The following is a 72,089-nucleotide window of genomic DNA, read 5'->3' as shown; positions in this document are numbered from 1 at the left end:
AAAGGGGCCGTAACATCAGGAGCGAACTGGAAATAGAAACAGTGGTGGAAAACCCTTAACACAATCGTCATTGACCCATATGAGGCTAGGACAGGTTCGTTTTCGGTTTATTTTATAATGAAAAAAAAAACAAGTTTTATTTTTCAAATGCCGAGTAATGAGTTTTTTATTCCTCATGTATTTCAAGGACCAGTTGTCCTCTTCCTCAGTGAGACAAAAAGTCACTCAGAAATAAAAAAATCACTATTCTTAAGGATAGTAAGGGATCCTAAGTCCACATCCACTGGACCATAATTTAGCTTTAGCCCAGGTTAGGCTCAAACTATTGGCATTTTCACTTGGATATAATTCGTACTCTTGTCATATAAAGGAGCGTTGTCCACCTGTTGCCACTTACGGTCACGCTGCTCTCAGGGCAGAGATGAGGCAGCGTTTGATGAGTTGCCTCAGCTCCTCATAATCATCAATCTTCATGAACCGATATTGGGTCTAACGCTGTCTTAATAAGAAACTCCAGACATCCCGGTTTCAGCGTAGAAGTCCTCCAAAACTCTTCAACTTGGCAAAACAAACCGGTGACTGGCCGGGGTACAAAAGTGCACTGACTGCGTATAGCAACGCGATCAGGGAAGAAAACGGAACGGCTTCAGGGAATCCTATGAAAGGATCCAACAAATCGCAGAAGTAACGGAGCTTCACAAAACTTTAACCAAAGACGGGCAATAATTTCTGTCTGTTCGGTCTGAATAAAAAAGGTGGGACATTTACAGAAAATAACTAGGACAAAGTAGACCTGCTTCTCAGAACTCATTTCACGGGATCCTACCCCATGGCGGAAGGCCACAAGATTCTGCCTGATACCCCAATGACAAACAAAAAAGGAAGAAAGGAGAACTGGGAACTAGCAGAAGAGGAATGATCGGGAGTTAGTGTAAGGTGAGCAGTGAGAACTTTTAAACCACTGAAATCACCTGGAATAGATGGCATCTTCCCAGCACTAAACCAAAGAGGTTTAGAAGTCATTTTAGAGTCTCTCCTTAGGGGGGTAAGAGGTCGCATAATCCTGAGATATATGCCGAGGGCATGGACGCGGGCGTGTAAAAGGATCCTTTCTACCCTAAATCTTTCAAATCAATTTGCCTAACATAGTTCGTACTCAAAACTGTGGAGAAGGTCATAGACAACTATATTTGAACTAACGTTCTGAAGTGTAATTCCCTACATCAGTGTCATCGGTCTTACTGGGCAAGAAGGTCAACCGAAACTGTTCTGTATTAGCTGACGGATGTACAACGGGATGCCATAGAAACGAAAGAAATAGCACTGTGTAGGTTTTGGATATAGAAGGTGCATTCTATTACGCATCGCCCATATAGATATAAGATGCCCTGCGCCGCAAGGAAGAGGGAACACCCTGGCTTTCTGGATTAGCAAAGTGCTAGAGAGTAGGCAAATTGAAGTACTGACAGGTACAAATTCTATTGTCATGAATACTACTCAAGGTTGTCCACAGGGCGGGGTACACTAGCATATTCCAAGCGGAAATATACGCCAAAGACAGAGTGTGCCCTTTAATCTCCAGACGAACTACATGGGGCAGAACATTGTTATTCTGAAAGTGGAAAGATTTGGAAGTAGGGAATATACTAAAATTTCCAATGGTTATAGGTTTGCTTGATATACTATGATTAATAGGTACACTATAACCAGTAAAAGGCGAAGGACGTAGTGCAACTTTCCCCTAACAGAATAATGATGGGGTCCTAGCCGAGTCGAATTGGAACTTTGAAGCCTTTTGTCTTGGTCGTAATTTATGAGTGCCATGACAGCTAGAAAACAGGGAGGGGGATGTTTGGAAAGGACGAGTAGACCGGGGGAGGTTATCCATTCATGTCGGATGCGGAGATTTGGATCAGAGCCCCGCTGTGACTGTCCCAGCGGTATTGATTTAGAGTGCCCGCAGCCTCAGCATTCATACCAGTGGATGCGAAGTATACCTAACACGTCTACCGTAACTAAGGGATACGGCCAAGTTGAACAGGGCAACTATAGTACATAATTGAGCTCACAACATGCTCTGCTCGCGATATGAGCACAACCACAGCCAACATGAAGTACACAAAGGACCGAAAACATATCCCCCAGGAATTATCCTGAGACATGTGCCCTTGGAGGGCTACTAGAGCCACATTTGCGGTTCGGGTCTGATCTCCCCGGCTTAGTGGAAATCAAATCAAACCACCTGGTGAGCTATTTTCGTATCGTCCCAGTTGTTTGCAGGACTGTATGGGAAAGTTGTTCGAGTGCAATATATGCAACAGGCTGCTCTCAATTGCAAAGGAAGCAGGAGACACCTTCACACATCGATACGGTTTTCGCGCTTGACCATCTGCCACATGAACTAATCTGTTCTGCTCTACGACAACACCAGAGGAACTCGTTTGCTGGGTTTCATTGCTCTATCACGATCCGAAAAGTAGAGTTGGAAGTGTGATGGGTGCATCAAAACCGCTTCATGTCTCTATCAATGTTCATCTAGGAAGCGCCCTCTCACCACTCCTCTTTCTTCTTGTTATAGACGCTGTCATACGGGATATTCAACGTCCCTATACACTGTTTTATACAGATGATGTTTCTTGGTGTCTCATAACAAAAATAATGTCGAACAAAATGTCAAAAAATGGAATGATTGCCTTATGCAACAGGCTCTCAGACTGAATCCAAATAGAACTGAATTTTTAATGACCGATCCCCGAATCCCCGAAACACGCATTATCACTGTCAATGGCAAATCTAAAATTCACCGCAATATCGTCCGCACAATCGCTCTCTATGGTTCTGAGTGTTGACCGACTATAAAAGACAATGAACGACCTTTTGCGATAGTGGAGACGAAGATGTTGCATTGGAGTAGTGGATGGCGCACGAAATAAGAATATCCACGATGAATATGGGGTTGCACCGATCATGGAAAAATTGCGAGACAGGTGTCTTCGCGAATTAGCGCTAAGGATAATTCACTTGCCAGGATTGGTTCGAATATCGAAGGCCGGCCGAAACAACGGTGGCTTGATACAATAGGTGATGATTTGAAGGCCTCCGACTACATTCCTATCATGGCTTTGATAAAATAAAATAGCGCAACCGATCGAGACGAGCTGACGGCCATGCTTGCGAATGGGACAAAGACTAAAGGCAATAAAAAGAATACGGTTTTCAATTAACAGTGTATGCTATCAGTGCAGTGGTCAATCTGGCAGAAGAAGCAATTGCGGGTATAAGGTGTCAGGGTGGTACCAAAAGATACTATGCTATCATCACCCTTGAAGTGAGTAATACTTTTAACGCAATGGAAACATATAGTAAGATCCTTAAGCTAGTTGCATGTACCCACGTATATTCTGCCAATGATCACGAATTATTTACTGGATAGAAGCTTCCTCGGCAAGCTACCCTTATTGACTACGCAGGCAGCATAGCAATTGTTGTTGTAAACAAACACCTGGAGGATATTGTTTAGGCATTTGAGACATCGGTTAAGCTGAATAATGATAGGCTGGAATACCATGGATTTAAGTTGGCGGAATACAAAGCTGAGACTGTACTGGTTAGTACTCGCGAACTGTGGTTCCCATAGTGTGATCTTTTCCATAACTATAAAAAAAAGATGCACTGTTTTGTTTAACACAAAACCTTAAAAATTAAGTAGGAGGAAAAACTATGTGTTTCAATTACTAAAAAACACTACAAGTATCAAGTCACTGTCCTCGATGGACCCTGCAGAACTGTATCCTGCAGTCTCTCCAGAGTTGCTGCTGACTCATCCGGGGAATCTGCATTCATTCCCCACTAAGATTGAGAAAAAGGCACTGTTTTGATTGGGCCAATTGAAGCCGCGAAGATATTAGATAAACTTATCTTCCAACGCATCAAATCCTCCGCCCACTAGGCGGCAGAGCATTCGCCTACTGCATTACGACCAACAGTGAAGCCCATAGTGTTTTACGTAGGCACCTGTCGTGAGACTTAATCCTACGGTCCTCTTCAGACACGGATTGATTTTGTGACCACAATCAGAGCCCCGCTAAGACAAGTCACAACGGTACCAGTCTATACCAAGTGCACGGCTTAGCATTCATACTGGTGGATGCAAGAATTACCTAAATCTCTACCGAACTATGGAGTACGGCACCCGTGTTGATACGCAACACCACGTCGAGGCGCGAAGGTCTCTTCTCGCTTGAGCATAACCACAACCACCATGAAACTCCCACTAGGGGGGCCAACCGCAAATAAACGAGCTGTCCTCACATACAACAGGAGTTCACCCGAAGTATGAGAGTCCAGGGGCTTTCCCGGTTCCCATGGTACCAGTATACCCCTGGTAAGGTTTCGTGACCAATTTGCCACTTCAGATGAGTCCCCGTGCAGACTCGGGTCTGATCGCCCTAATTAGGTCTTTGGAGCATTCGCCTACTGAATCACGGCCGGCAAACCAAAGTAATTACAGCGTATCCCGGTGCCACCACTATGGAGGTTCTCCTCGACCACTTGGTTTTGGTTTGGCCGATAGGGTTGCCACCCCATTTTCCTCACCGCCACCTCTGAGCACCGCATTACGACCAACAAGTCAAAGTGAATACAGAGTTTTCTGGTGCACAAACTTCGAGGTTTCATTTGGTGTTAACTCTGCCGACGGGTTTGCTGAGGTCTGCCTCCTCGCCATCTTTGAGCATCTCCATTCAAGTGATGGAAAATGAGAACCTCCACATAGGATGAACGACTGGTACGGATATTTAGTTGAGAGAACGTCCGCTAAGTTGATATCGTGCAATGGGGCGGGGCCGATACGCGCAAGTCGTGATGCTTTTCACATTTTGGTAGCGTAATGTAAACGAAATTAAATACGCTGCCGGCAAGGATTGACGAGTGAACGTCAGTGTAGTTTGATGCCAACAAGTGAAGACGACAATTACTCCAGCCTACGCTCCATATAGCTCAAAGCATCTTCAGTCGATGTTTCAGATGCTAATCTGGATAGGATAAATTGTTTGAGGAGCAAATCATCATCATCATCAACGGCGCAACAACCGGTATCCGGTCTAGGCCTGCCTTAATAAGGAACTCCAGACATCTCGGTTTTGCGCCGAGGTCCACCAATTCGATATCCCTAAAAGCTGTTTGGCGTCCTGACCTGCGCCATCGCTCCATCTTAGCCAGGGTCTGCCTCGTCTTCTTTTTCTACCGTAGATATTGCCCTTATAGACTTTCCGGACTGGATCATCCTCATCCATACGGATTAAGTGACCCGCCTACCGAAACCTATTGAGCCGGATTTTATCCATAACCTGACGGTCATGGTATCGCTCATAGATTTCGTCATTATGTAGGCTACGGAATCGTCCATCCTCATGTAGGGGGCCAAAAATTCTTCGGGAGATTCTTCTCTCGAACGCGGCCAAGAGTTCGTAACTCTTTTTGCTAAGAACCCAAGTCTCTGAGGAATACATGAGGACTGGCGAGATCATTGTCTTGTTCAGTAAGAGCTTCCACCCTATAGTGAGACCTTTGGAACAGAACAGTTTTTGTAAGCTAAAATAGGCTCTGTTGGCTGACAACAACCGTGCGTGGATTTCATCATCGTAGCTGTTATCGGTTGTGATTTTCGGCCCTAGAAAGGAGAAATTATTAACGGTCTCAAAGTTGTATTCTCCTATCTTTATTCTTCCTGTTTGACTAGTGCGGTTTGATATTGTTAGTTGGTTCGTCTTCGGTGCTGACGTTGCCACCATATATTTTGTCTTGCCTTCATTGATGTGCAGCCCAAGACCTCGCGCCGCCTGCTCGATCTGGATGAAGGCACTTTGTACGTCTCGAGTGGTTCTTCCCATGATATCGATATCGTCAGCATATGCCAGTAGTTGGTGGACTTAAAGAGGATCGTACCTCTTGCATTTACCTCAGCATCACGAATCATTTTCTCTTGGGGAGCATAGCAGCACATAAAATTGGAGCAAGCAATGGATGAGCTGACGTTAACACCTCCTGAAGGTGCGGCCAATACAACCATAACGAGTTAGATGAAACAACTTTGCTCTCAATAGGGAATCCAGTGTTCTTCTTCTTTTTCTTCAGCTTTTGTCCCGTTCTCAAGCGGGGTCGGCTCGTCGTGATCGGCTTCGCCATTTGGCTCTATCGAATGCCTGATCTAGGTGCAACCCAATGTTGTTAGCATAAAACTTCTTCACGGTTAGTTTGCCAGATTTTTTTTTTTTTTGGGAGTAGGGTAGGTGAATGCGTTTACGCACAGAATTTTGGACTTCCGCAACAGCACGCTGGCGGACTACCAACTAAACACCTCCCTGTCATCAGAGAACTAGCCTGGAACCGTTTGACACATTACTTCGGGCTAGCCCTCCCGCTCTGCCGGCTTTGGGAGCCTTCCAGTCAGGGAATTCCTTTCACCAGCGAGAGGGGAGGGGAGGAAGGGAATTGTTGTTAGTTCAGGGAACCCCTTACCGTCCGATCCCTCTGCCGGTCGAGTTCAATCTTCTTCGTAGTAAGAACAGCCCGAACATAATGCGCAATACGATTCCAGCTGCCAGCGCTCTTCAGCATCTCTCTGAGAATGAGAGCTCCCCTGTGTCTGCATGAAGGTGCTGGTGGAGGCCGTCCCACCTCTGGCAAGAGAAAAAGGTGTGTTCAGCGTCATCCGCCACTCTATTGCAGAACACACAATCAGGAGATCGCGCCTTCCCAACCCTGTGCAGGTAAGACTGAAAACCTCCATGTCCACTTAGAAATTTGGTAAGGAAGTAATCAATCTCACCGTGCTTTCTGTTCAACCATGGGTCTAATTTGTCGATGAGCCGCGCAGTCCACTTGCCCCTTGGCTCATTTTGCCAAGAAAGTTGCCACTCGTTAAGGGTGCGTTGACGTTCTTCACGGGCAACCTCTTCTCTTAAGTTTTCACCCTTACGGCGATAGATAGCTTTGCGCTCCTTGGCAAGGAGGGCAACGGGGATCACTCCCGCAATCACCATCACAGCCGGTTCGGAGACGGTGCGATAAGCAGACGCCACTCGCAAAGCTCCCCGCCTCTGCACTTGAGCAAGGCGTTTTCGATGCACCTCCTTGTTAAGGGCATCAGCCCATACCTCCGCACCATAGAGAAGGACGGACTGCGTTGCTCCCATGAGGAGACGTCTCCTAGTTGATATAGGGCCCCCGACACTCGCCATTAGCCAATTCAAGGCCACGACTCCTGCTGCAGCCCTGTCCGCGACTGCTTTGATTTGATCGAGTCTAGCATTAAACCAAGGTATTTAATCGCTGGTTTTTACTCTGTAGTCAACTCGTCGATCGATATGGGACGCAAGGTCGGGATTCTCCTTCTGGTCAGGATGACTACTTCGGTTTTTTCCAGCGCAAGGTTGAAACCGTGAGCAGTCATCCATCCACTTACCCGTCGCATCAATATGCCAAGTCTGCTTTGCGCCTGTTCAACAGTGCGTCCGGCAACAAGTGTCGCAACGTCGTCTGCATAACCGACCAGGCGCGACTCTTCGGGCATATCGAGTCTCAGCAGACTATCGTAGAAAGCGTTCCAGAGGTCCGACCCTAGGATGGAACCCTGCGCTACTCCCGACGTGATCTCCATCCTCCTCTGGCCCTCTAGCGTCTCATAGAACAGGGAGCGGTCTTTCAGATAATCCCTCAATATCCGCAAGAGATAGCTTGGCACGTGAAAGGAGTTCTCTAGTGTGCTTAGCATATCTGTCCATCTTACGGAATTGAAGGCATTTCTGACATCAAGCGTTATGACGAGGACTATCCGTCGAGATCGGCGGCTGTGTGCCTAGGCTCGATTAAACGCATCTACGACCTCCATAACAGCATCCACTGTAGATTTCCCTGTTCTAAACCCGAACTGCCTTGCGGATAAATCCCCGGCAGCACGGATCGCTTCAGCGAGTCTACCCCTGATGAGCTTCTCGAGCACTTTTCCGGCCGTGTCAAGCATACACAGCGGTTGGTATGCAGACGGGAGCTCCGGGTCGCCTTTACCCTTACTGATCAACGCGAGTCTGGCCACTTTCCAGCGTCTGCCAGATTGGCACGTTAGAAGAAGTACTCCAGATGGGGGATTGTTTGCACTCGTCGGTTTGTTTGATTCACTGCTGAGCCGCAATATGCCTCAAAAAGATAATCCATAAATTAAGAGTGGGATTTCTGGCACAGGAGCAGAGTTAGGAACCACAAGGGTAGTGAATTATATCAAATTCTAGCGCAAAAGCAGTATATGCTTCTGCAAGTAGGACCAACATTCAACACCCAACCTTTATTAAATGGCATGAGGGTTTCTTTGAACGTTCTTTGCATGCACGTAAAACTATGATAGTATCGATGTTTTGTGCAAGGGTGAATACAAGGTAACTGCCCAATTGTTAATAGGAACATAGCAAGGATTTTTGAGGAAATCGTTTTGCTTAGGTTTAGGATGGCATAGGAAATTCATAGCAAGGAGATTGTTATTTATCTACAAGTTCAATCAAAGGGGTTGGATTTCAGTACCACTTTGCGAATGTAACTTCATCTTGATTAAAATCCAGTTTGGTATATCTGAAACCTATTCATATGTTGTAAATACATTGTCAGTCTTCTCCCAAAAGGTGGCTGACTTCTTCCTTTATCTCATTTGCACAAGCGGAGAGTACACATCTTGTGTTTATGCTGCCGAATGTAAGGAAGATTCCCCCCATCAAACTATCATTGTGCTCTTTGCTGTGTATTGTAATTTGTCTTCCAATTGCAAAAGCTAACAATTTCGTGAAATCAAACATTTTCCCAACAACACAACAACCCTTTTCCAGGTTGACTTCATCCACAACCACCTGACCTAACTTTGCTTTTGCAGGGTGCCATAATATAACCTTTGTTCTTTAAAGGACCTCAGGGCGAATGTTGAGCATACTAAAAAGCATAACAGAACAGTTTTAGGGGGTGTAGTTGAAATTGTTTTTGTTGTTGTTGCGAAACTAAGCACTGACGGAGCACCTGGATTTATCCTGGGAACTCCATGCCTCATGTGGAGTAGAGTTTGAGACAAGGCTAAGAAATTATTTTTGGTATTCAACAAGAAGCCTTTTATTTTGCGGCTTCATTGTTTAACGGCACAGACAATGAAGGGATTGAGATACGGCCAATGTTCTGAGGGATTAATGCAGCACACATATATGGGCATGTATAGTGAGTTTGCATCCTGGCTTCATTTACGGAACGCTTTCATTTAAGGACAAATTGAGCTGTTTTGCCTGTGACTTTAATAATAAATTGGCAGGTTAAAGTTCGTCCCCAAATTGACTTGTGAAGCAAATGCCGCCGTTTCAGGACTAGTGAGATCCAGCTTTAATCCTGACTGCATAGTTGGGTGCATACATTCGATCTTTTGTGTGGGGATGTTGTTTGGAAAGATAAATTGAACTAGCTTATTGCAATAAGAAACAAAAAACTCGGTCCTTGTTATCAGGTTCAATTTATACGTTTCTATTTAAAAGCAATCATAAGTAGGGAAACCGGAAGCTAAGCGCTACACATGTGAAAAGCTTTGAATACTTCTTATATAAACTTAAGAAAACAAAAACCAAAAAAGCGGGCCCCGTACCGCACCAAAACTGGTTACTCAGGCGGAGGCACGTCTCCGAATTACTGAAAGCCAGGTGACTACACCCAAGAAGGGAGAAGTAGGGACGTCAAGCAGTGGATCCAAGGTGAGCATTGGTATACTGCGTGGACTACAGCCATCGAACACCACTGCTCAAAGAGCAGGGACCAGCAAAAGCACGTCTGAGATAAATATAACAGACGTCAGGAAGGAGACAGGTCTCAGTGGCGCCGGGGTTAAATGGTACCTGCGCTATCTGAAGGAAGGCCTGAAACCAGAAGAGGCCCTTAAGAAGGCTCAGGACAGACCTAAGCCATCTCTACCGGAGCCGAGAAAGCGGGGAGCAGCAGAGATCAGCCCGCATGAAGGGAATGCTCCCAAAAAACTCAGACCTGAACCCACGGGACGAGAAAACCCGGGCAGGTCAGGAGTGAAGGCAGGACCCAGGAAGCCCGGCATTAGCTATGCTAGTGCGGTCAAGGGCATTCGACTGGCCATACTGCCAAAAAGGTTTCCCGAGCAAATACTCACTCGGGAGGAACAGGAAATCATTGAGGAACTTGTCGTCAAGCAGATGATCAAGGGTTGGACGTCGAAACTGGTGTTCACCGGGATACGCTTTCGACCAGGCCTTATACTGGTGGACTGCGCGACGGAAGGTACCGCAGAATGGGTTAGAACCCTAATTCCTAGATTGCCAGGCTGGGAAGGGGTGGAACTGTCAACATGTGCTGGAGATGATATACCAGGAGCGCACATGCTGACAGTTTTTCTGCCAAAGGCCGCGGCAATAGTAACAGAAGACCTTATGAGACTCCTAATTGCTCAGAACAAAGATCTCCATACTCGACTATGGAGAGTCTTCAGAAGCAAGGTGGAGGGAAAGAGTAAACTCCTCACAATTGGGGTAGATGACCAATCCCTGGAGGCAATTAAACGTCGGAGCTGTCATATCAACTACCGATTTGGCAACATACCCGTGCATGTGCACAAGGAAAAGCCAAGGAAAGAGACCTCGGAGGAGGCATCGGGTGGAAAACTTACCGAGGTCCCTGAAGAAGTCACGGAAGCCATAGAGGCGGAAAGAACGGGAACAACCAGGGAAATAGACCTGCTGCCCAGTGAAGAGCAGAAGCTGGACGACCTAGACCTAGGACTCCTAGGGCTCGGGGTGGACAGCGACGCGCAGGAAAGCACCATGTCGGAGGAGGAGGGTGACACTCCGACAGTGGAGAAGAGCTCCAAACAATAACGGAGCCAATGGCCAGCACTAGGATAGCCCAGATAAACCTCCACCATGCGAGAGCTGCATCTGCAGTGATTGCAAGGGCGAATTCCAAGGAGAACATTGGAATAGTGCTGGCTCAGGAACCCTGGGTGTACCGGGGACAGATTCGCGGTCTGCAAGGAGGAGACATGCAGGTAATTTGGGACTCCTCTTGTGAAAAACCAAGAGCTTGCATAATTCTCAAACTACATATGTCTTTCAGAGTTCTTAACCGGGGACCTTGTGGCTATCCAAGTCTCATTGGAAGCCGGGAAGAGCACTCGAGAGGTAGTTGTAGCATCGGGATACTTCCCAGGAGACGAGAGCCGGGCTCCACCGGAACAAGTCGCAAAGCTGACGGAGTATTGCGAGGAGAGGGCGTTACCACTTCTTCTCGGCTGAGATGCCAACGCCCACCACGAAGTGTGGGGAAGCAGCGACACTAATCGTAGAGGTGAGTACCTTCTCGAATGTATTCTTAGTAATAAGTTAGAAATATACAACGTAGGGAACACTCCAACATTTGCGACCAGCACCAGACAAGAGGTACTAGATATAACTCTAGGAAATACCCTAATGAACGGGATGGTCAGCACTTGGAGGGTGTCGGATGAACCCTCAATGTCTGATCACAGGATAATCAGATTCGACATTGAGGGTAACTCCGAAATAAAAAGAATAATTAGGAATCCCAAGAGAACGGATTGGGAATCCTACACAATACACCTGAGCAACAACATTGCCCACCTTCAAGGGGGCGGTGACATCAGGAGCAAATTGGAATTAGAAACGGTGATGGAAGACCTCAACACAATCGTCATTGACGCATATGAGGCCAGCTGTCCGGCCAAGACAGTCAAGTCATCAAGGGATGTACCATGGTGGAACAGGAACTTAGCTAGAATGAGAACGGGGGTACGAAAACTCTTTAACCGGGCAATACGAACCGGGGACCAGCTGAGGTATAAAAATGCACTGACTGCGTATAGCAACGCCATCACGGAAGCGAAACAGAACAGCTTTAGGGAATTCTGTGAAGGGATCGAACAGATCACAGAAGCAACCAGGCTGTACAAGGCTGTAGCCAAAGTCGGGGGAATATCCTCTGTCTGCTTGAAAAAGGAAGATGGGACATTCACCGAGAATGAGGAGGACAGGGTACACCTGCTTCTCAGAACTCATTTCCCGGGTTCCTACCCCTTGGCGGCAGGCGACAATAATCTGCCTGACACCCCAACAACGAATAAAAAGGGAAGGAAAGAGAGCTGGAAACTAGCAAAAGAGGTATGCTCAGAAGCTAGGCTAAGATGGGCAGTGGGAACTTTCAAACCAATGAAATCTCCCGGAGCAGATGGCTTTTTCCCAGCACTTATCCAGAGAGGCCTAGGAATTATCTTAGAGTCTCTTCTGACGGTGGTAAGGGGGAGCATAGCACTGGGTTACATACCAAGGGCATGGAGGCGGGCAAAAGTGGTCTTTATTCCGAAGGCGGGTAAAAAGGATCCTTTTCACCCTAAATCTTTCAGACCAATCTGCCTAACATCGTTCGTACTCAAAACGGTGGAGAAGGTCATAGACAACTATATTAGAACTAACGTTCTAAAGCGTAGTCCCCTACATCACTGTCAACACGCTTACCGGGCAGGAAGGTCAGCTGAAACTGCTCTGTATCAGCTGACAGAGGTACTACGGGACGCCATAGAAACAAAAGAAATTGCACTGTGCGCGTTTTTGGATATCGAAGGAGCATTCGACAACACATCGCACACAGAGATACAGGATGCCCTGAGCCGCAAAGGAGTGAGAAACACCCTGGCACTCTGGATGGGCAAAATGCTAGAAAGCAGACAAATAGAGGTACAAACAGGTACAAATTCTATTATCATGAACACCACTCAAGGCTGTCCACAGGGCGGAGTACTATCGCCGCTGATGTGGAGTATGGTAGTGAATGAACTCCTGGACGTGTTAACTAATACTGGAATACAAGTCCAGGGCTACGCGGACGACATTGTTCTAATCTGTAGGGGCAAATATGAAGATACCCTATGTGATAGAATCCAAACGGGATTAAGGGTTACTAGTGCCTGGTGCAGGAAGGTGGGACTGCGGATCAACCCAACCAAAACCACCATAGTACCATTCACTAGGAGGCGTAAGCTGGATCACCTGAAAGCCATAACATTACATGATATGGAGGTGAAATGAGAAACAGAGGTCAAATATTTGGGAATCACGCTAAACCAAAAATTACTCTGGAAAACACATGTCGAAAACACTTGTCGAAAAGCCACGAGGGCTCTGATGACTTGCAGATACATAGCAGGAAAAAAATGGGGTTGCAGCCCGAAGATACTACTTTGGATATATACTGCAATAGTAAGACCAATGATTACCTATGGAGCGGTAATCTGGGCAGAAAGAACCCAACTCAGCACACAAGCCAGGAAATTACATAAGCTCCAAAGGCTGGCTTGCGTGTGTATCAGTGGGGCAATGAGGACCTGCCCAACGGCATCCCTGGAGGTCCTTCTGGTATTAACCCCTCTCCATCTGCACATACAGATGCAGGCAAGGAGATCAATATTCAGGATGGCCGGGAATATGAGTGAGGCGGGGAGCTGCCTAAATCGAAGGAAAATTGATATCCTTTCTAGGCGGTATCCCGAATTACTGATAACGAGGGACAACATGACAGCGAGGTTTCACTTCGATGAGAAGTTTGAAACACGTTGAAGTAACAAGGCAAACTGGGAGAGCGTGGCTGCGACATACGGCTTAAACCAGCAACTGATTACTTGGTACACTGACGGATCCCTCACAGCAGAGGGAGCGGGTGCCGGTGTCATTGGTCCAAGGAAAATGTACTTTTGCCTATTTCAGCTTACAAAGACTGTTCCGCTCGAAACGTCTCATCATAGGGTCAAAGCTCTTACTGTACAAGACTATGATCTTGCCAGTCCTCATGTATTCCTCGGAAACTTGGGTTCTTAGCAAGAAAAATTGCGAACTCTTGGTCGCGTTCGAGAGAAGAATCCTCCGAAGAATTTTTGGCCCCCTACATGAGGATGGACGATTCCGTAGCCTACACAATGACGAAATCTATGAGCGATACCATGACCGTCCGGTTGTGAATAAAATCCGGCTCAATAGATTACGGTGGGCGGGTCACTTAATCCGTATGGATGAAGATGATCCCACCCGGAAAGTCTATAAGGGCAATATCTATAGTAGGAAAAGAAGACGAGGCAGACCCTGCCTAAGATGGAGCGATGGCGTGGGCCAGGACGCAGACAGCTTTTAGGGATATCGAATTGGTGGACCTCGGCGCAAAACCGGGATGTCTGGAGTTCCTTATTAAGGCAGGCCTAGACCGGATACCGGTTGTTGCGCCGTTGATGATGATGATGATGAAAATGTACTTTGAGCCAATGGGCAGGTACACTAACATATTCCAGGCGGAAATGTACGCCATAGACAAATGTGCCTCCTTTAATCTGCAAAGGAACTACAGGGGGCAGAACATAGCTATTCTCACCGATATCCAAGCAGCGATCAAGGCACTTAGGTCCAACCAGGTGAACTCTAAACTGGTATGGGAATGCCTTAAGAGACTGAATACACTCGGCTCGCCCAACAAGGTCTGGATACTTTGGGTTCCAGGCCATGCTGGGTTGGAAGGCAATGAGGCAGCGGATGAACTAGCCAAGAAGGGAGCAGGGATGCCTTTACACGGGCCAGAACCCTTCTGTGGAATCGGAAACGGTTTCATGGCTATGAATCTAAGAAACGAAGAGAAATGGTTGAGGGAACTATATTGGGCGGGCCTACCAGGGATGGAGCAGTCCAGGGTGCTTATTGGGGGATACGAACCCATGCGCACAAAGGATTGCTTAAACCTCACCAAAAAGAACCTCCGAATCATAGTGGGAATTCTCACTGGTCATTGTCGGCTGAACTATCACCTAGGGAAGCTAGGGATATCTACGGACACTGCCTGCAGGTTCTGTGAGGAGGAGGACGAAACCTCTATGCACGTCCTGGGAGAGTGTCCGGCACTTGTGCAAAGTAGGTCGATACATCTGGGAGAACACTTAATACCAGATGCAAAGCTGAAACTTCTGGAAGTGGGGAACATACTAAAGTTCCTAACGGTTACAGGCCTGCTTGAGATACTATGATCAACAGGTACACTATAACCAGTAAAAGGGGCAGAATAGTTCTTCAAGGACGCGGTGCGACTTTCCCTTAACATAATAATAATAATATATAAACTTATTTATCATAAGTAGGTCTCTTCAGAATGCACGAAATTCGCACAAAAGTGACAACTTTGACCCATTATAACTCTGTGGGCTCATCTGTGGGGCGCGGAACAAAATGGCTATGACAAGGATACCCAGAAGCACTCATGGAGAGCAGAGCCCCGATCCAGAGGAATTATCCTTCACACAGCTTACTACAAAAATAGTTTAGCTGTCCGAGTCCATCAAGGACAGGCGCCATGTGCACTAATACATAAAAAATATGGAGAGAGCTATTAGAGTGCTCTGCAACAAATAACGCAGCTGAAAGGACGAAATTCCAAGGACAAGCCGAACACTGCTGCCCAACAAGTGACATATAATCATAGTGCAATCAATTTGCCATTAAACAGGAGACTACGAGAAAGAGCTGTGGATCCTCTGGGAAATCAGCAGCTGCCTAAGTTGAAACAAGTCGGAAAACCGGAAGCTAGACGCTTCAGGTATGAAAGGTTTTGTGTATTTCTTTCATAAAGAGATTTGAGTGTGCATTTGTCCTGTTAGCATGTAGCACGTAAAATATGCATATATTACGTGAAAATAGCCACTTTCAAGTAATATTGACATTCATAGTCTTGAATTTGCAGAGGAGCGACAGCTTTGACCTAGTATAACTTTGTTAGTAATAGTGCGATTTTCACCAAATTTGGTGAGATCATGCTCTATACTGTAGCCTACATCGTTGCAAAATTTTGTGATTCTGAGGTGAACTTAAGGGGGGTTTTCCTGTCAATTACTAAAATTTATAGTAATATACTATTATTAACTTTATTTGAACAGGTATCGGTATGGAGGGTATTTCGGAGCCTAGGCACCATATAGTAGCAGCCCCCTGATTTTTTTTTCAGATTTTTCGGTTTGGCAGTTCCTGAGAATGGGTTCGTTAAAAAAATGACCACTTTCAACCCCCCGCACTGCCCACCTTTTCAACGAAATTCAAAACTAAGACCAGATTCGAAAAGTACTAACCGAGACCTTTGATTTGATACCCCACATGATTATACGAGTATTTGATGAAAAAAAATTTACACCCCCCTTTTGCATGTATGGGGACCCCCCCTTAAATTCGTCGTAAAGGGATGTAACTCACTATATGCGTGAGCGTTCACAGTTCCCACCTTTCTACCAAATTTGGTGTCAATCGCTATAACAGACAGACAGACAGACAGTCCTGTGAGGAGTGGCCAGATCTCCCATCAGGCGCGACCCCAACTGGCGGATTGGGGCATACCTATTGATGTGTAAATATGTGTTCATGCACTTTTCTTTTCTGACTGTGCATGAGCTAGTGTTTGCTCATCTCTGGTGCGCGGACCAAAATGGCTATGGGAAGGATACCCAGAACATAAAACCACCATGGAAGACGAGAGAAGGAGGAAGCTTACGGTGCCGGGGCTCGGAACCTCAGTACCGGCGGCTTTTGGGAGTGAGCAAGCGGGCTCCCGGTCGTCGATATCCCTCGACCGCAGTGCCTCGGTGGTGGACAACTCGGCCACCTTGGCATATAATGCTACAAGTGATTTGGATCTGGAGAAGGAGGTATTCAAGCGAAGTACGACCTTACCGAGAACACCAATAACAAGAGCAAACAAAAATGAGCTAAAGGCAACTTTTTGGACAACAAAAACCGTGACAACACCCACCGCACATGTTCAAGATGCTCGACAGCAGGAGTTTCTCCAGGAACAAGGAAGAGATCCATTCAAAAGAAGCTCATCAACTTTGAGATCTCCACCAATGCCAAAGACGATGAAGGATAAAGTACAGGCCAAAAGTGAAGGACCATGTAAAAGGAGTAACCCTGCCGGAACTTATAGGGAGCAGAGTCCCGATCCGGAGGAATTACCTTTCTCCCAGCTTGGGGCAAAAATAGTTGAGCGGTCCGAGTTTATCAAGGACAAGGACAACGTGCACCAAGCCATATAGAATATGGTGAGGGCTATTAGAGTTCTCTATAATAGGTCACAGATGGAGGAAAAGAATACTAAGGATACGCCGAACCCCGCTGCACCAACAGTATCATAAGCGACCCAAGTGACGCCTAACCGTACTACCATCGAATCCCAACGAAATAAGCGAGTACGTGAAAAAGAGGGGGATCCTTTAAATAATCAGCAGGCGCCTAAGAGAAAAAAAGGCGGACAGGACATCCTGAAAACCAAACCACCAGCTCAGAAGTAGGAAAACGTACAGCGAATCTAAGAAACTCGACCAGCATTGCGAAGCCCAAGACCAGCGAAAACGATGGATGGACTAAAGTCACCAGCAAAAAAGCGAAACGAAAAGCAAAAGTGCGAACTCGTCCAGATGTAATTGTTATCTCCAGTAAGGGCAATCTGTCCTACGCGGAGATACTCAAAAAGGTCAAAGCGGATCCCGACCTAAAAGATCTGAGCGGAAATGTAAACCGAATCCGAAGAACCCAGAAAGGAGATCTCATGTTCGAGCTGAAAAGATCCAGCGTGGGCAAAACTGATGACTTTCGCACTCAAGTGAAAAACTCACTTGGGGAGAATGCCGCAGTGCGTGCCCAAAAACATGAGATCAATATACAATGTAAGGATCTCGACCAAGTAACATCGAAAGAAGAAATTTGTACTGCTCTGAAGGAGCAATTCAAGTTGAAAGAACTCACCGAGGAGTCTATTGTGGGCTTACGCAAAGCCTATGGTGGTACTCAAACGGCCACAATACGAATACCAGCGGAGGCAGCACAGATGTTGTTGGCTGCCGGAAGGGTTCGGATTGGATGGGTTGTCTGCTGTTTAAGGGAACAAATTTCACTGAAGAGGTGCTTTAAATGCCTCATGTTTGGGCACTTCGCGAAGGCATGCACCAGCAGCATTGATCAGTCCGATCGATGCAGAAAGTGTGGGGAGAAAGGCCATATTGCCAGAGAGTGCAATAGGGACCCCAAATGCCTATTGTGCGAAGTAAAAGAGCTACAGGATAACCGGCATATTGCCGGAAGTGGTAAATGTCCGGAATTTAGGAAGGCACTCACTGCAATGAGAAAATGAGGTTTATTCAAATAAACCTCAATCATTGCAGGGTCGCTCAGGATTTACTTGAGCAGGCCACGTTCGAATATGAGATGGAAATCGCCATCATAAGCGAACCGTATAGACACCGTCACGGTGGCATATGGGTCAAAGATTCGACTGGTGGAGCGGCGATATGGGCTTACGGTCGACAGGCCATACAATGTAGGTAGTGGCTTCGTGTGCGCGAAAATAAGTGGTGTATATGTATACAGCTGCTACGCCCCGGTGGTTGCTGGTGATTTCAATGCTTGGGCCCTAAAGTGGGGTAGTAGGGAATCAAATGCTAGGGGGCGCAGTTTATTAGAAGCTTTTGCGCAGATGGACATAATTTTGGCTAATGAAGGTGCTGTAAACACCTTCCAGAAAGGGGGGTCAGGCTCGGTTGTAGACCTGACCTTTGTCAGCCCTTCGCTGGCGCGTGGTATGTCCTGGTACGTCAGTGAACGCTACACCCACAGCGATCACCAGGCAATCTTCTTTGAGACGTGTGCCGAGCCACAGGCCAAAGAGTTTTCATGCCCGAAACCGAGAAAGATTTCAGGCTGGTCTGCAAAATCTTTGGATGAGGAGACCTTCATAGAGGTGTGGTTAGATCAGCCTGATAAAGCAGGCACCTCTACGGAAAGAGCCGTCCATCTGGCTCAATGCATCGCCAAAGCATGTGACGCGTCCATGCCTAGAAGGTGTTCATACCCCAGTAGAAGACCAAACTACTGGTGGAATGATGAACTGACCGGCCTTCGATCAGCCTGCCACCGAGCCAGAAGAGTGGCTCAGAGGGCGGTAGGTAGAGTCGAACAGGGGCAAAAAGAGCGCGCCTATAAGGCAGGCCGCAAAAACCTCAAGCTCGCCATCCAGCGAAGCAAGAGGGAGTGCTTTAAAGAGCTCTGCTCAGAAGCGAACATAAACCCTTGGGGGAATGCCTACAGAATCGTGATGGGACAATTCAGAGGCCGTTCATCTCCGCAGATCACGTGCCCCATCCTCTTGTTGAAAATCATCCAGGGGTTATTCCCCCAGCAACAGGAGAGCACTGACACTTTCCAACCACCTCTGAATGTGGCGGCAATTCCGCCAGTCACCAGAGACGAGCTGTTGGATATCTGCGGTAGAATAGGAGACAATAAAGCACCGGGCCTGGACGGAGTACCGAATAAGGCCCTTAAGCTTGCCGTGAAATCCAGACCGGACATGTTCGCTGAGTTGTTCGAAGCGTGCATGTCCGAGGGGATATTTCCAGTGGTATGGAAGCGGCAGAAGTTGGTACTTCTGCCTAAACCAGGTAAACCTCCAGGTGAACCATCCTCATATCGACCCATATGACTCCTGGACACGGTGGGGACACTGCTAGAGCGGGTAATCTATAATAGATTACTCCCGGTTGTTGAGAGCCAAGGCGGCCTTTTAGATAGGCAGTATGGGTTCCGTAAAGCCAGGTCAACCATTGATGCCATCAAATTGGTTACTGACTTGGCCGAAGATGCGATTTACGGAAAGGGTAGTACCAGCAAATATTGCGTGGTAGTAACCCTGCATGTGAAAAATGCATTCAATTCGGCCAACTGGAATCTAATACGGAAGTCTTTAGCGAAGGTTGGTATTCCCGCCTATCTCGCTGCTATCGTCGATAGTTATTTAACTGAAAGGAGGCTCTGGTATGACACCGATGACGGACCCCAGGAATATGTTGTTTCCGCGGGTGTTCCGCAGGGCTCCGTATTGGGCCCACTACTGTGGAACATCATGTACAACGATGTACTTAATCTTCCCCTTCCGGGGGAAGCCACAGTGGTGGGTTATGCTGACGACATAGTATTGGTTGTTGTCGCAAAGCATCTCGAAGACGCTGAGTTATACTCAAGCGAGGCAATCGGTGCTGTTAAAAGTTGGCTAAAGAACTCTGGCCTGACACGTGCGGAAGAAAAAACGGAAGCGGTCCTCATCATTAAGCGCCGGAAGAGAAATTACGCCTGTGTTATTATAGAATCGGGAATCATATCATCACTTCCAAGCCGACCATCAAATACTTGGGGGTGGTGATAGACAGGAAGCTTAGCTATAAACAACATGTGCGGTATGTTTGCCACAAATCATCCACTGCAAGTATGGCCCTGGCAAGGATGATGCCGAACGTTGGAGGGTCCCGGCATACCTCTAGGTTGCTTATAGCCAGGGTGGTGACCTCAATCATGCTCTATGCGACCCCAGTTTGGAGGGAGACGTTGTGGATGTCAGGGAACGCTACCAAACTGAGTTCAGTCTACAGGAAGATAGCCCTGAGGGTATGCTCTGCCTTCAGCACTGTCTCAGATGATGCAGCATTCGTCATCTCTGGAATGATGCCCATTGACATCTTGGCAGATGAGATGGCGAGCATATACAATGCAAAGCCAACCTCTTCCTCATCGCGGACGAAGAAGACTGAAAGGGAGAGATCAATAAATAGATGGCAAGAACGGTGGGAACGCTCGGGAAAGGGCCAGTGGACGCACAGGCTCATTCCTGCCGTCAAGGAGTGGTTGGAGAGACGACACGGCAAGATTAATTATAATTTCACCCAGTTTCTCACGGGGCACGGAGGATATCTCCAATACCTTCACAGGTTTAAATTGGAGACCTCACCCGATTGTCCAAATTGCAATGGAGTCCCAGAGGACCCAGAGCATGTATTCTTCCACTGCCCGAGATTTGTGGAAGAAAGGAGGAATCTAAAGGAAACTCTAGGGGAGGTGCTGGTACCAAAAAATCTGGTGCCGAAAATGCTAGCACGTCAAGAGAATTGGGATGCGGTAAACTCCATGATCGCATCTATCCAAAATAAACTGCGAAAAACAGAGGAGAGGAGAAAAACGCGGTCACGTGCGCCGCGTATAGAAGAAAGGTGACAAAGTTGGAGTGAGCCAACTCCGCCCCGTGATGTAATACCTTACGGTGGTTCCGCGGGGCAAGGAGGGAGTCGGGGGTGGTTTTAGTAGGTAAAAATCCCACACGCTGGTGTGTCCAGACCAGTGTCTTTTTGAAGATTTCCACCTCCTCAACAAAAAAAAACAAAAAAACACACACACACAGAGTAAACCGATTTTAATAAGGTTTTGTGTTTACACAAAACCTTAAAAAGGCATTCAAACAGTTCCGAAAAACTGAATAAAGAAAGTGCGAGCTCTGGCAGTAGAAGCGAAAATGTCAGCAACATTCGAAGGACCCAGAAGGGTGACCTTATCTTTGATCTGAAAAATGGGAAAAACTGATGGCTTTTGAACTCAAGTTAAGAACTCACATGCTGAGAATGTCACAGCTCGGGCCCGAGATTATGAGGTCTATATATAGTGCAAGGATCTCGATAAAGTGACATCCAAAGCAGAAATTTGCACTGCTTTGAAGGAAGAGTTCAAATTGAAGCAGTGAGTTTACGTAAATCTATGACAACACTTAAACGGCCACATTACGACTACCAGTGGACGCAGCGCAGAATCGATGCAGATGGAAGGGGAAACAGGCCACATTTCCAAAGAACGCAAAAGGAACCCCCAATGCTTATTGTACGGTGGTAACCAGTTTATTTCCGGAAGTGGTACATGCCGGGAATTTAAAAAAGCGGTGGCTTCAATGAGAAAACGAGATATATTCAAATAAACCTGAATCAGAATTTACTCGACACAGACCACTTACAGATCCGAGGTGGCAATTGCCATCATTAGCGATCCTTATGGAAACCGTTACGGTGGAACGGCGATATGGGCATGCGCTCGAAAAGGCATACAATGTACTGGGAGTCAGAGAGCCAGTGGCTTCGATGGGTGAAAATAAACGTGGTATATGTGTATAGCTGTTACCCTCCATCAAGTTTGACACTATACAAATTCGAGGAAATGCTTGATAGTCTCGTTCTCGACGCAAGAGGTGGTAGTCCAAGGGCGATAGCCGGTCACTTCAATGCTTGGACCCTAGACTGGGGTGGCAGAAAGATAAATGCAAGAGGTGCAGTTTCTAGCGTCTAGCTTTTGCACAGTTCGGTAATTCTGGCCAAGGAAGGTTATGTAAACACCTTTCAGAAAGGGGGGTCTGCCTCAATCGAAGACCTAACCTTTGCCAGCAGTGCACTGCTGTCAGCCTTCGATCAGATATTGTTACCGAGCCAGAAGAGTGGCTAAGCGGGGCGGGGGATAGGCAAAATCGACCAGCACAACCCTCAAGCTCTCCATCCAACGGTGCAAGAGGGAATGCTTTAAGGAGCTCTGTTCAGAAGCCGACGTAAACTCGCTGGGTAGCGCCTATGCCTAGCGTAATTGGGCGATTCAGCAGCCGTTCATTTCCGCAGAAGTTATGGTAGTGGGTTACGCTGACGAAAATTATAAGTTTTACTCATGCGAAGCAGATCGAAAGGACATCGGAAGGAAACTCCAACGGCGTCTGTCCTAATTAAGACATGCGTGGAAGAGTCGTGATCCCAGAACATTTCTGCGAGGTTTTTCGCGTACAACTCCCGCGGTGCGTGACTGAGCAGATGCAACAATATGGTGATGTTTCTATAGTAGCTCCGCGGAACTAGCAGCAAATTCCTTGCAATCGGCTGTGCGACCTCCAGGTGAAACAAGCGGAAGAACTTGCTACCAAAAAGAGTTTTCATACGGCATTATAATGGCCTTGAATGCATGGCGTTTGAAGCCGAGAAATTTCCCCAACTCTGGCAAAAGGGAGAACTCGTCGACCATTTCCTGGTCGGTGACTGTAACACTCGACGCAGCACAGAATCTCGATACAAGATTGTGCATAAATGTCTTTCAGAAGTATCGCCTCCATCCATCGGGTGAACCCATTGACGATTGTAAGGCAATACTTGAACCCGAACGAGTCTTGAAAAGCACCAATCAATCCAGTAGAGTAGAAACGCTGGATGGACTCCGAGAACATTCTCACATACTTTGCAGTCTTGCACGTTTGCAAACGCCCTACCAACCTTAAGAATTAATGTCCTTGTTCGTGAACAGCCAGAAATACTTTGCGGCAACTAACCGATCCGTTCGATCGTTCGGATAGCGCCGTAAAAAGCTTCCTTGCGGGAATCGCTGCGATCATATGGCTTTGCCCCTATGGCTGAGGACTTGCTGAATACTGGATATTCAAATAAAGATGGGAAAATCTGTAAATATGTATTTGGAGTTGATCCTGATGCTCTGAAGAACTGGGAGGTTTTTCCGTGTCTTCCCAATTGTTGCAAAATCGGCTGTGTCAGAGAATTCGATTTTCGCAACATGTTACAAAGCATCGGCAACTTCATTATCCTTTCCTGACACGTGCTGAATGTCGCAAGTGAACTGGCTAATAAAGCTCAGGTGCGGAAATTGGGGAGGGGACGCTTTGTCGCACTTCGGATTTAAAACAAAGTGGCAGTGACCTGCCAAGTGATTTAAATATCTCGAATAAATGTCGGATCAGTCAATGGTCAACTGCGTTATGAAATTGCTTCGGGCATTAGCCCAACCTGGATAAACCGGCGTTCCACAACTGGTGTTCTTTGTGGTCATCGTATCATCTAACGTACCAAATATAAAATTTACCGCAGTGTCGACAGCCGTCTCTTCCTCTAAAAAACAATGAACGGCGCCTCGTTGTAATGAAGTAATGAACATGTTGCGTTAGACCAGTGGCCACTATCACATCTGAAATCAAAGTATCCACAATTGATATGGGGTTGCATCGGTCGTGGGAAAATCACGAAAATGGCGTCTTCGATGTAATGGTAGTGTAATGCGCGTTAACGAGGATTCACTTGCCAAATTTGGTCTGAATATCGAAGTTGATGAGAAACGAAAAAAATTCCGAAACGTTTTACGATATACTCCTCGGCAAACCTGGGATAGTGGACTCCGTTACATGGCATAACCAAAAATAATCTTCCCTCCTTAAGGTGTGGCCTATCCACTGCCATTTTCGCCAAGTTCTTCGTTAGGCCAGAATACCCCAATGACAAGACACAGATATGAATTGACGAAAGGTTAGTGCATTTGAGAAAGAGTGGCGGCCACTTTTCGCGCGGTCAACTTCGGTGTCATGTCATGGTTGCTAGATACACAAATTGATCAACGCCTTTAATGTACTGCCTGTTTAGGCGGACATGAATGGTGACAACCAATCTGACTGAAAGCTTTGGTTTTCCTGGTGTTTATCTTCAATCAGACTTTGCTTGCCTCCCTTGCCCACCTAAACATTTCTGCAGTCAGTCAACCGACCAGGTGGTTTCCCTTTAGACATGGCCAGCAACTTCATCCGCGCATGAGACAGATAAACATATGTTCGGCGACAGCTCAGTGTTTATCCATATTGTTGGACGGGTTGCTTTCAATTTATGCAGTTTGGACAGGAAGATAGTTGTGTCACTAGCGGACGACAACCAGATCGTGGAAACGGCCTCCCTCTGAGTAGGTGCAGTATGATGGTCCTTATATCCTTTACCTCTCATCTCATAGAAAAGCAACGTATTGTCATATGTCCGTCTTGGTATTTACATTACCCATTACGATCCGATTATCACCTTTAGAAACTGTGTCTGATTGCACATAAAAAGTATCCTTCTCCACTGTATCTGAAATCTTCTTTGTACAATTGTGACATCCCTTACCCTGGACTAGAATCTAGGGATCAAGACTGTCATTTTCGATAGCGATCTCTTTTAGTGAGCTTTCAAGACGAGCAGGGAATATTTTGAGTGTATTCTTAAATTCAGAACTCACTAGCAACCCCATCTACAAGTGATGGAAAAAGGTATCTATTTCAGGGTAAAAATCCGAAATCAATTCAATCAATAATCTACGTGACAAACCAACCGCTTATTAATCGCAGCCGAAATTTAAGCTAGCAGTTCCTAGTCTGCTGTCTAAAATACACCCGACATGGTTGGCAACCAGCCCGATTCAGAGTTTTAAATGGAAACCTCTAAAAAATCTGCCTAATATCCAATGATCAGCAATCTAAATTCCATTTCAATTAGAACAAGCCAGATTAAATTTTAATGGGAAATTAATCAGCGAAACAAATGATCCAGTAATTTACTCTAATTCAATTATAGTCCATCATTATGCTAAATTATAGATTCAATAGCACTGAATAGTGGACACGAGCCAAAGCTCTCAGGGAAGAGGCCAATATAATTATATTGTTGAAAACGAAGCGTCCACGACTTCCAGCCAAATGTGAGTACAGTAAATGGATTGAGGGGGATGTTTGTGACACAGAAATGTGACAATAGAAAGGAAGCCTAATATGTAATTTTAGACCCGATGTCCACTCGAATACAAATGGTTAGTCCATATGTGAGTATCTTTCTCATGGACGCGGCAAATTTTAGATTCATGTTAAGTCTTTATAATTAGTGCCTACGGCGAAGTTAGCCAGAAAGGAAAGTACGGAAACTCTCAAATTGGGAGAAACTGGAGATCCGACTACGGCCGGCCCGTCCGCGGTACTACAGCCCAAATCTACCCGCAAGCGGAAGAGGAAGGCCCGGCAGAAGGGAAATTCGGCCACTAAGGAGGGGGGACTACAGGCTGAATCCTGTCTGTCAGAACCTTCTCCGCCATCCTTACTGGGAAGAGCGGAAGAACGGGAAGCTGGTGACGTGGACGCTACTGGTTCAACGCCAGTATGTGGAAATGGATCCAAGCGGTCCGAACACCGTGAACCTGGAAAGGCCCTAAGCCGACGACAGAAGAGAGCACTGCGAAGGAAGATGAAGCACCTTGGGAATGAGGACATGGACGTGGCTGTACCACTAGGCGCGGTAACGCCCAGAGAAATCGGACGCAAGGAAGCGGAATCTCCGGCGGAAGGTGGGGATAAACTGGAAACCCCGGAAAGATCCACACTGGACGCACCAGACTCTTCAGTCAGCGGTAATGCGTGCGAGAAGCGCAAGGCCAACACATCTGCTGTGGCCGACGCTTTATTGTCCTCCGCAGCAGGGCTTACATCCACGCGTCTCGCGAGGATTAGGACCGGTGTGCCGGGAGGTGATCAAATCAGCGAGAGAGATCTCAATGAAGCTGGTCCCTCCCACAGGAATACGAACACGAAGGCGGGAAGGAAGAGGACGTATGCGAAAGCTGCGGCCTGTCTTCTGACTGCTGCCGTGGGAGTTTCCTCCAAGGATGGCAAAATGTCAGAGGGACAATTTACCATCCTCCAGGAATGCCTGTGGAAGAAAATGATGGAGCCTGGAACGAAGCCACGATTTAACGATCAAGGTTTTCGTGATGGGCTTCTCCATTTGGAGTGCGCTGACGAGGCTGCGTTAAAGTGGCTCCAGCAGGTAATCCCAACTTTGAGTTCCGGCGGTTGGCCCAAGTTCACTATTGTGAACACTGAGCTACGCAGGACAGAACATGTCGGATGTTGGCTACCGGGCCCTCGAAGGAAGGCAGAGGACATCATCCGCTTGCTGGGTGAACAGAACCCGGGCATGGACTTTGGGCACTGAAGGGTAAAGTTCATGAATGCCAGGAAGGACCAATCTACAAACGTGGAGGGCTTCAACTTGGTATTCGAACTGGACCAACAGAGTCTGAATGTGCTCAGGGGAAGTCACCATATGGTGCTCCACTTTTTCCTATATAGACTGAAATTCAGTCATATCAGGAAACTGTAGGGCAGCATCTCCATTTTGAGAGCGAAGAACAATGATGGTCTTCGACTCACACAACATAGAGCAAATTGCAGCATCTTCGGTGCGCTCTCCCACAATGGAGACGTGCGCGGAGGATAGTGCATACAGGGGCGGAACCCCCGTAAGGGGGCTCGCACTGGGGAAGGGACTACAGAGTGAATCCTACCTGCTAGTAACTTCTCCTGCACCTTCCAAGGAACAGGCGGAAGGAAGGGAAGCCAGAGACGTGAACGAAACTGACTTGATGCCAGTTCGAGTGATCGAATCTATGCAACCCGGACACCACAAACCAAGTAAGGTGCTAAGTCGAAAACGGACGAATGCTCTGCGGGATGAGATGAGATCTTTCGTGGATGAGGAGATGGGAATTGCGGTACTCCCAAGTACGGCTTCTGTCAGAGAAATCAATCACGAGGGGATCGAGTCTCTGGCGGTACGGTGTGGGGGAAACCCCGTCATACGCGGACTGCCGCATACGCTTCTAACTGTTGTCCATAAGACAATAGACTAAGTTTATGTCGAAAAACATAAAGATTGGTCAAATCAACCTGCAGCATGCCAAAGCTCCCTCCTACCTGTTGGCAACGAGAATGACAAAGCTGCAGGATTTCCCCTATATCTTTTTGGTGCAAGAACCGTGGGTTCGATTTAACAGAATCTGTGGTATTGGATCAGTAAAGGGGGCTAGGATCTTCTACGACGAAAGATCCATAAGACCGAGAGCTTGCGTCCTGATGTCAAGACGGTTAGAGGCAACTATGCTGAGACAATATTGTTCCCAGGACTTAGCTACGGTCATCATACAATACCAGATAAATGGCGAGAGGAACAACATCATAGTTGCCTCCGCTTATTTACCCTATGATTCTTTGTATCCTCCACCGACGCAAGAACTTAGGGATCTGGTGGCGTATGCAGAATCAAGTGGTCTCGAACTCTTAATAGGTTGCGATGCGAATGCTCAACATATTTGTTGGGGCAGTAGGAAATGCAATCCAAGAGGAGAGAAGCTATTTGATTTCATCACTTCAGCTGGTCTCATGACTGCAAACGTAGGGTGCGCCCCTACGTTCGTGGGACCGAGAAGAAGCGAAGTAATTAACCTAACAATCTGTACCCCAAAACTGTTAGAGTTGATTACACACTGGCGAGTGCTAGACGAGGTCTCACTGTCAGATCACCGATATCTAGAATTCAGTCTGACTATTGCGGGCGAACAGTCTGCAGTACAAAGACGGAACTCTAGGAAAACGGATTGGGCAAAGTTCAGCGAACTTCTTGGCAATAAAGTACAGTTCCCTAGGCGACTAAGGACTCCTTTGGTGCTGGAAGATGAATTGAAAACTCTGAATTGCACACATTTAGAGTGCTATGAAGAGGCTTGTCCTATTTCCCGAGGCCAAAGCGGTAAAACGGTTCATTGGTGGAACCGAGAACTGCAAAAACTCAGGAAATCAACCAGGCAACTTCTAAATCGTGCTTGCAAAAGTAACAAGGACGAAGACTGGTTAAATTTCAAGAACTCACAACGTGAATATAAGAGGCTCGTGAGGTGCTCGAAACGAGACTCCTTTAGAGCGTACTGTGAGGAACTGGAAGGCGAAAGGGAGACTTCAAGGCTGTGCAGAGTTCTCAAAAGGGATGAGTCGGCCAAGTTGGATTCTCTTAGAAAACCCGACGGTACTTTCACGAGCTCCAGACTGGACTCAGTACAGACCCTCCTGGAAGTACACCACCAGGGGGAACGGGTGAGAGAAGTGGTAGGGGGAGAGTTGACGGTTCTTGCAATCCCTTCAACATGCAAGTGTTGCAAGAGGAACTGGAACACTGCGAAAGCGGTTGTTACCCATGAAGAGGTGAGAGCTGCCATACTGTCCTTTGAACATTTCAAAGCACCTGGCATGGATGGCATCTATCCGGCAATGCTAAAGGAGGGTATGGAGCATTTAGAGCGACCTCTAAGAAATATTTTTCGAGGATGTCTTGCTCTGGGCTACGTGCCTTCTTCTTGGCAACAGGTTAAGGTAGTTTTCATACCGAAACCTGGGAAAGATGACTATTCTAATCCAAAGAACTTCAGACAGATCAGCTTGACTTCATTCTTGCTGAAAGGTTTGGAGAGACTGGTGGAGCGTCACATTCGTGGAAAAGCACTTAGGTCACACCCACTTAGTGAAAACCAACATGCTTACCAACGTGGAAAGTCCTGTGAGTCTGCTCTTCATTCTTTGGTCACAAAGATAGAGGATGCAACTTTGAATGGTGAATACGCGATGGGGGTGTTCGTGGACATTGAAGGGGCTTTTGACTGTGCGCCTTTTCAAAAACTTTGTGATGCCGCCAGAGCGCATGATGTTGATGATGCTTTAATTAAGTGGATCCATGCTATGCTAACGCAAAGATTGCTGTGCGCTGAGGTAGGGGTCGATCGCTACCTGACTACGGAGGCAACGAAGGGCTGCCCCCAAGGAGGTGTGCTTTCGCCGCTTCTGTGGAGTATGCTGATCGACTCACTGCTATGCGAACTGCAAAATTTGCCAATACACGCTCAAGCTTATGCTGATGACGTGGCTGTACTTGCTGTTGATCGGGATCTTGGAACGGTGTGTAGGAATATACAGCGTGCCGTTGATTTGATAGACAGCTGGTGCCTTAGACATGGTTTGTCAGTTAATCCAAATAAAACCACAATGGTTTTATTCACATAAAGGAGAAAACTGGAAGGACTTTGCCTCCCTGAAATGAGGGGTACTACTCTTCAACTCTCCGAAGAAGTGAAATATCTGGGGGTCACTCTAGATAAAAAACTTCTTTGGAACAAACATGTAGAGGTAAAGATGAAACGAGCTCTCACAGCTTATGGGCTGTGCAGACGGACCTTTGCCTCGACATGGGGACTCAGGCCTCATGTGGTAATGTGGATATACGTTGCCATCATTAGGCCGATGTTCGTATATGCATCCGTAGTGGGGTGGGTTAAGGTGAGACAAAAAGGTTTTCATCGTAAACTAGCTGCACTGCAAAGAATTGTTTGTCTGGGTATCACTGGTGCCATGAGCACGACATCCGGCGCAGCTCTGAATGCACTACTCAATTTGCAGCCCCTGGATATATTTATTCAAAGCACTGCAATGAGAGCAGCTCATAGGCTAATTCGATTAGATCTATGGGAAAACAACGGATGTGGGGGGCACAGAGCATTGGAAGAGTTACTGGGAGGACTGAATCCAGTTCTTACAATGCCTTCCGATTCTCGTATCCCCATACATCTGTTTGGTAGAAGATATGTAGTTACCCTGAAGCGTAGAGAGGACTGGGAAGACCCAGAGGAATGCGTGGCGGGATATACGGAAGTCTTCTACACCGATGGCTCAAAAACAGAAGAGGGTTCTGGAGCCGGAGTCTATCTCTCGAATAAAAACGAGAAGTGGGCTTTTCCTTTGAGACAATATGCAACGGTTTTTCAAGCCGAAGTTTATGCGATCTTAAGGGTGGCAAACTGGGTGATTGGCGAGCGGTTGAGGGGCAGGCGCATCGCAATCTGCAGTGACAGTCAAGCTGCACTGAGGGCATTGAGCAGTCCTTTGATCACCTCGAAAATCGTTCAAGAATGCAGAAACCGTTTGAACTCTATGTCTAGATTCAATACGGTGGAACTACTCTGGGTACCTGGTCACTGCGGCATATAGGGAAATGAAATCTGGGACGCTTTAGCGAAAGAGGGGTCAATCTCCCCTATGCCGGGACCGGAGCCAGCAATTGGGGTATCAGTGGCATTGGCTAAATCTGTTTTCAAAAACTGGGAACAAGTTTCCCATAATGACAGGTGGCAGAGCCTAAATGCTGCTCGACACACCAAACTTTTCCTGCCAGAACCCAACATACGTACCGCAAAGTTTATCCTGTCGAAGAGCAGGAGGACCTGCAGGTGTATTGTGGGCATTCTGACAGGCCATAATTCACTAGCTGGGCATATATTCAGAATAGGAATTACCGAAGATGATACGTGTTCCTCCTGTAATGAGGAAGCGGAATCCACGGAGCATTTCCTATGTGAATGCCCCGCCTATGGACGCATCAGGCATCAGATCTTTGGTGCCGATGTTCTCCAATTACGACGGGTAGCATCGCATCCACTAACGGAAATCCTGCGATACGTTAACGAATCCGGAATATTCCGTTAGACGGGGGAGGCGAGTACAATGGGCCGACACGGCCTGAGTGCTCAGAAGCTGTAGTTTCTCCCCCACCGTACACACACACACACACACACACAAGTCTTTATAACCAAGGGTTGCACTTTGCAAAAATTGATGTCAGTGGACCACGTGAACTTCATTGTAGTCTTGAGACTTATTTTATCTGGATCTAAGGAGTAAAAAGCACAGTTGGGGATGTGGTGTTACTTAAGCCATCCTACAAAATAAATTCTAAGAGAAAGCCCTTCGTAAATTGGTCAGAAGTCTGTAGGGCACGATGAGGAAAAACATGAATTATGACGAATTTAGGCTTCCCTTACGAGACATAGGAGGCTCCTATCTCGGGTTATTGAACCCAAGGCTTGGCTTGATAAATATTCAGATTTTGCACCAGGAAAATCAATCGTTGAGAACAGGTTTCCTAAAGTGAAATGAGCGCGGAGGATGATGCACGCAGTGGAAGCCCCAAAGAGGCTGTTACTGCCAAACGAGTTTGGACAGAAAAGGCAAAGTCACCTCACTTTCTAGCAGAAACAACGGCTTGCATTTAGGACCCAAATTAAAATGACAACAATATCAATACCAACAAGAGGAACAACAAACAAGATGACATAACCGATTATAGCCAAAATTTGGATAAGGAGCAGTAATACACCACGCTCACCGCTTTTGGCAGCTAAAATGGAAGAATCCATTAGAAATCCCTTTGCAAGAAGCACGAAGTTACGAAGGTGAACTCCTGGAAAAGTTGAAAAATCCACTGTCCCAACTGTGAAGATGACTGGACCTGAAAATGGAAGTGACATCGTGGAGACTAATAGTGCTGGTCTCTAAAAGGCTGCCATCGAGTTCGAGTTCTAAAAAGGGGCTACTAGAAAAAATGGCGAACTACGACCTGCGTGACAACCTTTTGTCGGGAAAAAAGGTGACGCACTCCCCGCCGGCAATGCAAATCATCTCTTCGGAGAGGATGGACCTCATCTGAATGACAAAGGTAGAGGAAGAGAGGCTACTCAAGAAGCTGCTAGCATCATCGTCCAGCTAAGCATCCCCATGGATGCCAAAAATGGCATAATGAAGATGGAGTAACTGCCGGACCTTATTGCAAACTGGCGAAATTTGTGCAAGATAGCCAACGAGGAGCTGAGAAAAAAGCAAGCAGTTCCTAGTTGCACAAAACTCAGTGTCCTCAGTCCCCCAGAGGGAGAACCAAGGAGCTTGTAGAAAATAGCGTGAGATCCACGCCGACAAGGGCGCAACACGAAAAACTCCGCGAAGTGGTAACCAAGCGAACCAAGCAGTGTCAAAAAAAAAAGAAAATTCAACAAGAACAACCTAAGCTGAATCGCGACGGTAGTAACTCCACTGTAGCAAATTCTAAGTCGACTACGACGGCGACATCAGCGCCAAATAAAAAGAGGAGGGGCAAACAACGGGCAGCGGCCATTCTCATGAAGCCGAACCGGCAGACTCGTATCGGCGATATAATTGTTGAGCTTGGGTCCAAGGCCAAGAAGAGGATTACAGTCTGCGAGACATTCCAGTGCATTCAAGGCACGAAAGCGGTGCTTTTCAGCCTGTGCACTCTGGAAATAAGGGATCTGGATTGTCTTACAAATACGAAAGATGTGAAAGAGGTTATAAAATGGGATTAGCCAAATTTAGGCAACCACGTTAGTTACATTTGTCAACTCGATAGGACAAAAATTGGCCATTGTCTTCCTAAGAAGACAGCGAGCCATTGCGGGAAAATAAAGATCGAATAGATTATTTACAGAATAAGGCGAAGGGCAGTTCAAACCCGCTGTTTTATGTACTGTGCATACTAACATATAGCAGGGGCTCGCAAGGGGCAGAACAGAAGCACTTTGTGTTACAAATGTCGCGAACCTGGACACAAAGCAAAGACTTGTGAATTGGCAAAGTGCTTTGTCCTTTGCAACGTCGCAGCTTGAAAAAAAGATGTGGCTCATGCTCTCAGTTCTAGGCATTGCCAGGTTTTAAGAGGAGGGTTACAGAAAGTGAAAAGTTAAGCACGATGACCCACATCCTGCAAGCAAACACGCATAACAGTGCAACCCCGCTACCTAATAGGGCGTATGGTGCAGAAAAAAAGGTGACTTGCAGATATAGGAGCTCGCCATCGTGGTATGCCAATGTATCTAGCATTGCTGCCTTCTGGGTGAGCTATACGATTCACTTACGAGTGCGGACCTATGGTCGAGCGGACGGCATCGTTTGGGTTTGTTAACTACAACAACTAAATTCTTGAGGCACACAAAGAAGGGACAGGACAGTACTTGTTATTGTCAGTACGGGTAGCGCTCCTGTACTTACGGCCTTGTTTGCCAGGGCACTATTCCTGACGTCACTTTTGCTATCTTTACTCTTTAGTGTCAGCGTTCGAAGTGACAAACGCTCTTATCGATGGTCCGCCCTCTGAAAAATACCTACTGGGAGGAACATCGGGAAAATTGACGTTGCGGAATTTGTCGAAGCTCTCACAAGAGGGGTAAATCAACGACAAGACCCAGGGGCAAACAGAAGAACCGCACCTGAATCGCTTCATTCAAGAATGAGTTTTATCACGGCATTTTGTAATGCGTAGGCGCTCAGACGGAAATTGCATACCGGAATATTACCTGTGTGCTGGTGGACAGATCAGATTACAAGCCTATGAAGGAATTCGCTCATACTTCAGCGGATTGCTCAGCGTGCAAGAGGCCAAGACGAGGTGATGCTTACATTCTCAGAGTATAGGAGTGGGGAGAAGAAATTTCGCCATGAAATCAACAGTCAGAAGGCACGCTGCTGACAGGAGCTAATCAACGACCTAAATAGAAAGCCATAAGCTGGTTACCAAAAAACTCGATGCCTATCGACTACCCTGTTTTATGCAATGAAGATTGAAGAAATCGTGCAGGCATTTTTCACTGTCCACCTCATCCGAAGTAACGCTATCGATGAAGGAGGAACTAGAGGAGGCAGTTCTGGAAAAAAAAGCACCAGGACCGGATGGTATTCCCACCAAAGTGTTGAAATTCGTATGTAAAATAGAAGCCGAACTTGCTACACGACCCATTCGATGCATGTTTGACAGCGAATACTTTTCCCTCCCGGTGGATAGTTGCGAGACTTGTGATGATAAGCAAGGCAAAAGGCGGTCCCGAGGCGCCGCCAACGTATCGTCCGGTATGTATGTTGGACACAGCTGGGCAGCTGCTTCAGAAGCTCATCAAGCCACGACTGACTGATGCAATACGTGCTGCGGGAGCCTCCTCATCAACACAATATGGTTTTAGACCGGGGCCATTGACAATTGATGCCACCGAGGAGATGATGGAAGGGATAAAACCGGCTAAGGCATACAGTCCCCACTGTCGGCGAATGGTGCTTTTTGGGACCCTCTACATATGGAACCCCTCCAAATTTGCGTGGTTGTACGACGTGTTTGAGGCACTGGAAAATAGTTTGCATACTCCAAGCTACCTACTGTGGATGTTGAAAGACTATTTCAAGAACCATGCCCTACTCTCTAGTTTCGAGCCAGACACGTTTCCACGTAGCATAGGGACCATGCTACGTAGAAACGTACCCTAGCCAGCGAGGAAGGAGAAAAATCTTTACTTACAGATAGGCTGAAACTACTGCCCTCATAAGTACAATAGGTTGGCTATGAAGAACTGAACGGGGCGTGTGTGTGTGTGTGTATGGTGGGGAGAAGCTACAGCTTCCGAGCACTCAGGCCGTGTTGGCCCATTGTACTCGCCTCCCCCGTCTAACGGAATATTCCGGATTCGTTAACGTATCGTAGGATTTCCGTTAGTGGATGTGATGCTACCCGTCGCAATTGGAGAACATCGGCACCAAAGATTTGATGCCTGATGCGTCCATAGGCGGGGCATTCACATAGGAAATGCTCCGTGGATTCCGCTTCCTCATTACAGGAGGGACACGTGTCATCTTCGGTAATTCCTATTCTGAACATATGCCCAGCTAGTGAATTATGGCCTGTCAGAATGCCCACAATACACCAGCAGGTCCTCCTGCTCTTCGACAGGATAAACTTTGCGGTACGTATGTTGGGTTCTGGCAGGAAAAGTTTGGTGTGTCGAGCAGCATTTAGGCTCTGCCACCTGTCATTATGGGAAACTTGTTCCCAGTTTTTGAAAACAGATTTAGCCAATGCCACTGATACCCCAATTGCTGGCTCCGGTCCCGGCATAGGGGAGATTGACCCCTCTTTCGCTAAAGCGTCCCAGATTTCATTTCCCTCTATGCCACAGTGACCAGGTACCCAGAGTAGTTCCACCGTATTGAATCTAGACATAGAGTTCAAACGGTTTCTGTATTCCTGAACGATTTTCGAGGTGATCAGAGGGCTGCTCAATGCCCTCAGTGCAGCTTGACTGTCACTGTCCCAAAGGAAAAGCCCACTTCTCGTTTTTATTCGAGAGGTAGACTCCGGCTCCAGAACCCTCTTCTGTTTTTGAGCCATCGGTGTAGAAGACTTCCGTATATCCCTCCACGCATTCCTCTGGGTCTTCCCAGTCCTCTCTACGCTTCAGGGTAACTACATATCTTCTACCAAACTGATGTATTGGGACACGAGAATCGGAAGGCATTGTAAGAACTGGATTCAGTCCTCGCAGTAACTCTTCCAATGCTCTGTGCCCCCACATCCGTTGTTTTCCCATAGATCTAATCGAATTAGCCTATGAGCTGCTCTCATTGCAGTGCTTTGAATAAATATATCCAGTGGCTGCAAATTGAGTAGTGCATTCAGAGCTGCGCCGGATGTCGTGCTCATGGCACCAGTGATACCCAGACAAACAGTTCTTTGCAGTGCAGCTAGTTTACGGTGAAAACCTTTTTGTCTCACCTTAACCCACCACACTACGGATGCATATACGAACATCAGCCTAATGATGGCAACGTATATCCACATTACCACATGAGGCCTGAGTCCCCATGTCGAGGCAAAGGTCCGTCTGCACAGCCCATAAGCTGTGAGAGCTCGTTTCATCTTTACCTCTACATGTTTGTTCCAAAGAAGTTTCTTATCTAGAGTAACCCCCAGGTATTTCACTTCTTCGGAGAGTTGAAGGGTAGTATCCCTCATCTCAGGGAGGCAAAGTCCATCCAGTTTTCTCCTTTTTGTGAATAAAACCATTGTGGTTTTATTGGGATTAACTGACAAACCATGTCTAAGGCACCAGCTATCTATCAAATCAACGGCACGCTGTATGTTCCTACACACCGTTCCAAGATCTCGATCAACAGCAAGTACAGCCACGTCATCAGCATTAGCTTGAGCGTGTATTGGCAAATTTTGCAGTTCGCATAGCAGTGAGTCGATCAGCATACTCCACAGAAGCGGCGAAAGCACACCTCCTTGGGGGCAGCCCTTCGTTGCCTCCGTAGTCAGGTAGCGATTGACCTCTACCTCAGCGCACAGCAATCTTTGCGTTAGCATAGCATGGATCCACTTAATTAAAGCATCATCAACACCATGCGCTCTGGCGGCATCACAAAGTTTTTGAAAAGGCGCACAGTCAAAAGCCCCTTCAATGTCCACGAACACCCCCATCGTGTACTCACCATTCAAAGTTGCATCCTCTATCTTTGTGACCAAAGAATGAAGAGCAGACTCACAGGACTTTCCACGTTGGTAAGCATGTTGGTTTTCACTAAGTGGGTGTGACCTAAGTGCCTTTCCACGAATATGACGCTCCACCAGTCTCTCCAAACCTTTCAGCAAGAATGAAGTCAAGCTGATCTGTCTGAAGTTCTTTGGATTAGAATAGTCATCTTTCCCAGGTTTCGGTATGAAAACTACTTTAACCTGTTGCCAAGAAGAAGACACGTAGCCCAGAACAAGACATCCTCGAAAAATATTTCTTAGAGGTCGCTCTAAATGCTCCATACCCTCCTTTAGCATTGCCGGATAGATGCCATCTATGCCGGGTGTTTTGAAATGTTAAAAGGACAGTATCGCAGCTCTCACCTTTTCATGGGTAACAACCGCTTTCGCCGTGTTCCAGTTCCTCTTGCAACACTTGCGTGTTGAAGGGATTGCAAGAACCGTCAACTCTCCCCCTACCACTTCTCTCACCCGTTCCCCCGGGTGGTGTACTTCCAGGAGGGTCTGTACTGAGTCCAGTCTGGAGCTCGTGAAAGTACCGTCGGGTTTTCTAAGAGAATCCAACTTGGCCGACTCATCCCTTTTGAGGACTCTGCACAGCCTTGAAGTCTCCCTTTCACCTTCCAGTTCCTTACAGTACGCTCTAAAGGAGTCTCGTTTCGAGCACCTCACGAGCCTCTTATATTCACGTTGTGAGTTCCTGAAATTTAACCAGTCTTCGTCCTTGTTACTTTTGCAAGCACGATTTAGAAGTCGCCTGGTTGATTTCCTGAGTTTTTGCAGTTCTCGGTTCCACCAATGAACCGTTTTACCGCTTTGGCCTCGGGAAATAGGACAAGCCTCTTCATAGCACTCTAAAAGTGTGCCGTTCAGAGTTTTCACTTCATCTTCCAGCACCAAAGGAGTCCTTAGTCGCCTAGGGAACTGTACTTTATTGCCAAGAAGTTCATTGAACTTTGCCCAATCCGTTTTCCTAGGGTTCCGTCTTTGTACTGCAGACTGTTCGCCCGCAATAGTCAGATTGAATTCTAGATATCGGTGATCTGACAGTGAGACCTCGTCTAGCACTCGCCAGTGTGTAATCAACTCTAACAGTTTTGGGGTACAGATTGTTAGGTCAATTACTTCGCTTCTTCTCGGTCCCACGAACGTAGGGGCGCACAACACGTTTGCAGTCATAAGACCAGCTGAAGTGATGAAATCAAATAGCTTCTCTCCTCTTGGATTGCATTTCCTACTGCCCCAACAAATATGTTGAGCATTCGCATCGCAACCTATTAAGAGTTCGAGACCACTTGATTCTGCATACGCCACCAGATCCCTAAGTTCTTGCGTCGGTGGAGGATACAAAGAATCATAGGGTAAATAAGCGGAGGCAACTATGATGCTTTTCCTCTCGCCATTTATCTGGTATTGTATGATGACCGCAGCTAAGTCCTGGGAACAATATTGTCTCAGCATAGTTGCCTCTAACCGTCTTGACATCAGGACGCAAGCTCTCGGTCTTATGGATCTTTCGTCGTAGAAGATCCTAGCCCCCTTTACTGATCCAATACCACAGATTCTGTTAAATCGAACCCACGGTTCTTGCACCAGAAAGATATAGGGGAAATCCTGTAGCTTTGTCATTCTCGCTGCCAACAGGTAGGAGGAAGCTTTGGCATGCTGCGGGTTGATTTGACCAATCTTTATGTTTTTCGACATAAAGTTAGTCTATTGTCTTATGGAAAACAGTTAGAAGCATATGCGGCAGTCCGCGTATGACGGGGTTTCCCCCACACCGTACCGCCAGAGACTCGATGCCCTCGTGATTGATTTCTCTGAGAAAAGCCGTACTTGGGAGTACCGCAATTCCCATGTTCTCCACGAAAGATATCACCTCATTCCGCAGAGCATTCGTCTGTTTTCTACTTAGCACCTTACTTGGTTTGCGGTGTCCGGGTTGCATAGATTCGATCACTCGAACTGGCATCAAGTCAGTTTCGTTCACGTCTCTGGCTTCCCTTCCTTCCGCCTGTTCCTTGGAAGGTGCAGGAGAAGTTACTAGCAGGTAGGATTCACTCTGTAGTCCCTTCCCCAGTGCGAGCCCCCATACGAGGGTTCCGCCCCTGTATGCACTATCTTCCGCGCACGTCTCCATTGTGGGAGAGCGCACCGAAGATGCTGCAATTTGCTCTATGTTGTGTGAGTCGAAGACCATCATTGTTCTTCGCTCTCAAAATGGAGATGATGCCCTACAGTTTCCTGATATGACTGAATTTCAGTCTATATAGGAAAAAGTGGAGCACCATATGGTGACTTCCCCTGAGCACATTCAGACTCTGTTGGTCCAGTTCGAATACCAAGTTGAAGCCCTCCACGTTTGTAGATTGGTCCTTCCTGGCATTCATGAACTTTACCCTCCAGTGCCCAAAGTCCATGCCAGGGTTCTGTTCACCCAGCAAGCGGATGATGTCCTCTACCTTCCTTCGAGGGCCCGGTAGCCAACATCCGACATGTTCTGTCCTGCGTAGCTCAGTGTTCACAATAGTGAACTTGGGCCGACCGCCGGAACTCAAAGTTGGGATTACCTGCTGGAGCCACTTTAAGGCAGCCTCGTCAGCGCACTCCAAATGGAAAGGCCCATCACGAAAACCTTGATCGTTAAATCGTGGCTTCGTTCCAGGTTCCATTATTTTCTTCCACAGGCATTCCTGGAGGATGGCAAATTGTCCCTCTGACATTTTGCCATCCTTGGAGGAAACTCCCACGACAGCAGTCAGAACAGAGGCCGCAGCTTGCGCATACGTTCTCTTCCTTCCCGCCTTCGTGTTCGTATTCCTGTGGGAGGGACAGCTTCATTGAGATCTCTCTCGCTGATTTGATCACCTCCCGGCACACCGGTCCTAATCCCCGCGAGACGCGTGGATGTAAGCCCTGGTGCGGAGCACAATAAAGCGTCGGCCACAGCAGATGTGTTGGTCTTACGCTTCTTGCGCGCATTACCGCTGACTGAAGAGTCTGGTGCGTCCAGTGTGGATCTTACCGGGGTTTCCAGTTTATCCCCACTTTCCGCCGGAGATTCCGCTACCTTGCGTCCGATTTCTCTGGGCGTTACCGCGCCTAGTGGTACAGCCACGTCCATGTCCTCATCCCCAAGGTGCTTCATCTTCCTTCGCAGTGCTCTCTTCTGCCGTCGGCTTAGGGCCTTTCCAGGTTCACGGTGTTCGGACCGCTTGGTTCCATTTCCACATACTGGCGTTGAACCAGTAGCGTCCACGTCACCAGCTTCCCGTTCTTCCGCTCTTCCCAGTAAGGATGGCGGAGAAGGTTCTGACAGACAGGATTCAGCCTGTAGTCCCCCCTCCTTAGTGGCCGAAGTTCCCTTCTGCCGGGCCTTTCTCTTCCGCTTGCGGGTAGATTTGGGCTGTAGTACCGCGGACGGGCCGGCCGTAGTCGGATTTCCAGTTTCTCCCAATTTGAGAGTTTCCGTACTTTCTTTTCTGGCTAACTTCGCCGTAGGCACTAAATGCAAACTTTCCACTGAGTCGGAAAGCATGCCTTCTACAGATTGCTCTATAGGCAAATATGAATGTGGTGAGGCCTCCAAAATCCGCGCCTCGGCCGCGACATGATTGCTCATGGTCGCGGGTGGATTCGAAGTCTGCGACTTCTTACCACTTGGAGAGTTTATATCCATCGTTTCCATATTCATATTTTTGGACACCCTTAGTGTAGTAGTAAACTACTACAGGCTCCCCCACCACGACAAGGTGGTGTCCGAGGGGGAGACTGAACGGGGCAAATTCCCACAGCATTCATGGTCCAAGGGTTTTATAACTTCAAAATGGTGGTATTTGTAACATCGGGCTACAAAAAAAAATCCTCAATATCCAAATGGATATGCGAGGAAGGGACAGGAATAATGGCATAATTGCTAACCGCCCTACTAGATACTATCCAATCTTACCGAGCACGCCAAATATATATCTCATCAAAACAAACGACTTCCCATCAATTTTATTTCGTAGTTCACCAGATTAAAAGTGTTTGGAGATAGTTAAATCCTTCATTTACTGAGAGTGATACACTCTGCTACTTAGGTTAGTCAGAGGATTATTTGTGTGTAAGGTATTAAACTTTATCATATAAACAAATGTAATTCACGAATATTGCAAACACAGATTCATGGCCTGGTCTGATTATGCTCCAGAGTAAACCTGCATAATTCGGCAAGTCCTCACACGACCTCCTTGCGGTGGAAATTATTTTCGCACGGAGCAAGAGTGTGTAGGGTCGGGCCTGGAGTAGGCTCATCCAACTGATTAGGATCTGTTTGCCTGCTGGTCATGTGTTAGGGGCAAGTGGATCCTGCAGGGAGATGAGCCGAAGCAACAGCCCGGAAATCGTGTTCCCTGCACTGGAGAATATGCTAGCTCTTTAGTATGCAAACTCTGAATATCTTGGGCACCTTCAGTTTCAAATGAGACCCTTACCTTTGTGGCCGGGCTAACCAGGGTGGACATTGTTCCAGAACTACTCGTCGCGCCAACCAGCAATGGGCTGCTGAGGAGCCATAAACTGCGAAACCCTTCAGCGATGTGGCCAGGAGCCATTTACGTGTGGCGCTGGCAGATGGCAGTTCTATTAACGGCAAGCTACCACTGGAGGCGTGGACCAGCGTAGAAGCTAACTGTCGAAAATGGTCATCGAGCGTCCAAGAGACGCCACACAGGGTCCATCCCTTGCTTAAGAGATCCGTAGTTTCCACGTTATAGCTTGTGAGGACCAGTTCTTCAGGGACTTGTTTCGTGAGGCGTTAAGATCAGCGACACCTCGGAGGGCATAAAGCCCATATTCATTACCGATGGTGAAATGTCCAGAAGACCGGTTACTTTCATCTGTTTGATGAAGATGCGCATGGATAAGGACAAGCTCGCCTAATCCCGGCGCCTTCAAAACCCCAGGATTCAAGTAGGCATAGCCCCCCTCCCTCCCAGGGCATTTATCATTCATTGATTCACGAGGTCCATCACCCAGCCGAGGCAATGGACAAAAGTCCTTTCCTTCCTTTGAATCATCTACCAAAAGTGCCAGAAGAGGTTCCACGCTGCAATTGCCGGTATGCGAAATAGGCAGTCTAGGTAAAATGCATTCAATTGCACGCTAACATGAAGATGTAGGCATGATTACAGCACTAAATATGTAATAAAAAGGGTAAATTATGGTTTTTGTTTTCAACAGTATATAATTGTACAATTATTTGCTAGGATTTAGGTTGTAGGAAATTTTAAAGATTAAGGGATTTTGGAGAGAATTTTCGAAGCAATTTAATTTGAAGAAAATAAAGATGGTGATGATTTGCCGCGGAACCGCTGGACGATCTCTGAATATATGTATTGCGTTATGTAGCTAGCTTTCCTCTACCGACATGGTAGGAGGTTTATATTCGTTTAATGACATCTTATGGACACAATAAAAAAGGAGGACCAGAAAAATCCTGAAACAAAGAAAATCAGCCTTTCATAGCCGCCATATTGAATAATAAGCAAATAATCTGTATAAATATATGTATGAGCGCACTTCATATCGCGATATGTATGACATATTGCTTAATAGCACATAACAAGTACATCTGGTGTTGTAAAGCGCCCATTTGGAATTTCCAATTGGATCAAAAATGTGGAGCCATCACATTTCCACCCCCTAATTTCACGTTGAAAGCGACCGTCGTCAAAAGCGTCAGCGTTGTATGCTGCTTCACTTATGCGTACTTATAAATAAAGATTACCTTCGTTGGGCAAAAGGAAAAGAAGAGACCCCCCCCCTCCCAGCAGTCGTAATTTCCAATATCGGATTTCATCAGCCTCTCGAGAATGGAGCCCGAACAAATCCACCCTTATCTCTAATTCATATCGAAATGTTTGGCCTTGAGAGGCATCGTAAGCTCGTACCACCTGATTGCCTATTGTTAACATCAGCACGATGATTTTCATTCTAATTCAATTGCGAGCAGCTCTTTGAGCCTGATCCTGCAAACGACATTTAGAACGTCTCCTGCTAGCGAAAATTTAATTTGGTATTCGTTCGGCTCCAGCTCGAGTAGCAGAAATGGGGAAAGTGTCTAATGTGAAAATTTTAAGTCAGATTCCCGTATTACATTTATTCGTTCATCCCTTAATTCTCGAGGGTAATGGTAGATTAAGTGGAGTGAGCCAGAGATTTTAAGTGAAAAATGTGTTAATGGAGAACATGGATGAGTTTGGCCCTTCTTTAGTCCCTTAGGGGGTATGCAAAGTCAAGCTCCTGCAACCGCAAACTATGAATGGTAGAGTCGATTCAATAAATCTTAAACTTCCCTTTCTGTTCTGTCTAAGTGTAATCTCGCTTGCTTGCTTTTTCTCCTCGCTTGTGACATTTGTTAAGTTTGCAACAAGTCCGTAGGTGAGCGGAAAACAGCCTAAGGTCGCCGGCATAGAGCAAACAGGCACAAGTAACGAAGGAGGGGGGAGGTCGTTGATAAAAAATAAAAATAATAAAGGACCCAGAATGGAGCCCTGCGGGACGCCAAAGGAGGGAAGAAGGGGAGGGATGTACAGCTCCCAAAACAGACGCGGTAGGATCGGTTGGAAAGGCAAGAGGCAACCCATAAAACAAGTGGTATGGGAACACTTAGAGACTGAGAGTTTGGACGGAAGTATCTTTTGATTTACAGTCTTTAGCAAAGTCAGTGTAGATAGTATGCCCTTGCTGCCCTCAACATTGACTTTTCGCGATAAAGTTGGTAAAGTCGAATTGGTTGAAAGCAGTGGACCTACGCTTAACAAAGCCATGTTGTTCTCTAACTATATCATTCCAATATTTTAGAAAAGAAAGGGACGAGCGAAATGTGGTGGTAATTCTCGGGAAGAGTACGATCTCCACTTTTGTGAATGGAGATAATGAGAGCCACTTTCCACAGGCCAGGAAAATGATTCTTTCCAGTTTTTGTTGAAAGTAAGTGATAGGGGAAGGGAGGTGGACTGACCAGTTTTAAGCAAAAAGGAGGTTAGACCATCGTAGCCAGGGGTAGCGATGCGGCTCAGCCTACATTCACTAACGAGAGAGATAAGGGAGAAGGAGAGGGAATACAGACTGAGAAAAAGTAGCGGCAGAGTAAATCAACCAGAGAATTTTATGGATGGAGGGGACAGCTGGGCAGGACAGCGGGAGTTGCAAATGTGGGGCCAGAAAGAGTTGGGGTTTCCGTGCTTTCGTGACTCTTCAACACTGGTTAGATATTCCTTTCTGAACTAACGTATTAACGACTTAACTGAGGAAGGCAAAGTTTTGAAAAAAACTAATTCAGCATAGGTTCTAGAGAACAGGAACTTCTTCCTCGCAGTGCGCTTTTGACGAAGTTTTTTGTGAACTTCAGTGGTGAACCAGACAAATTCAGAGCGCAAGCGCTTAGCAGAGGAGGGGACGTAACAAGGAAGAAGATCAGATAAAGTGGTATAGAAGCTGTTAAGTGTTTAGTCACACAATAATGGAGAGAGGAGGGGAACCCAGTTAATTGTCGCCAGAGCAGACCTTTGAAGTTCGCCTTACGAAAATAAAACTTGATAGGCTTGCGCGCGACAGGGGCTTTGTAAGAGGGGATTGAAAAAGGCAACGCACAGGAAGGTTAGAGAGGACAAGATCAACAGTGCGACCTAAGTGGTTTCTAGAAAAGTTAAATTGAAGGGCGGTGAAGTTATTAAATAGGGAAGGATGGCCGGTTATAGTAAGCCAGGTGAGCATGGGAAGATTAAAGTCGCCAAAGAAGTTGAAAGGAACTGAGGGGAACATAACGATTAGGATTTCTGATAATCTGTCGCAGAAATCTTATAGAGAAGCAGGCTGAATATGCCAAGGAAAATATACACAGGATATGATAAAGGGGCGCACATTTGGCGAAAGACTCGTAGGATGGCAGAATCGTAGGTGAAGGAGAAGGAAGAAATTGTGATTTCGGCAAAGGACAGGGGGCTGTGGTAATGAAATGAGTAACCTTCGAGGAGCTCGGAATCTAATATCCTGTCATGCAATCAGGCTGGATGTTGGAATGTTAAGGTAGACAGACAACTTCGTCCGTATACTCCATACATTTTGTTGAAAAGGTCTAGAGTTGTGAAAATCATTTAAGTTGACAGACAGAAAACAGCTTCACACATGAGAGAGGTGATAGAGTTGAGTTGGTCGTGCTTCTGATGTAGGCCAGAATTCGTCGGTTCACTTTCTTGTTGTTGCGGGAAAAGAAATGCAATTATTTCGAACGAGAGTCGCAGGCACGTTATTTGGGGTAATTTTTGTTCACGAATTTTGTTCATTACAAGCTTGTAAGTAACGCTCTACGGGTTCATGTTTTCCACAAGGCGCAACTTCTTGTAGCAATTCCGCTTACTTTCCCATATAGCCTTCTTAAGGCTACTTCGAAGATCGCGGTATTCCTTCCCCAACTGCCGATGTTTCGGCTTCCCTCTGGAAATTTTGGCAAAGCCTTCACGCTCGCAGGCACGATGCTCCCAGCAGCGTCTTTTTCTGGTTCCACTAGTAGTTTGGTTTCCTACTGTAGGGAAACTTTCGACGCGGCATTATAGAGTCGCATGCTTCAATTGTCCGTTGACATAACTGGCTCACTTTTTCCAACGCCGTTCCCATCGGTCGTAACCTCCTTCTAAAGCCACCAGGAAAGTCTCTTCCTCAAAAGCTTCAATTGACCACCCAGCTATCCTGGATTTGCTCACTCGATTGTGCCCATACAATGCGGTCCAACTGCTCGGCCTTAAGTGAACAGAGTTTTGGCAGAGCCCCAATTTTTCGGGTTACCAGTTTGTAACCGGGTCCACACGGGTCCTACCAGACCAGATCCTGCCAGAGAAGAACTTTGCTCTTGTTTATTACGCTGCGGAGTCTACTTTTAGTTGATTTGTACTCCGTCATTATGCCATTATGTCATGACTCCTCCCAATCGCTTAGCCTTTGTGTTAAACGGCGGAGTCTGTGACATTCCTTCCAGAGCTCTGCAATTTCCACCGTCCATCAATACATAGAAGGTTTGCCCCGTTATCAGGCTCATAAGTGAATTTACGACAGCGTCGGCTGCAGCGCCACTACCCCCAGGAATACCCTCCAGCGCAACCCCACTTGTTCCAAGAGTTTCGATAAACTCCCCGGTGTGCACTTTCGCAACGTTCCATGTACAGAAAGATCGCCGGGGTGACGCACACCGAGAGTTTGTGTCCCCCACTTCGAAGGCAGTGTATTGATGGTCGCTTGCCAAGAAGTCTTTCAGCACTCGCCACCCGTCCACCAGCGGCACCAGTGATTCCGACGCGAAGGTTGCGTCAGGAATGCTTCCCTCGCAGCTTTGCCGCCGGAACGTTGGGGTAGACCCGGTGATTAGAACTACCAGTCCTGTTCTCGCCGTCATTTCCAGAATTCGTTTTCCTTTGGAGTCGGTGTGAGGCGCGCCCCATTCAAGTGCCTTGAAAATAAAGTCACCGCTTACCAGGATCCGCCCATCTGTGTCTAAGATAGCGTCCTCCAAAGCATCAAGCGTCGTAAGCGTCGTAAGATAGGCGCTGAAGCATGTTATCCCTAAACACCGAATCCATACAAAGTGGTCCCCTCGGCCTTGGGTAAGAACTCTAAGAAGGGTGCCGTCCGAGCCCAGATGGCAGCGGTACCTGATAAGTCAGGCTGCCATGAACCTGGGTCCTTCTTTCGGTACTGCTCACTGATGAGCACTAAATCAGCTTTGGTCTCCACTGCGAACTGCGCTAGCAACTCGTGCGCGGTTGCACCCCGGTGCATATTGATTTATAGGATGCGAGTCATGTTGACCGCGTCCTAGGTCTCTTCAATTCTGCTCTGAAGACTGAACACTGCCTCGAGCCCGCAGTGTGCCCAACATTCTCATCAGACGCGTCACGGTCCCTGCATAGGACGCAGTTTTCCTTTTCGTTGCAGATATTCGCTTTATGACTTGACTGACCGGATTTAGGGCATTTTACCCTTCTGTCAGGTCCCCGATAGGTTGGAGATGTGTGCCCATAATCCAAATATCTATAACATTTGGGTGGGGCGGCCCGGATTCGTATCCTACACAGTACCCAACCTATTCTGATTTTCCCGTGGTTTAGAAGCTTTCTCGCGTATTACTCGGCAACTTCCAACACAGAGAGTTTTTGGCCTCGGGACTTAGCAGAGGTGATACTGCCGATATGGACAATTGGTTACCTCCGGAAATTCGTGTTTGATGGACTCTTCTACCTCGTTATTTTCCGTGAGGCAGTCAGGGTCTCAGATTTTCATAGAATACATGGGTTCCAGGCTAGAAACCAAAGTTTTCTCTCCCAGAAACCCTTTGACTGCTTCACAGAACGTAAGTTTATTTGTTGTCCTTGGGCCTAGTTCAACTAGGATTCCACCACCCCTCATTTTACGACTGGAAGACACTTCTTCTCCGCTATCTTCCTGTTTGATCTTGTAACGGATTTCACTGAGGACTTTCGCAAAAGTCTTGCCTTCCGTCGGCTAGCGGTCTACTCCTGCTTCGTCTCCCCACCTTTTTTTGTGCTCCGTTTTTCGTGTCCGCCTTAATTTTAGGCAGAGGTTTTTCTGATGACGCGGCGTATTGTTGTCTCTTGTCCCTCTTCACCTTCTTCTTTTGAGCTCTGGAAAGTACCTGAGTGAAGTCTCCTTCAGATGACCCTTCCTCCTTTCGCTTTTCCCCAGTTCGCTCTGCAATGGGCTGTCTGGGATCCTTTTGGTACTCGTAGTGTTCTCATCGATTGTTCGATTGTTCGACGCGATTGTTTTTCCTTCCTGCAGATACTCTATTACTTTCCATGTCCATCTATAATATAAAATTCTATCCAGGAGCTCCTCCAGTTCCATTAGCCCGTTTTTCATCCCTTTGCTGACGTTTTTCGGGAAGAATGTCGCAGATCGCATGCGCTTCACAACTCCCGCGCATTTCTTAATAAGCCTTCCCTTTTCAGTTTGTTCAAGAGTAGTCGACAGACTTCCCACTAGGCTTATATTCGAAACCATTAGGTTAGTTTCGGCAGTTTCCACTGGGCCTCTTTCCACAGTTATAGCATTGCGCGGTACTGCCTGGGTCGTGTCTCAGTTGCCGGTGCCCCATCACTTTGCCAGACCTCCTCTCCGTCTGCGCATCCCGATGCCTCATCGGATATTTCAGCCCTTATTGCGTCCTTCGCTAGGCGCTGGGGCGAGCGGCGCATCATCGCCCTGCGTACAAACGCAGCCAGCTCGCTTTTCATTTCCACTATCTCCTGGTTTGTTTTGTTTTTGTTCGCCATTTAAGTTTTTTACCAGCGCATCCTGTGCAAGGGAGCCGACCGCAATAGGTAGGAATGGGTATACCCTCGGGGACAAAGCTTCTACCCCAGTTCCCTGAGGGCTGACCTACGATTAGCTGATCCCGGAACTCACGGACGGATCAACGCTCGCTCGGGGCAACGCGGTCTACTAATACCGGTTCAATGCATACTACCCGACCAGGGTCCTGAAAGGGCTGGCTCCTGATATACGCCACAACTACCAGCTAGGCTCACATCACCCCATCGACGTCGACAAGGAGTTGTCGAAAGCTCCGGGGACTCCCACTGTACTCCGGCGTGTATCGATCATTAGCAGTTCGCTCTTCACCGAGAAACTTTCTCGAAGCTACTACCTACAATCCAGATATCATGGCAGCTAGGGGATCAGAACTATTATACTTGCTCGGGGACCTCGGGGAGGCCACTACCCGTATCGTAAACGACTCGTTAAGGATCGTTGACGACCCGTGGTTTGTTCAGGTAGCGCGCACTCTAGGTTCGGAAAGAATAGTCCGTTAGACGTTTGCTTGGTCTTGGTCATTTATCCATCCAATCCGAGACAAATGTTCCAAGTTCATTGACATGGAGTAGTTTTGACATGGATGGGTTGTCGGCCCATCGCAAAACCCTATCCAAGGGTGGCCTCGGTGATAGCTTCTCCAGGTGGCGCGTCCCACCCTACTTACCTGGACGGTCATCAATTTGGGCTACAGTTATCCCTCCCTCCTCCTTTCTCAACCATGGCTTGGGACAGGCCACGGCCCGGTCAAACGATACTCTGCTTCTTAAAAAGGACAAAAAGGATCCATATAAAAGTATAAAGCTACACATGCAATTTAAAACAGAATATACACTTGAATTCACTGCCATCTAGGTGCGACTTGTTCTAATCAACTGTAGTCATTTCCACATCCTTCTGTGTAGGCCAGGTAACCAAATATATGGTTTATATTCAATGTAGCGACATATCAACGCATTTACTTCTCCGTTATCAAACTAAACATCTGTAAAAACCAAAATCCCATTCACATTCAATTACACATCAAACCTAAGACTCAGCTTTCAAAAACAAGCATAAAGCCGCCACGTAACAGATCTATTCGGCTTAATAGAAAGCTATCAGGGGTCGTATCGTACGTAGGCAGGACATAAAAAGCCTGAAGCGTACTTTATCCTGCAGTTTAAAATACCTCTGAAGCAAGAGTCATCCGGGGAAAGCATAAAGCGGGGCCACTACAAATGGAACGTAAATGGCTCGTTTTATAGTTCGATACGGTAGGACTGGGGCACTTTCATTTTCGGCAATATAAACTATCGCGGAGGCTTCCCATTTCATTTTACGCTAGAGGATGTAATGGTGCCTATTTTACTGCCTAGGTATATAGGAAAGCTAGATGGATACACTCTTCGCGTCACGGGTTATCCCAGTTGTTTATTTATCCAGGGCTGAAAACTCGGCTCCCAATCGGAGGTGAACATTCAGTCCTCTAGCGGCTCCAGGCAATCTGAATTTGCACATTATTGATTTCAAGTCTCCTCAAAGTCTTCGATGAATATCCTATAAATCAGGAGCCTTGGACGATTTGCAAGCACTTAATTAAGCTATGCCTCGAACTAACCACAGTAGTGTCCTCTACGCCTACGGATTCCAGATTATTACCGGCATAATGTTCCACTTCATGGTTTCTTGATTAAATTATGGAATCCATGTTTCGCCTGCCTTGTCCTATTCAATTGCTTCCCGGAGATTTATACGCCAGCACAATGTTTCCTTTTATCCACGTCTTTACATAAACAATAAATTTAGGGAAATGTTGTCCCAAACAATAATTCAAATATGAATGATACCGCCCCAGGATCTGTAATAAGAATTCATTGCCTTCTTCAGATCCTAAATCAACTCGAGCTCGAACTTCTTTCAAAGCAGAAAAAGTGAGAGTAAATCCTCAGCACGTTTTATTGTGCGATGGATTCCCTGCCCCATTCCGCTCTGTCTCGCCGTTCGTCCTTTTGGGTTGACTCAACTTCACTACGATTCAAGACATGGCCATTTCACATATTACAGTCGAGCACGTCACTCATTCCTGGGATGTACGCCCCCGACATATTAAAACGCAAGAAACGCTCCAATACCAAGCGTGGGGTAGTGTCCGCATTTCTTCCTGGTGCCAATGGGATACCAATCCGAACCCTAAATAGCGAAAAAAGCACTTGATTTTAGAGAAGCGCCGAGGAGGCTTCCGTGTAGGAAGAACCACTATTTAGATGCAAGTTAGTTATAAAATATTCCTTCAATATTTGCCAAAGTCGACCCAAATCTTGGCTTTATCGAAACCACATTTCGCTTCGGTTCCGTTACGTGACTGGAAGATTTGATCGGAAGTATTCTCACATATGCTACAGCTAATCCGTGGTAACCCGGGGGGCAAGGACCCGGCCAACACTTTCACCCATTATTTCACGTAAGTGTTGTGAATTCTGAAAGTGAATCGACACACCATTGGAATTAGGTTTGAACCTAGAAAGTGATTATTCAAATACTTCAAGTCAATGACGGAGCAATAGAGTAAACAGCTTTGTCGAAAAAGGATGTGAATTTTAAGAGGAAAAGGATTCTTGCGAATTCCGGAAAGAATGATGCTATTTGGACTTGAAGTGAATATTCAGTGTCAGTTAATTATTTATTGCCAGCTCTTAGAATGATGGGATTTGATAGATACAATGTTAATTGAAGCACTTAAAGGATACTCCGAGAAAAGGAGATTTCAAGGGCAAGCGAAAAACATGGAAAAGATAAGGCGGGATAATGTAGAGAAATTTTGATGCCACAACCTCCTAAGATCGCAACTGCTGTCATGAGAGCAGGAAGCAAAATCCAGCCGGCTCAGATCTTCAGAGCTAGCCCTTATCATTCATGAAGGAAAGCAGCTCCCCCATCCTACAGCTAGAAATTACTCTGAGGAGCCTAAATAATGGTTGACTTAGTGTCCGAAGCCTGATTCAAGCTAGCTGGCTAATCACAAAGGAAGTGCCTGAGGGTTTACCCCTCCTCTCCCCAGCTTCGCCATCTAAGATCTGCGGCTGTTAACTAGTGTCAGCAGATTCCACCCTTGACAGTCGACACCGGGACGGAAGATCGCCGAAGGCCAAGAGCAGAGCTCTGCCTAACCACTGCGTCAGTCCGCTTATTCCCTCTTTGTCCCTATGAGTGAGAATCCAGAGGAGTGAGGAGAATATCGTCGCTGAGGACAAGTCCTTAACGGCCTAACGCTTATCTGTCGATCAGAATGGCTATGCCACGCTTTGGACTCGGATCATCCAGCATGGCCAGTACATTCACTTGGAATGCACTGGCGGAACCTAGCAGACCATACAACTCGGATAGCCTATGGGTACTCGGGAAAACCCTAGCATCAACTTCACAGACCATCTTTGATTCGTCGGTGACGAATACTGCGTCGTAGTCTTGCAATACGCCGTCAGTCTTCCATTCTGGTTGAAAGTCAATTGCGCAACAGTTTCTCGTGAAGTTCAGCTTGTGTGTGGCATAGTCCGTAGTAGGGCCCAGGTTTCCCGGGGTACTTCGTTTAAGATGTTGCTAAAGCCAAAGGGCGTCACTAATCAGTATTCAGACTCACTGCAGTCTACAACGTAACATATATAATGTGGAGGTCAAGGAGAAGGAGATGGAGTGCATTAAGGCTATTTGCTGGGCACGACTGCTGTGTCCTGGTAGCATCTGCGCATGCGATATTATGAATCCTATTAAGCTTCGCTCCATTGTACATTTTGCCCAAAGCCTACCACCATACACTTGAGCCGTACGTTAGGATAAGACGCTCCACAGCTATATACATCTAGAGAACCATCCTCGCCGAAGACCCCATTTCTTTGCAAAGGTCATCTTGCAGGCATAGAAGGCCTCACCCTCCAGTTAAGTGGTTGCCTCCCAGGTCCAACTGGATGATCCTAGTTTTTAGCATGGATATTATCCAATGCGTAAGATATCCCCCCAATCCAATACTGGTCAAGGCTTCCCTGCCGTACCAATTACTTCGGGCAGAGCGATATCTGTGGATTTGCCTTTAAGGTGGGCGTACTGCGACTTAAACAAAGGCATTTTCTCCATAATCATCGTTAAGTCGATGTCCAGGACGCCTTAGCGTCTTCAACACAAAAGAGGTGAGGCTGATTGGTCGAAAGTCCTTCGCCTTAACCCGCACCTGCGAGCTTTCGGAATGAAAATATCCCACAACTCTGATAAATCTCGACAAGCCAAGGCAGAACTCCTTCCTGCTGCTTCTGTAGCATGGCATGACATTAAGCCATCTAGACCCGAAGAAACATATACGGAGAAGTTATTTATAGCCCAGCCGATCTTATCCTCGGTAATTACCGATTTAAAAATCTCGCACGGCTGGGAGTCGTCCCATACTCACAATTCGCCTCGCTGCCTGGAAAGTGCGTCATAACCAGCAGCTCCAAAGTTTCACCAGGAAATTTCATCCAGGAGCTTCCCGAATTTTTAAGGAAGGATGGGCTCCTATGTTCCTTAGGCTGAGTTTTACTGGGCTGTGCGGAACCAGTCCCGCCCCTTAGCAGTTTCGACTAATACTTCTTCAGACAGTCCTTGTATGACTGCCAATACTTACACCTATAGCGGATGTAGTAGATCTCCACGGTCAACTTTCTGAGGCTTCATTCCATCACCGTTTTCAGTGTTTTTGTTGTATTTAGCAGAGCACGAGATTTTAAAGGCCGTATCCAATGACTTTTCCAGAGTCCCAACCCTTGACGCCAGTTCGTCTGTCGCACCAAACTTGCCAATTTGCGCACTGGGGAGTTCGTTCTTGATAACTTCACCAAACTTCCTCCAGGGGTCTCCAAAAGGTTTGGAGACCTTTGCGGCGAGATCTAGACTGAAAATTATTCAACTATAGTCTGAGAAGAATCTCTAGTCAGACTCTCTCCAGCTCTCGACCCTAAGAATCTCATTGTCGGTTAGTAACACAATATCAACGGCTCTCTCCCAACCGTTACAATACTCCGAGCTGGGAAAATGGAAGGTTGGCGCACTGCTCCTGTTACACCCCGACAGATTTGTATTATTAGCAAAATCAAAGAACGACTTATTTGGTTGATTTCCGAACTGCTTCAAAGCATATGCCTTGCATTGGCATCGCAGTCTATCAACAGATCTTTGCTGCTATGGTGGCCGCCTACTTAAGTGTAAACACGACTTGGTTGCTGAATCTCATGCCCGGATACAGGAAAGCGCGCAGACTCTTCCTGACGAGGATATATGCCCTAGGTCTGCCCTGATCAGCGTCACCTTTGCTATGGAATAAATTATAGTATGTGATTTTGAGCCCTTTGATGGTTCGGTCGCTTTTGATCTAAGGCCCCTGTACTAGTGCGACATCAATGTCTTCCTCTAGGTGGAAGACAAACAGATTAGCTAAGCCGCACTTCCAATCCTGTAGATTTATCTGCATTACCCCCGGCATGATCTGCTTGCCTAGGGGTCCATCAGTCCTCGTCGGATCGTCGGTCCTCATCTCCTCCAACAGCTAGTTGACGGCCTCGGTTGGGATCCAATGGTCGTCGTCTGGCTATGTAGAGCACTTTCACTTTTGTGTTCCTGATTCTGAACCGAATTCTATGGTCTCCGTTTTTCAAATGCTTCCGGGCATTTCCAGTTCGGGTGTTTCTCAGGGGCTCCTTTTACTTAATAACTACACAGTCATCCATGGAAATCCTGGGGTTTTGAAGGTGCAGGAATTGGACGAGCTGGTCCTTATCCATACGGACCTTCGGCAACCAGATGCGCGCGCCCAGTCTCCTGAGAATCTTGTCGTAGAGAATAACTGTGAGTTTTACGCCTTCGCAGCCGTCGCTGATATTAGCGATGCATGAACCGAGAAAGGACCTCGAGAATTGGTTCTCGCAAGCAATAACGTGAAACCCACGGACCACCCGAGAGGAATCAAAGCAGAGGACGAAGCCTGTTTGTTCACCTTTGCCGTCCAGGAAAGAAATTAAAGCAGAGGACAAATTCCGTGTTTTCACCTTTGGCATCCAGCAGATGTTCAATGATCGAGAGCTCGGCTTCAACGCACGTCCACACTTCCAGTGCTAATTTGCCATCCGCAATCGCCACACATAAGTGGTTCTTCATTACCTCACTCATCACGCTCGTCGACAGTACCGGCGTCCTTATTATTAGCAATCTTATTGGTGTTGACTCTTGAACAGGACTGTAGTGGAACTTCGCTTCTTAGCTGGTTTCCGGTGATCGACATTGTTGCCGGTGTTTGCTTTTCAGGGGGCCCCCAACGTCGGCGGTTTCAGGTTAGGAGTACCATGACTGGTATTCACTCTATCCAGCTTGATGGCATTGGGTTCCAAGTTGGAAACCACTAATCCGTTTACCGCCTTGCTGCAGGATGTCCATGCGGTTGGTTTCAGCACAGCGATGCTATTTCTAGCACGAGTTTGAAACTGATGGGGGCCAAGCTATTCATAGTTCGTGTACTAAAGGCAAAGTTGCCCACTAGCCAGTCTTGTTATGACATTTTCCAGTGCAGGGAGGACTACCCCCGGGCTGTTGCTTCTGCTCATCCCCTCGTCAGATACAATTGCCTCTACTACATGACCAGCGGACAAACAGATCCTAGTTAGTTGGATGAGCCCACTCCCAGCCCGACCCTACACCTTCTTGGCCCGTCCGAAGGCGGTCTCCACAGCTACCGCGAGGATATCGTTTGAGCTGTTCTTAAAAAATTGCGGATAAACCGGATTTGACGCACATACAGACGAGTATTTCAACGAGAAAAAGAGACCTATGAAAACGACCCCCAATTAAAGAACATTACACTGTAAATTGCATTTTTCAATTGAGACGACTGGACACGGAACAATAAACCTATTGTTTGGATGCTATATACATACCTGGTCATTCCAGTAATCAAAAATATAATTATGGCTGGCTTTGAAAAATACTAATCCAGGCCTTTCAACATGACTATATTGGATGAGAAATAATTTTGCAGCCAGTGGTTCATAGTTCACCTACTTCTCTACGTATTTCCGTTGAATGTTACCATTATGAGGGATGGAAATAGGTATCTCTCTATGGATTAACGTCCGTACCTATCGCGGTGCCCTAATCCCACGGTCTTCTTAAGACACTGATTGACTTTTTGACCACAATCAGAGCCCCGTTGAGACATGCAACAACATTACCAGGCTCAGCATTCATACTGGTGGATGCAGGATCTACCTAAATCTCCACTGAACTATGGAGTACGGCACTCGTGTTGAAACGAAACAGCGCGTTTAGCCAAAAGATCTTTGTTCAACACAACCACAACCCCCATGGAACTCCCACTAGGGGCCAACGGAGCTGAGCGATTCTCCCGGTTCCCACGGTACCAGTATACCCTTGGTAAGGTTTCGTGACCTACTATCACTTTAGAGGAGTCCCCGTACAGACTCGCCATCACGGCCGGGAAACTAATGTGATACAGCATCTCCCGGTGCCGCCACTTTGGAGGTTCTCCTCCGCCACTTGGTTTCGGTTCGCCGATAGGGTTGCCAACCCGTCTTCTTCACCGCCACCTGTGAGCGCAAGGTGGATGGAAACATCAAAATATACGCAAAACGACCTACCTTAATAACCAACAGCACACCGGAGCCATTCTGCTCCTTGGATAGAATGTTATTGATCTCCAAGTGCGCATTAGCCCTTTCATTAATAATAGACGTTATGAGTTGTAGAGGGGTTTTAAGTAAGTAACCGGTCTTATATCTGCGGGGTCCTGCAATGTGTCATCCTTAGGGATAAGGTAAGTGATTCCCTCAGTGAGGAAGAGTTTAGGCTTTTTGTACTAGAAAATCTGCACCTGATCAAGACTGGGGTTCATCCAATTCTTCGAACTGTTTATGGGTCATCAAACCTTCTCTTCGGTAATACCCGAAGCACGCTGGGCAGGTAATCCCTAAAGTCCACCTCAGTATTCTTTAACTTTTGTTACCGAAAACTATACTGTCTGGACATTCTCCTAGGATTCTTTAAGAGATCTGGAAAAAACTCCACTGGTTTCTCGCAAACGTTGCATTCTAGACACATCTGGAGTGACTTTTGCCATAGCGTCGTAACCGACTGCATTCGACAGAAACTTTCCATTTTAGTGTATCCAAAATTTCAACTTCGGGTGTCTCACTAGGGGCGACATAGTTCCTGTAAACCTTTTGAACTTTATTTCTGATGCATCTGCTGGCATTGCCAGTGCTGATTTGAATCAGCCTAGTAATGTCCTGCCTTAGTGAGTCCCGCCGACGTTCCAAACAAATCTTCCATAGTAGATCTCTTCGGTTACTCAAAGCAATAACGCGAAAGCGAATCTTCTGACCGTGCAATCTGAAAGCCAAAGCTGCACCACAATCCACAAGTAGTTGCAGGAGAGACATATCAGCACACAGCCGAGATGCAATCACATCATTGCTCTAAGATAGAATTTTTGGAGCTGCTGGAGATGCATCAAGCCTGGGAATACTTAGTCTATGCAAAGGGTCCATTTCCGAGAATTCTAAACATGCTCTGTTAAATTTGTCTTCAAACTTAGTCGATCAAGTTTCCTGATGACGGCCGGGATTGTGTCGCTCGTTCCTAGTAATAAAGCGGTACTGGGCTGCGACTAGCTGCACTGTCACGTGCGCGAATTGCAGGAAACGGTCGACCAGTCTCTGGTGAAACAAGGGGTGGTAAGGCGTTGTACCTGCCCCTGGCGTTATTTCGTAGTAGGAGCGGATGATAATGACGAAGCAATGTTTGTGGTCGTCGTGGTGCCCTAGAATTTTCCCAAGAATGTTTGGCCCCCTACAAGAGGATGGTCGATTCCATAGTCTACATAATGACAAAGGCTCAATAAGTTGAGGTGGGTGGGTTGCTTAATCAGTATGGAAGAGGATAATCCAACCCAATAAGTATATAAGGCCAAAATTGATTGTAGGAACAGAAGACAAGGCAAACCCTGCCTGAGATCAAGTGATGAGATAGGCTAGGACCTCCAACAACTTTTAGGGATATCGAATTGGCGGACCCCGGCCCAAAACCGGGATGTCTGGAGTTCCTTATTAAGGCAGACCTAGACCGGATACCGGTTGTTGCGCCGTTGATGATGTTGGTGATGATTGCTAGATAGCGGAATTGAGGCCATTCGGTAACACAAGTGTCCACACCGCTCGAATGAAGCCATTTTTAAGGTTTTGTGTGAAACAAAACCTTATTAGAATCGATTCGATGTCTGTCTGTCCGTCTGTCTGTCTGTCTGTCTGTCTTTTTCTTTTTTTCATCGTTGGAAGGTGGAAAGGTTCAAAACCTACTGCTGGCTCCTGTCAAACAGTTATGTGAGACTTCTACTCACTAAAACCACCTCCTTCTTCTTCCACTCTCCCCACGGGACTGCTATAAGCATTGCATCGTGGGGCTGGATCAGTTCTTAACTGCGGCGCATTATTGTTCGCTCCCTTTCTTGCTTTCTTCGCAGTTGTTCATGCCTTAGCTGTTCATGAATCATTTTCAGCTCAATTACCACTTGATTCCAAGCCTCCGTTGATTCCAACATAAACTCCGCTATGTTTCCAAGTGTTAACCGCCTGTCTGCGATCACCTCCAGCCTAGTTCGGTGTGCTGTAAACCTTGGGCACTCAAACACAACATGCTCCGCATTCTCAGCCACGTTACCACATCTTGGGCACCATGGTGACTCGTCGTGTCCAAATCGATAAAGATAAGCCCGATAACCTCCATGTCCACTTAAAAACTGTGTTAGCTCGTAGCTTAGTTCCCCGTGATTCCTTTCCATCCATCTTCGAATGTGTGGAATGATATGGTAGGTCCAACGGCCAGTTTGTGCCTCGTTCCATCTCTTTTGCCATTTTGCGATGGATTCTCGCCGTGCTAGTTGCCGTCGAAGTACAATAGACTCACCGATTGCATACATATTGTCGTAGAGACGCCGACTTTCATCCGCCAAGATGTCTATGGGGATTGTCCCTGCCAGTACATATGCTGCTTCTCCTGATGTCGTTCGATAAGCACTGCATACCCGGAGTGCACTTAGTCGATACGCCATTCCTAGTTTTCCGCAGTTTGATTTGTTTTCCAGAACGGTTGCCCAAACTGGAGCTGCGTAGAGTAGCACGGAACTAACTACCCCTGAAATAAGACGACGTCGACTTTGTCTTGGTCCACCAATGTTCGGTAGTATCCTCGAGATCGTTACCGCGATGGAAGATGCTTTAGTTGCAGCGCACTCAATGTGTTTTTTAAAGTTGAGTCTTTTGTCAATCATTACTCCCAAATATTTAAGCGACTCTTGGGAGTAAATTGTTTTTTCACCAACTTTAATTTTCACGGTTCTTTTGCTGATTAGCACTAGTTCCGTTTTATGTTCAGCAAGTGATAGACCGGACTTTTTCAACCAGGAATTGATCTCCCATATCGCTTCATTTGCATAGATTTCGATCTCGTCTAAGCATTTTGCCACTATTGTTACCCCGATATCGTCCGCAAAGCCAATAGTTGTCACGCCGTTAGGAAGGCGTAGCGTCAGCACTCCGTTGTACATAATTAACCACAGTAAGGGACCTAAGACAGACCCCTGTGGTACGCCGCACGTCATTGGGAATAATTTCTCTCCATCGTCCGAGTCGCAATATAACCTTCTTCCAAGAAGAAATGCAACAACGATGCGTACAATGTACTTTGGAACCTTTAGTTTGGTTAGAGCCTCTACGATTTTCGTCCACTTTGCAGTGTTGAAAGCATTTTTTACATCGAGGGTCACCACTGCGCAGCATTTATCATCTTGTATTGCAGCGCGAGCCAGGCCAGTCACCATGCTGATTGCATCGATGGTTGATCTCCCCTTACGAAACCCGAATTGCTTGTCGGATAGGCCTCCTTCCTTTTCCGCAACAGCGAGCAGTCTGTTGTATAATACTCGTTCAAATAGTTTACCAATGGTATTGACCAAACATATCGGTCGATATGAGGAGGGGTCTCCCAATGGTTTACCTGGCTTCGGAATAAGTATCAACTTTTGCAGCTTCCATTGCTCGGGGAATTCTCCTTCTCTAAGGCATGCCGTAAAAACTTTGGCAAACATACCTGGTGCTGACCTGGCGGCCACTTTCAGGGCGATATTCGGGATTCCATCTGGCCCTGGGGTCTTATTTTCAGCGAATTTCCTTGCTGCATCAAAAATTTCCTCTTCTACCACTTCAGGAATTTCGTCGGGGTTTACATGCACTTTAGGCAGATTTGTGTAGTTCACATCCTCTGGGAAGAGAGTGTCCACTATGTTTTCTAGTAATTTTGGGCAGGTAATCGGTGGGGAGCGCTTGCCTTTCAGTGATGACATTACAGACCTGTAGACACCACCCCATGGATCAGAATCAGCTTCGGTACACATCTGCTTGAAATGTTCGGATTTGCTCTTCGTGATAGCTACTTGGAATTTTTTCCTCGCGTTCTTGTATTGCATGTGTAGCTCAACGAATTCAGGTTGATTTCTTCTGCGCTGGGAGCATCTCCAAGCTCTGAGGCAGTTTTTCCGACATTCCTCAATTTCTGAATTCCACCAGAAATTGGGATTCGTCTTCGGAAAACGCTACGCCGTGGCATAGAGGCATCACATGCCCGCTGCAATTTTTCCGCGGCCTGTAAAGCTTTTTCTTGTGCGCTTCCCGATACTAATGTGTCATCTAGAAGTACCTCCTTGAACATTTCTTCATCGAATTTGTTAGTTACCCAGCTCATCGTTATTCTTTTTGGTGGCTTCATATAATTCCTACGCGAGGTTTGGAAGACAATAGCCTGATGATCGCTGTGTGTGTACTCTTCGCTAACATGCCACTGCAAGTCTTTGATAAGGGTGTCACTGACGAAAGTGAGGTCTACTACCGATTGTAATTCTCCCCTCCGGTATGTGTTAGCTCCCCCAGAGTTCGCAAGTACGACATTTAGACGCGAGAATGCCTCTAGCAGTATTTGCCCCTTTGCATTTGTTTTTCTGCTTCCCCATTCTTCGATGTCTCGTAGTTTTGTAGCTGTATACGGGTAGAAAAATGTGCGTTGAAATTTCTTAGATAAGATGAACACAAAACCTTTATACCCGAAGCACGAGCTTCCGGTATTCCGACTTGTTTTGGTTTAATCTAATGTTAAGTCTAGGTTAAAAATCTGAAAAGATACTGGAATATTAAAGAAACCAAATGGATCTGAAAAAAATTATCTTAAAAAAGTATTAAAAAAAAACTCCAGAGCTTTGAAAATGTTGTGCTACCCATGCATGAAGATACTAATCGCAAGCTTCCTTTCGAAATATTAAGATACATTATTTTATTGCTATTGGCCTGGGAAGGTTCCACACTCTTTTTGCTTTATTAAGTGCCTTCTGGTAATACAAAAATTGTTGCCAACTACTCATAAACTTTGAAACGAACGTGATCAAAATATGAGTCTTGGAGTGCGGTAACTTTTGCAATCAACTTTTCATATAACTTAATTATGTTGGATCTGTGCATGTAACATGGATTATTTACGTAAGAATACATAGTATATATGCTTTCTTGAATGCGTGCCGTAGTATATGTGAACCTTGCAATCGGATATGATAGCTTGGTAAGATTTTGCAACTTTTAATTAACTTTGATATTCGTATAAATTCCAAGGGAAGAGTGAACCAGTAGGCAACTAGTGTGGAAGGCTGGATTCCTTCTATTCAGAAACATTATAGGAATGGACTGGAGAAAGGGGTGTAGTCTTCCTCACAGAATTCGCAGGAAATATCAGCATTTCAAGAATAATGTCCTGATAGATTGCTAGTATGTGAAGCCATTCAATTTAATGTGATACTTTAATTCAACGATGCCTTATATGTATAGGGTTGTCATTATACCCCAAATGGGGCATAGTGCACCAATCAATCCTACCCTATCCATTTTACGCGTGACCTACCTACTGCCGCTTCCAACTTCCGGTCAATCTACCATGGCTATTATGTCAAGGTAATTCATTGTTTGAAATTGTGTCGGGTCTGACTGCTGATGACCTAATCTCGAAAATGGTGTTGAAGTATCTGAATTTCTAAATTTCAGACAAACCGTTGAGTTCAGAACTACGGTCCACGGAAATAACGCCGCAATACCGAGCAGAGTAACTATGCTTCACCCTTTAGCAGGGTATAGCCTGTCAACCACACCCACGCGCCATCGCTTGCGGTTACCTGAAATGTCACTCAAGTCCTCCCACGACTTTCTGAGATGCTCGCGCTCCTAATCAACTGTTCTGCACCAAGCGCTCTTGGGGCTACCCACTCGTTGGCTATCTTCGGAGAGTGGATTCCGATGCATAGCGTTGCCTGCAATGCAATTGTCGATCCTCCTTAAAGTGTGACCTGCTCACTGCCACTTTTCTTTGTCTGAGATGGTGTCAGGCCAGCGAAGTATAGAACGCGTTTTACTTCCGTTAGTAAAGATTTGATAAGCATGTATTGGGTCTAATCGAAGAAATCAAAACGATCAGCCACTTTGAGCTGACACGCAGCTGAAGAAATGATAAATTTGAACGAAATTGTTAAGCGAAAGAATTTGGACCAACCTGAAGTACTGACGACGATTTTTGCAATGAAGTGTTGCAATCTCAATATCAAATCTTTTTAAATGATATTGTCAACACTCCATTTTAACTGCTCTTCAAATTGTTCAAATGGTATTGTGCCAACCGGAGGTTGCCGCGCTCACCACCAGGGGCGCAAGATCTTGTTAAAGCCGCACATATCACCCAGGGGATCTGAAGCAGCCATCCGGTCAACACCTAGCCTACAATTCTTTAAACTTGTTCAATTCCTTTTCGTTTAAGTAAAACATTTGTTGCTGCATTTTTAAGTGCTGATTTTTTCATGATTGGCGTATACCGTACCTAAGGACTCGAAAGTAAATTGACCCCGCTAAGGTACCGACGACGCCGTCATAGCCGCTCTTGCTGAGGTAAATTCAGTTGCGCTCAAGCTACCCCCCCCCCCCCCCTTTGACAAAGCAAGCCAGATCTGTGGTTTGTACGTGTCGAGGCATAATTCCGAAACAACCGTATTACGAGCGATGCAGCGCGATTCGGCAGAGTTGTATCCGAGTTAGATACGTCAATTCTGGCCCACGTGGCGGACATTTTAGAGACGCCGCCCGACTCTGGTAGATACCAGGCACTTGAGCAAAAGCGTCTCTCCCTGTTTGGCGTCACCGAAGAAGAGTGGATGCCCCAACTCCTTTTCCTCTTGGACGACCAACGCCCATTGCAACTCCTGCGGCGCCTGTAGTTCACCCTCGGGAGATCCAGGTCAAACTCTCTGGTGAAATCGCCATGGTTACAACGCCTACCCCCGGAAACCGCGACGCCAGCGTCTACGTGCCGAACGCCATATCGACTATTCAGAACGACACTAGCTCACAGCCCGTTCCCGAAATCGACTCCTTGGCAAGGAAAGCTACGGTTGGAACTAAGCCGCATCAGCGCGAAATCTCGCCCGGGCAGCTCATCAAATTGTAGCACGTGTGGTACCTCACAGCAAACGCTCCTCCGGCGTAAAATTCAGGTTAGCAACCGAGTTTCCACAGACAATTTGGCATCGCGGGCGACGGTGCGCTCACCGTATTCATTTCCGAAGCGGAAGTCAGAAAACGCATCGAACCACTAGCCGAGCAGGCAGCTACCAGTGGTTCCCTGAGGAATCGCCTGGAGGTCTAGGACCCAATGTCGCTGCTGAAGTTCCTAGTGGATACGGGGCAGATGTTCCGTCATTCCACCCTCCTTCGCACGTAATGCCCAGAAGGCGTCCTCGTACAAGCTGTTTTCAGCCAACGGAACCCCCCGTCAGCACGTATGGTACTAAAATAGTCACCCTTTCGCTAGGTCTCAATCATCCGTTTTTCACCACCAAGTTGTGGCGCCCTATTCTAGGCGCCGATTTTCTCAACCATTTTGGACTATTCGTCGACATTAAAAACCGGAAACTCTTTCACCCTGCCATACATGCCTCCGCATTCAACATATCCACCCGAATGAATCGACTGTAATCAGGAACTCCCCCTACTCGGCGTTATTGAAAAATTTCATAGAGCTTACGAACCCTGCCTTAAGTACAGCTGCCCCTACTCATGGAACACGATTGTCGGCGCACCGGTATCAGATCGCCCTCCTAGGCTGACCCGCAAAATTGAAAGTTGCGAAAGAGGAATTCCAGTTCATGATAAGAAAAGGTTACTGCCGACCTTCTAAAAGTCCCTGGGCAAGTCCCCTACACCTCGTTCCAATGATGATTCCTGACGCCCGTGCGGAGAATACCGCTATCTCAATATGCGAGCACGTCACCATGAACCTTACTGTCAAACGTGTGTTTTCCAAAGTCGACTTTTTGAAGCCCTTCCATCAAATACTCGTCGCCGAAAGCGATGGTTCCAAAACGGCGGGCACTACACCGTTCGGTCTGTTCGAGTTTACGGCGATGACCTTCGGTCTCCGTAACGCCGCGCGAACTTTTCAACGTTTTATTGACCAAGTCTTGCAAGGACTGCACTGTTCCCTTTGCCCCCTGGCATATTGGTTGCATCAGAGTTGAACCATAAGCACATGGAGTATTTGCGTCTGATTTTCGAACGTCCCACGAAGTTTGACATCATCATCAAAGTTTTCAAATGTGTTTTCGGTGTGAACGAGCTGGAGTGTCTCGGTCATGTTATTAGCAAAAAATGTTCCTCGCCACCTTCGTCTCGGGTAGATGCAATTCGCAAATTCAAGAAACCGGCCACCATCAAGGGCCTCCGACGAATCCTCGAGACCATTAACTTTTCTCAAGGTTTCGTTCGCATCGTCGCTACGCTGCAAGCCCCGCTCAAGAAATACAGCGCAAAGACCATGAAGGGAGATATCGGCGAAGATGATTTGTACCATGAACAGACACAGAGCCACGGAACCTGCTCCGTGACAACACCACATCCCTGAAGCTGAAACCCAAACGCTGCGGTTCAAACAAAGGGATCGTCTACGATGTGCCTCTTGGATGTTTCCACCTCTTTCGGATATTCAAGGAGCAGGACATCGCCTTACCACCTCGCGTCAAACGGAATTTTCGAACGTTTGCATCACACACTTAATGCCGCAGTTATGTGCCACTGGCAAAACCATGCCTGGCCAGACATATTACCCACCGTTCCACTGAGACTTCGTATTAGCTGCAAGGAGGGGTTGGACGCTTCGTGCACGGGGATGCTCCACCGAACCACCCTGTAATTCCCTGGAGAATTCCTCGTTCCCAGCAATGAATCAACGGCCCCCCACTAGTTTCTTACCAATCTGTGCAACGTTATACGTGAAGTCCGCCGAGTACCGACGACCCACCGAAGTCGACATAGACCTTCGTGAATAAAAACTAGAAAAGCTGGTCCACTAAGGCTTTCGAGGCGGCCCTAGAAAGAAGTCACGACCCCACTGAACACTGTCTAGAAAGTTCTAATGAGCACGATTTGTAAATAAAAATCACCTCAAACCGCGTACCCACCATCCTTGTTCACTCACAATCCTTTTCTGGCAACATGAACAAAGTAAGCCTTAGCAGACGACAACTGGGGTTGGATTACGGGTACCTTGGGTCAACTAGGTGCCGTTCATTACTTAGCACGTAAAATCGGATTTCTAAGACGGACTTCTTTGAATCTTGATGTTTGACGGACCGAAAGAGTACGTTGAAACCACAGATGGCAGGCCTGTGAAACATAATGTGTGAGGACTTCGCGTGCCACAAGAGGCACCGCTGATTGGATTTGCAGACGAGCTTGTGATGGTTGTAGTTGGTTGCAAAGTGCCTCGAGGACTAGAAACTCCATAACAATGAAACCATTTCGGCCATCAAAGCGTGTTTACGAATGACTACACTGTACCTGGCAGGCGAAAAGAGGAGGCGGTCCTTGTTGCCCATTGCAGAAGAACCAATACTGTCAAAATTTGGGTTGGCTATCAAAAGGTCACTTCAAATTCAGTCTTTTGATACCTGGGGGTAATGATCGATGAAAAGTTGAGCTTGAAGGGGCACTTGGACTATGCGTGGGAAAAGGAAGCAAAGTCTAGTGCATCTCTAGAGCGGATGATTAGCTATAGTAGAGGTGATGAAATCCATTATGTTATACGCGGCTACTGTCTAGGCGGGTGCACTAGATGACGTGATGAATCGAAGTTTGAGTTTAGCATATAGCTTCAGCATGGCTTTAAGAGTATACAACAAATATAGTTGAGTCGACTAAAGCAGAATGGTTCTCGTAGAGAATGAGGCACATTTTCTCCACCAGTGATGGAAAGCGAATTCGCCCGAGGTAACTGTAGACTTTCGAGAAGCTACTCTGAAGAGGCTGTACAGAAGAAGGAAGCAACGGAGGGATAGTTCCTGAAAAGGTCACTGGACCCATACACTGATTTCGTAGATTGAGAGAAGGACCCAGCGAAAATATGGAGAGTTAAATTACCACCTGAAAGAGCTCCTTAGTGGGCACCGTGGTTATAGAAAGTATATGCATCGATTCCATTTAGAGGAGCACCACGACTGTCCCGAATGCTCCACAGCAAACTGAGGTCCGCGTAAAGGAAAAATATTGAATGGACCCCACTATCTCGCGTAGGAAGTGCTTAGGTCGAAGGGAAATTGGAGCAGTATAAATATGAATAATGCCTTACAGTTCCAGCAGTCCTTTCAAACCAGCAGATCTGAACTGTATCCCATTTTCAGATGTTATCAGCTCAGGGATGCCAAGCATACGGAAAATTATTTTTTCTAGATATTGAAGCACTACGCTTGCAGAGAATGAAGTAATAGCTTGGCGCAAGGCTTGGAATGTGGACAGTGAAGCCCATAGTGTTTTACGTAGGCACCTGTCGTGAGACTTATCCTACGGTCCTCTTCAGACACGGATTGATTTTGTGACCACAATCAGAGCCCCGCTGAGACAAGTCACAACGGTACCAGTCTATACCAAGTGCATGGCTTAGCATTCATACTGGTGGATGCAAGAATTACCTAAATCTCTACCGAACTATGGAGTACGGCACCCGTGTTGATACGCAACACCACGTCGAGGCCCGAAGGTCACTTCTCGCTTGAGCACAACCACAACCACCATGAAACTCCCACTAGGGGGGCCAACCGAAAATAACCGAGCTGTCCTCACATACAACAGGAGTTCACCCGAAGTATGTGAGTCCAGAGGCTTTCCCGGTTCCCATAATACCAGTATACCCCTGGTAAGGTTTCATGACCAATTTGCCACTTCAGATGAGTCCCCGTGCAGACTCGGGTCTGATCGCCCTGATTAGGTCTTTGGAGCATTCGCCTACTGAATCACGGCCGGCAAACCAAAGTAATTACAGCGTCTCCCGGTGCCACCACTATGGAGGTTCTCCTCGACCACTTGGTTTTGGTTTGGCCGATAGGGTTGCCGCCCCATCTTCCTCACTGCCACCTCTGAGCACCCTTGGAATGTGGACAGATAAGATTGAAATTTATTTTTGAACTTCGTTTTTTTAGGGCTTTAGATGCTCTCCACGTTTCACAGGTTGCAATGGATAATTGGGCCTCAAAAGCTATTTTAGGACAACAAAACCCCAAGATTCATCCATCCCTCTTCCCATATCTGTGTGATAATATTTATTCTCATGGTCAGTTCGTCAAAAGTGCTCTAGGTGCAATTATAAGAAATATTCCTGCTGGGAACGGCGGGCTATGATTGGGTACACATTCATATGTTATATCTACACATGAACGAAGAACCCACTCGAGTACTATTGTAAATTAATCCAAGAACTATCCAGTATCGAGAACGTTTCCGAGAAAATTGTGTTAAAGACGAAAATTCAATTTGTATCGACCGCTCTCCTAAAGGGTAGAAATTATATATATGATATATGATGTACTCGTACCAGTATAAAGTCAAAGTTAATTTAGTTCGAATTTCCTTGTTCCCAACAATATTTACTAGTTCCTCCTTGCAAGGATGTTTTGATTCTATTTTAAAATTGGCAAGACTTCACAAATAAAGCTTTAGTTTTCGTCCTTAATCCGAGTGCAATTGTGTAGTACTTCTTTCCATCTAAAAACTAAATATATCTTTAGTTTGGTAGCAACATCCTCTCCATAATTCTTATTTTCAAATTTCTCTGGTTTCTTTGCAATTTCTGTGAAGGTATCAACCACTGCGAAAAGGGTGAATTGCATATAAGCGGGTAAATTCGGTGATTGACTTGTGTTAGTCACAGCCGAAGCACCGCACCACGTCAATACGCTGATCGATATATGAGATGGCGTGATTACGAGTTAAGTGACAGCTGGTCTCCCCGGACTTCGTTATACCTCATCTCATCTTCCATCGTTGGTAAAGCACAGCGCGTACATTGTGGTTTCAGGAGGCCAGGAAACTACGCCACATCCAAATTAGAAACAACGCCACTTTGCGAAGCAGTTCTACCACCGATATGTCGTTTCACCGCTGTTCCAACAGTTCACATCACATCAACTTCCAGTTCTTCTAGTTAGGGTAGTCCAATGTTGTCCCCCCCCCCCATGTTAGTTCTTCAGATAACGCCATGTGGCTCCAACAGAGGTCGTGATGCAATTGACAGACGCCTTTCAAATGTTTCCTGAAGTTGCATAATTCGTCTTGACTCATCCGCTGTCCTCGCATGAATGTAAAAAATCCTCCACTTCGTCCATGGCAATAATCTCCACGTAGCGTTTCGGCGACACCCACGTTTCTAAGAAGGTATTCCAGTCGCTCCACAATCGTCCCGTCCTGGGACTTCTCGAAATCTTCTTGGTCTATCTGTCTCCCTGTCGAATTAGTTTCCAAAGATGTCGGTCTGATACCGATTTTTTTGTGCTATGAAAGCTACCTTCAAGTCCTTCCGGTGAAAGCTCTCAAAAGGTCGGTTTATTTCGGTTACCAGTCCAGAGTTTCATGCGCAAACAGCACATGTGGAAATGCATCTATTAGCGTTACAAGCCGCTCCTGCACCAATGTTTCTAGATGTTTTGGTACCATCTCAGCCTAGGGAGAAAAATGCGGAGTAGCCAGCGAGGTGTCCACCTTAGAAGTTTCTTTTGTGTGAGGTATCTCGGGAATATTTATAGTGGACAAAAGCATCTACTGCAGCTTGAGGCTAGCGAGCGTGAGCAAAGGAGTATGGAGGGATTTTAGACTATGTAGCCCGTATAACATTGAAGCCTGTTACTACCTTGCGTCTTATGTAGCGCATAAGACCATGAGGAGAGGGGTATAATTCCTTTTCTGGCGGTTTCCTCTAAATTCACAAACGCGAAGATGTTTTGAATCTTCACGCTTAAAATTTCCAAGTTCCATCCCCCATTTCATCAATTAATAGATTTACAAGTCAAATTCAGAATTTTCCAAACCGACGGTGAAATTTTTAAAACTATTTTCAGACTTTCCACACTAACCTCAGACTTTTCCAAATCTATTTCAGAATTTTCTATTTCAAATTCAGACTCTTTCATTTTCAATTCAGAATGTTTTCAATATTTTTATACCAAATTTTTACCACTGGATAAGAGTGAGCCTGGGATCTGCAAAAAAAACTAGGCTGCCCATCGATTTTCTAGCAAATAGACTAAACGGGCTCAGGCAGACAGTGCAAAGTTGGTAGATAAAACCGATCCTTATAATTTCCAAACCAAGTCGACTCACACCTCCCAGTTGGTAGCCCCGAATAACCACTATTCGACCGGGTGGTGAGCTAAAGTGAGCGACGATAAGAACCACGACCAGACATGGCATTGCTTTATGATTTGGGAATAGGTTGCACATAAGCAGACAGCTATGGGACTCTTTTATCTTACATCTCGTGAAAACTGGTTTCAGGTTAATATTACAGCTGTCCCCATTCCGATAATAATCTTGGCAGTGTTGTAAGTACGTTCAAAGCTATGACAGCTGTGAGTTGGTACTGCAGGCTCTGTTGAGATAGACTCTTGGCTAGCTCCTGATCCCGACTCTGAACACGCTGTCAACGTGTGGCATCCCTACTCGCATAAAAAATCACAGGGATCATTTAAGGCAACTGTATTCTCCAGCAGAGATAGCGCACTCCCAGCTGCAAAGGACCCAAAACATGTACTGAAAAAGTAGAAAAGTCTACAGTCCCTACGGTGAAGACGACTAGAAGTGGAAAAGGGAGTGACATCGGAGGGGCTAAGAACCCTGGCAGCCAAAAAGAAGAAACGCAATCGAATTCAAGCTCGGAAAAGGGGCCACGAGAAAAGATGGCAAATTCTGAGCTGCGTGACATCCCTTTGTTGCGAAAAAAGGGTGAAGAACTCCCCAACCAGGCGGTAACGTTACCTTAGCGGGGAGGATGGACTTTATTTGAAAGGCAAGGGTAGAGGAAGAAAGGCTACTTAAGAAGTGCGGGTTGGTCCTACGAAAAACTAAGGCTGTTTCCATCGCCCAGCAAAACATGTCCATGGATATCAAAAACGTCATAATTGGGAAAGAAGAAGGACCTTATTGCACACCAGCGATATACCTTGAACACAGCCAAAAAGGAGCTGAGAAAAAAACCTCGCTAGTGCAGCACCTGCATAAACGTATGGCCCTCAGAGGCGAGGAGAAAACAATGCGGATCTGCCAACGAGGACGCTGCAAGACGAATTCCGCGAGCTGGTAACCAAAGGGACCAAGTGGGGTCAAAAAAAGAAAAAAACTCACCAACAACAACCTAAGATGAATAACGACGGCAGTGGCTCCAGTGTAACAAAGTCGAAGTCGACTACGATGGTGGACTCAAACAGATGATATATTTGTCGAGCTTGTATCGAAAACCTATAAGAAGAATGCGTTCTTCAAGACACTCCGGAGCATTCTAAGCACGCAAGCGCTGTTTTCTAGCCTAGAACCCATGCGCATCCTGGAAATAAGGAATCTAGATTGTCTCACTAACATGAAAGAGGTGGAGGAAGTGATAAACGGGGATTACCCCGATGCAAGCATCTTTAAAGTGGAAGTTACATCTGTCAAATTCAGACCACGAAAACTGGCTACTGCCCTGAGAAGACAGCAGCCAACTTCTTCATTGCGGGAAAATAAAAATCGGGGCGATTATTTGCAGAATAATGCGAACGGTATTTTCAACCCACTGTTTTAATTGCTGGCCAGACGGACATCTAGAAGAGGCTTGCCAAAGGAACCCGGGCACAAAGCGAAGACAGAGTGTTGTGTTCTTTGCAAGAGTCACGGTCTGGAAAAATAAGATGTGGCTCATGTTTCCGGTTTTGGGTGGTGCCAAATCCTTTAAGAAAAGTTCAATAAAACGAGAAGATCCACATCCCCCAAGGAAGCACGGCTTCTTTGTGCGGATATGACGTTTAGGTCCGCTTCTCGAACTATGCTCACCGCCTTGGAAGATGAGATTAGAAACACGGAAGGGAAAGATTCTCGGGGCGCACATATTTTGGAGATGGCCACCAAGACAAAACTTATTTGCATAAATATCGGTGACATTTCGACGCTCTGGTTGTGAGGGCACTATTCCTTATGTAGCTTTTGTTACGGAGTCCTAGCGGTCCAACAATGGAAGGTTTTGGAAGATTTCACAGTTAATGATCATCAATTCATTTCCTTGGAAGTGACGAACGGTTCTTCCCAATATTCTGATGTCCGGCGAACATCCACTAGAAGGAACATCGGGAAATTTGACGTTGACAAATTTGTCGGAGTTCTCTTGAAATAGGTAATTCAGTGACAAGACACAGAATTCGCAAGTTTATTCAACTGTGAGGTTTATCACTGCAGTAATGAATGTAATGCATCGGCCACCAAAGGAAACTGCATCTCGGGCAACTGTCTCTGCCCTGGTGGACGGCTGAAATTGCAAACCTGCGAAGGAACTACCTCGAACTTCGACGTATAACTCAGCATACAAGAGGAAAAGGCAAGGGGACCGGATAGATTCGCACAATATAAGATATATATGGAACTCCAGCACAAAGTCAACAGGCAGAAGACGCACTGCTATCAGGAGCTATTAAGGAACGTTAACAGAGGAGTCATAGGACCTCGGGTATTAGTCAATTATCAAAAAACTTAGTGCCTATCGGCCACTCTGTCCCATGGAAGCAGTGAAAATGAAAGAAACCATGTAGGTCCTCTTTCCTATCCGTCCCATCCGAGCTGGCGCTGACGATCAAGAAGTGATTGCTGAGGAATACCCAATAGAGGAGGCAGTCATGTCCATGGAGGACCAAGAAGCTCCAAGACCGGATGGTATTCCCAGGCAAGTGTTAAAATTTGTATGTAAATTCACACTGAACTTGCTACTCTTCGAACCCAACGAATCCTTGACAGCGGGTGTATTTTTCTCCCGTTAGAAGATTGTAAGAGCAAAGGCGAGACCGAGGCGCCGTCAACGTATCGTCAGCTCGGTATGCTGAACATATCGGGGAAGCTGCTGGAGATGTTCAATAAGCGAAGACTGGCTAACTGCGGGAGACTACTCACCATTGAGGAGATTCAAGTGGTGAAACTGGCTGAGGCACCACTGTTGTCGAGTGGTGACCCTTGTAACCTTAGACGTCCACCTCCAGTTACTAAGAAGGTACTAGGGCAAATATTTGTAAAAATCGACGACAATAGGCACCCACTATTGAGCTGGCAATGGAGACGAGGCCCCAATTTTTCGTCAATATCTTCGAAGCTTAACTAAAGGAAGAAATATTCCTTGTTTAGTGGGAATTCCAGAAGTTGATACCACCTTCCAAACTCAATAAGCCACTTGAAAATCCAGTATTATTTCTTTCGATCGACCTGTTGGATACAACAGAATAGATGATGAGGAGAGT

The sequence above is a fragment of the Hermetia illucens genome, chromosome 6 (genome assembly GCF_905115235.1).
Source record: "Hermetia illucens chromosome 6, iHerIll2.2.curated.20191125, whole genome shotgun sequence".
In the NCBI taxonomy this organism is placed as follows: domain Eukaryota; kingdom Metazoa; phylum Arthropoda; class Insecta; order Diptera; family Stratiomyidae; genus Hermetia; species Hermetia illucens.
Note: the sequence above shows the minus strand (reverse complement) of the source record.